The 71,701-nt window shown below is 45.7% G+C and overlaps 8 non-coding genes and 1 pseudogene across 8 annotated transcripts; 6 read left to right on the top strand and 3 right to left on the bottom strand.

The window, feature by feature from the left end:
• Positions 1-5,639: 5,639 nt before the first annotated feature.
• Positions 5,640-5,713, top strand: TRNAF-GAA (transfer RNA phenylalanine (anticodon GAA)). Its single transcript has one exon. It is a non-coding gene; the product is annotated as a tRNA-Phe (tRNA).
• A 14,234-nt stretch (positions 5,714-19,947) lies between these two features.
• On the bottom strand, positions 19,948-20,034 carry TRNAS-UGA (transfer RNA serine (anticodon UGA)). The gene has a single exon. It is a non-coding gene; the product is annotated as a tRNA-Ser (tRNA).
• A 218-nt stretch (positions 20,035-20,252) lies between these two features.
• TRNAV-UAC (transfer RNA valine (anticodon UAC)) lies at positions 20,253-20,325 on the bottom strand. Its single transcript has one exon. It is a non-coding gene; the product is annotated as a tRNA-Val (tRNA).
• A 15,100-nt stretch (positions 20,326-35,425) lies between these two features.
• TRNAR-UCU (transfer RNA arginine (anticodon UCU)) lies at positions 35,426-35,499 on the bottom strand. The gene has a single exon. It is a non-coding gene; the product is annotated as a tRNA-Arg (tRNA).
• A 4,134-nt stretch (positions 35,500-39,633) lies between these two features.
• On the top strand, positions 39,634-39,720 carry TRNAS-GGA (transfer RNA serine (anticodon GGA)). Its single transcript has one exon. It is a non-coding gene; the product is annotated as a tRNA-Ser (tRNA).
• A 3,020-nt stretch (positions 39,721-42,740) lies between these two features.
• Positions 42,741-42,813, top strand: TRNAV-UAC (transfer RNA valine (anticodon UAC)). Its single transcript has one exon. It is a non-coding gene; the product is annotated as a tRNA-Val (tRNA).
• A 218-nt stretch (positions 42,814-43,031) lies between these two features.
• TRNAS-UGA (transfer RNA serine (anticodon UGA)) lies at positions 43,032-43,118 on the top strand. The gene has a single exon. It is a non-coding gene; the product is annotated as a tRNA-Ser (tRNA).
• A 14,272-nt stretch (positions 43,119-57,390) lies between these two features.
• On the top strand, positions 57,391-57,463 carry TRNAA-UGC (transfer RNA alanine (anticodon UGC)). The gene has a single exon. It is a non-coding gene; the product is annotated as a tRNA-Ala (tRNA).
• An 11,029-nt stretch (positions 57,464-68,492) lies between these two features.
• LOC147849441 (18S ribosomal RNA) lies at positions 68,493-70,313 on the top strand (annotated as a pseudogene).
• Positions 70,314-71,701: the final 1,388 nt, after the last annotated feature.

The following is a 71,701-nucleotide window of genomic DNA, read 5'->3' as shown; positions in this document are numbered from 1 at the left end:
CTACTCCAACATCCTCGAGATCTGGAAAGCAGAGTATTATGGATGAGGAAGAACCCTGGCAATAGACATGTATGGACTTGGAGAGAGGCCTATTCTAGGTCGTCTCGACTATTCCGGTGATAAAACAAGGTAAAGAGACCCGCAACCTCTTCGTACCAAGCCAGGTAATCAGGAGAAAAGGGATTCGAACCCTTAACCTTTGGTTTTGGAGACCATTGTTCTACCATTGGAACTATTCTCCTGAAATTAAATAATTACTTACGAGCCGGCCGGTTACTTTGCCTTTATTCCTTGGCGTTGAACCGTGCGGCTTCATCAAGCAAGCAAGCAAGCAAGCAAGCAAGCAAGAAGGCGGTTCATGCGGAAGAAGCGGTTCATCGTGCTTGCTTCATGTGGATTTCTAGGCCTTCATGCGGTGATATACAACGGCAGCAAGCAAGCAAGCAAGCAAGCAAGCATGAAGGCCGATATCGTCGTTCTTTGGCTTGTGCCTGCCTTTTGGCCGGCTTCATCCGGCCGGGCCGGGCCGGGCCGGGCCGGGCCGCCGCCCCTATTTATTTGATGAATCCCGTCCCGCAGTTTATGCTAAGACAGTGTGCGAGGGGCGCATATAGTCAGCTGCTCACAACCAACCTACTTTCGTCTTGAAATGCCTTCTTAAGGCACTTTCCTCTCACTAGGTGAAAAGAAAGGAGTTTGCAGAAACGAATTGGAAAGGACCTCAAAGAAAGCAGCAAACCAATGGTACGCTAATTTACTTGGTCCTATCGATTTCTCACGTTAATAATAACCAAACGTGAAGTGGCCCGGTTAAGGTAGGGTTGTAGCGCCTGAAATTGCCTACCTCTATGTATGAAGAAGATAATGAACCAAATGTCATCTAGCAGCGCCATACCACTTAAATGAGATTAAGGTTTGGCTCCGACACTCCAACATGCCGACCGAGAATTCCCGGAGAACAACACCGTTCTATGAAACATTCAAGGAAGGTTTGTGTGCACCGAAGGGGACTTGAACCTCTAACCACCTGGTTCGAAGCCAGGTACTCTATCCGATTGAGCTATCGGTGCTGCCTGCTGCTTTCAGAACACGCTTTCCCTGTCTATCTTTGGTAGGCGATTTGCTGGTTTCTGGAGCACCGCTTGTTTAGCAGGTGGATCCAGAGTGCCAAAGAAAAGAAGAGCGGTTTTCCGCTTCTTCCGCCGGCCGCAGGTCAGCCTCTGAGGGCGCATCCCGGGCTTGTCCACGTCAACGCTATAGGTGACTTGTTCAGGAGGCAGCTTTTCTTTTCGGGCTGGTCCTCGTGGATGGTTCTCTAACCTTCCACACACTGTTAAGGAATGACCTAGTCATGTAATAGGGTCTCTTAAAGGAAATTATGCGGGTAGGTACTTGCAGCTCATAGAGGGCACGCACGCACGCACGCACGCACGCACGCACGCACGGGTGTTGAGACTTCGCCAGCCCAGCCCAGCCCAGCCCAGCCCAGCCAACATGGGTGCTGCTTTCGCGCTCCTATGCAGCAGCAGAAAGCCATTCTGTTAATGAAAGCGGCGAGTCATGCCACGATGAACCGCTTCATCGAAAAGCGTTAGTGAAAAGTACAGCGCGCAGCCGGAATATTATTATTATTCGTTACTCATTTCATGACTGAAGCGCCAGCCAAAAAAACAAAACAAACAAAAAACTAGCACCTTTGAAAACAAAAGTGGTAGGGCCAGGAAGCCACCTGGCAATAGGAAAGTGCACGAATCGAGATCCGGCCTCTCCTCATTACGAAGAACCGGCAGATTCAGGTAGCTTGCCGGCCAAGTGAAGTGGTAGCTTGCCTAAGGCAGGTTCCTGTTCTTACAAGGGGTCTTCCGGGCTTCTGACAATGAATTTTCGAGGATTCTAGGGATAACATTGTTGAGCGAACACTGGACGTTGACATTTATAGGAAGGTACTACTTTGGGCGATCTTCAACAAAGTTGTGCTAATAGGCCTTCAAGCAAGTAGGAACCTGTATGTCGATAAGGTTTGTGCCTTGTTTAGGGATAGGTATCCGCTCTTGAAAATCACCGGCCCGCCCCTTCCACCCATCATAGTGCCCCCTCGTCCGTTACTTTACCTCAGTGCTCTCCTGCCCGCGTAACATTATGAAAGGGTTGAGAACAGCAACGGCGACGGTATAGCAAGAGAAAGCTAGAGAGAAAGGGCTATGGGAATGTGAAGGACTCCCTTCGTTGAAAAAGAAAGTGTCGATTGTCTATTCTTTAGGCACTCGCGGGAGACTAATCTCTCCTAGAGAACACGTGTGGGAAGTATTCGTTTCTAATAATCCCAAAGTCTTTAAGGTTTTGACCATTTTGTGTAACCATTAGGATGCTCCGAAAACACTGGAGTACAGGAAGGAAACACTGGTGTCAAAGCATTCTTTGGGAACCACATCCTGTTCTTCCTAGATGGATGATTTGCCCCGTTTGATGCCGTCGTGTGAAAGTTGTTTTCATGATTTAGGAATTCAACTGATTTTAGGTAATCCATCTTTATGTGGCACGACATGAAAGGTGCTATGAAAAACACGTAACCGACCGAATTACGTGAAATGGATAAATCAATCTGGTTAGGGCATTCTTTAGAACTTACTTCAGGAAGAATCATCCAGGGCTGCGGTTGCGGTTTCTTCTTTCTTGTATTCATAACTTTTTTCTATTGCTTTTTCGGCGAAAAGGCAAGCAAGTTTTACCTGACTTAACTGAAAAGCCATTTTCCTCTCTGCAAACTCCAGGAGAGAGTGGACTTCAGGAAATCACAAAGTGGGTCCCCAAGGAGGAAAGGAGGAGGGAACTTGTGAGGAAGTTTCCACCCTCCTTTCGGCCTCTGGGGTTAAACAAGACCCAGATAAAGTCAAGTTAGAGAGCCGTGTAATGGGCGACTATTCCGCACGGTTCGGAGAGCACAACTACGATCACTTCTCCTCGGCAGAAGCTTGACTCTATCTTTGAGCGCGGTAGAATGAAGACGTGTAGAAGTCAAAGTCTCTGGGATTATTGCACGTAAATCTGTCCACGAACCTATGTAAACAGGGTTAAAAGCGGTGGATAGCCTAGTCCCTATAGGTCGTGGTCAACGGGAACTGATAATCGGCGACCGACAAACTGGAAAGACTGCTATAGCTATTGATACCATTCTGAACTAGAAACCAATCAACGCATAGGGCACCTTCGATAGTGAAAAATTGTTTCGCGTGTACGTAGTGATTGGATAAAAACGTTCAACCGTGGCATAATCGGTTAAGATTCCCCCGGAAGCCGGTGCTCTGGAATATCTCATTATTGTTGTAGTCACGGCTTCGGATTCTGCTCTCCTGTAATTCCCGGCACTACATCCTGGTCGTGCTACGGGAGAGTCTTCTAGAGATCATGGAATGCACGCATTAATCATCTATGACGATCCCAGTAAGTAATCAGTGGCATATTGATAAATGTCATTATCGCCACGTTGACTACTAGGTTGTGAGGTTTCCCTCGGAGATGTCTTCTATTCATATCTCTGTTCATCGGAAAGAGCCGCCAAAAGGTTAGACTAGACTGGTGTAGGTAGCTCGATTGCTTCACTCGTCATTGAAATATAAGCTGGAGACGTTTCTGTTTATACTCTTATCAATGTCATTCTCATTACAGATGGATAAATCCTCCCGGAAACTGAACCTCTCTATCGCGGAGTTTGGCTCGTTATTAACGTAGGATTACTCGTTAGTTGTGTTGGGTCTGCCGCTTAGCCGAAAGCTATGAAAGCACTTCGTGGCACCTTAAAATTGGAGCCGGCATAACATCGTGAAGTTGCCGCTTCTGCGTAATTTGGGTCAGACCTCGATCCCGCTATTTAGTATTCGCCATATTGCGGCGCTAGGCTTACCGAGGTACTTAAATAACTATAATATCCCCTGATCCCTATCGAATGACAGATTGTAGTTATCCTCGCGGCGGTCAATGGGTTCCCGGACTAGATCCCTTTGACATAGATCGCTTAATATGAGAAGGAACTCCCCGACAAAATCAAACCACACATACTTGAGGGTATCAAGGAGTAAAAGCTATTGAGTGAAGAGGTGTAGAAAAATCCGGCTACGTTCCGCTAAAAAATTGCCAGTTCTCTATCATCAGTAACAACTGGTTCAGTCTAGTTCAAGAGATGGGGAAGGAGGCCCCCTCACGTAATTACTAAGGAGACCCTCCCTTTTGTTTGTAGGAGCGTTAGGCGGGTGAGCGGATAACGGCGGGAATTGAACAAGCCGATAGATCACCGCCACCTAACCTATAGGTGGTTTGCGGGAATTGGCCCAGTTACCTCCTATAGAAATGCTTTGTTTGTTTGTCTTTTGGTAGGGACAGTCATTACGCGTAGCTTCGTTGGACACAACGACTGGCAACGGTTGATTTCGGCCGGCAGCTTCGGGGAAAGGTTTGAACCCATGGCTATGGCAATCTATTTTCTGGCTTCTTTTTTTCTAAAATAAATTCCGATTCGCTAGAGAGAGATCAATTGCTTGCTTGCTTGCGGGGTGGAGTAAATGGCCAACTCGTCAGGCTCATGACCTGAAGACTGCGGGTTCAAACCCTGCCCCCGCACTACATGTTGTCAACAGTAAAAAAGCAAATGAAGATTATTGTATAATAATCCATGCTTAAGAATGGGAAACTAACGTGACTATTCATATTGTCAATTCGTTATCATTCGTGTTGTCAATGAGACGGTGACATTCCAATGAAGCGGTTTTCATCATCATGAAGGCCTTCATGCATGCATGAAGAACCTGTTTGGTTTGATGAACATGCCGGTTCATCATGCTTGCTGTTTAAAATACTCGTTAGGTGGTTCCGCTTTTCTTTTGGGGAAGGCGTGCGTTTCAGGCTTGCAGGGAAAAGTGCCATTTCCGAGTTCAAAGATTGCTGCTTTAAAGTGGAAAGAAAAGTGCAAAGCATCTTCTTGCCAGTGATTCATCAAGATTGCCGCCGGCTCGGTTTAAAGTGAAAAGAAAAGTGCTGCTTTGCTTTGCTTTGCTGGATTCGCAGATTATGGCCAGAAGATGATATTGCCTTCTTGCATGATCCTTCTGAATTTTACCAACGGAATTTCGAAATTCCAGCATTCAATTCTTTCCGCAATCTGAGCCGCATTAAAGATTATCGTATAATAATCCATGAATATTCAGGCCTTCTTGAAAGTTCAAAAGAAGAACTTTGGTAGCCATTTATATTACACTTTTTACCGCTTCTTCTTCTTCCGCAGTGCAGTTTTCTTGCGCTTCATGAAGAAAAGGTGCTGTTTGAAATTGTAGCTTGAATCTTATCGGAAAACTAACTCTAGGCCTTCTTGATGAACAGCTATGGATAATACGGCGGAAGTTGCTTGCGGGGAAGAACCAAGGTGGTGGATGAACCCGCTGCTTCATCAGCGCGATGAAGACGATTAACGCTACTTATCGGCTACGGTAAAGTCAGACGGCCCTCAATCAACCAAAAAACATTACTGAAGATGGCCTGCGTAGCGCATACGATCTCCAATCACTAAGAGATGCAAAAGAAATTGGCTACTTCTCTGACCAAAGAGGGCAATGACGACGTAGTAATAGTTGGTAGTGACTCCTCTCATGGTTTAGGTAGCTCAGTTGGTTAGAGCAAAGGACTGAAAATCCTTGGGTCAGTGGTTCAAATCCACTCCTAAACAGCGAATTATTAGGTTCAAATCTCAATTATGCGCTAGATGCAACTAAAACCCGAAACCTCTTTGAGCTAGAGCCACAGAGCTCTCTATCTGTCCGATCTTAGCACCAACCCTGAGCAAATGGTGTGGCCTACCTGCTCCGGACGAGTGGCTCGAGAATAGCGCAAAACCAAATTATGGAAATTTCGCGTAAAGTGTGGTGGACAGCCTGCCCCCTGTGGATAGGTTTTTGGGTAATATTTGTTTTTCAGATTTCCCTTCCCTTCCCTTCCCTTCCCTTCCCTGTACGCACGCGGGATCTTAATTGGAGACGTAAGCGTCGCGGAAGGGCGGGCGGCATTCTCCCCACGCACGACGGTACCCCGTTTCTTTATAAACACGTAATCAGGGATTGGCTCTCTTTCGCGAACTTTCTATACTCCGAAAGACGACAAAGAATAAGACCAGTTCTTGTTCCAACCTGAGCTTCAATGCTCGCACCTACTCTCCGCCTTTACTCAAGGATACCGCCTTTCCTTTCCTTTCCTTTCCTTTCCTTTCCTTTCCTTTCCTTTCCTTTCCTTTCCTCTCAAGGCTTCTGTGCGCTTTCTTTTTGCTCGTGGTTTTGATCCTACTGAACACTTATTCTTACTATTAGAGTATGAAATTCCACCTTTTTCTATTTATAAAGGGATTTATTGGAGGGAAGGAAGGGAGGTCACTACGCTAAAGCGCCTTCGCGGCGGAAGGGAGGTTTGAAAGGTCAATTCCCCTTTCCTGAAGTGCGTTTTGTCAGGCTAAGAAAAGGGTAAATAGAAGTCTCGGTTGCCCGCCCTTTATATCCCTTTATAGAAGTCTTTAAGCGAACAAGCTTTCTCTTCCCTTCCATTTCCGCAACAATGGATAGAGCCGTCATACTACCTTCACCTAATTGGAGACTTGATTTAGCCGCTCTTTCCAAAAGACAAGAATGTAAATGAAAAACATCTCCCGGATATGCTTCTTGCTAGATGGTCTTCTTAGTAACAGAGAGATTTGTCGATAAGCTTGGGCTTGTTTAGAAAGATCATCGTGAATAATCAAGGATGGCTGTTTACGATGGACTGTCCTCTCCTGAACAGATTCGCAGTTGGGCCGAAAGAGAGTTACCTAATGGAATGGAGACCTGGGCAAGTTGATTAACCTTCTACGTTGCATTACAAGACTCATAAACCAGAGAAAGATGGTTCATTTCGTGAAAGAATATTCGGGGGCGGAAACTACCGATCTGTCGATAATGAAGAAGAATATTCCAATTCTCGTAAGCATTGTGGAGTCAAGTTTACCGACTCTCGGGTTCGAAGATATCGAATGGGATACATCAAACTAGCATGTCCAGTAACCCACGCCAAAACGAATTCCCAAAAAGTTACATTGCAAATCGCTAAACCCCGAACTAGAAAGCCCAGTATATTGCGATGCGTGACTCGGGAAACCAACCTATGGGTTCTTTCATCAATTATTGGAGCTTGCTTGAAATAAGCACGATAGTTCATTCTTCACTGATTGATGGGCTATAGTCCAACGTGATTTGATTTGGCATATGAGTGAAAGACAACCGCTTCTTCCGCTTCCGCTTCCGCTTCCGCTTCCGCTTCCGCTTCCGCATGATGAAAACCGCTTCTTTTCTTCGGCCGGCTTCTTCCGGAAATGGGTAAATCTCCCCGCTTCATCCGCGGAAGCAGGATTTGAACCGTAGACCAATCGCGGATGAAGCGGTTAACAGCGCGCGCTGAGCCACCAACAAAAAAAATGTACGGTTAGTATCATATACATTCTTTGACTCTTGTTACTTGAGCCGCCTCTGAATTTGCAAAACGTTAAGCCGACATTTCCTAAACTTTACGTACACCCTAACTCTTATTATAGGAAGAAGCGGCAGCGATAGCAATCCTATTTTTATAGAGCCCCTGACCTACATTTTGTTTGGTGACATGTTGGAGGATTCTATACGCTCTAAAGGATACAGAGACGTGATAGCGAAGGGGAGAGCACAAGGTTTGGTGGTTATAGGACTTACCTTAGACGAGACAGGAGCACCGTTGAAGAGAGATATGAGATCTTCTCTTGTGTTGCAGATGATGGAGATGGACCCCGCCCGCCCTGGGAGGAGCCGACCAACTCAATTTCTTGATATTTGCAAGGGAAACATTTCTCATAATCTCGGAGGGGAAAGGGGGCGGACATTTGCTCTCGGGGGAAGACCCGCTCCGATAGAGAATAAGGGAATTAATCCCCTAAAGCAACCAACTAGGTAAAGTTCAGCTACTGCCAGCTGAATTATTCTCTAAAGATGACCAAACCAAATATGCCTTAGTGCTTTTTTTTATTTGGACAATATCAGCAATTTCATTGCATTCTTCTTTTCTTTTTTGTATTTTGTGGTAATATCGATATTCATTTATGTATGCGACGGACAATTGCTTGCTGTCGGGGGAAGACCCGCTCCGATAGAGAATAAGGCAAGGTTGCTCGCCTAAAGCAACCAACTTTCGTTGCTCTAATTTAGTTTAGCGCAGAAGGTTAGGTTGATACAACTAAATTTCGGGGGCGGACCCTGCCCCGAAGTATTATAGGATCGAAAATGACAAGAACAGAAGAAAAGTTTTTACGGAAAAGAACGGTAACAGCTCCGCGTCGTTCTCTCGAAGAATCGCCATGATGAATCCTCGTGCAATTCATTCTGTAAACGAACTAAGTTTATGATAATGTCTTCGTCAAACTGCCTGCCTGCCTGCCTGCCTGCCTGCTGTAATCTTTCCAATTTGTTCTGTATTCTTTCCAGTTCGTTCTGTAAACTTTTTGATAATGTCCATGTTTTATCTAATCTGTTTCGTGAGATTCCCTTCTTTTCTTGTATTTATAGCTTTTTGCTTTTCTTCTCAATAAGATGGTCATATAACCCTTAGTGCTTTTTGCTTTTCTTCTCAATAAGATGATCATATGACCCTTAGTGCTTTTTGCTTTGCAAAAGAAAACTCATTTTTATTGATCTCTATGGGAATCGCTACCACCCTGTACTAGGATTGGTCCTTTAGAAATCCCATTGGTCCAGTACTTCCCCGGGACTGCACGGATGACGCTTCGCCTACCCTGAAGGATAAGCTTCCGATATCTTTTGACGTAACGTTTATTCAATTACCCTTTTCCCAGCAGATGCTATGTATGCCTCGGACTCAGCGATAATTATGTCCCTAACATACCAAAACTAGCAGTAGCACCACTCGTAGTTAGATAGGTGGGAACTGATATATAGAATAATCTTCTCTGAACTTGATGGATCTGTAGAACGGCTTGACGGCCGGCGCGGCGGAAATCTCGGCCATTTGCATTAGGCTCAACGTCCCTTCTTGCATACGTGCCCCTTCGAAAGCACAGACAATGATTATTAGCAAAGACTTATCCGTGGCATATTCAATTAAGCGAGTGATCTTCTTACCTAAAACGGAACCCATACTACCTCCCATGAATTAAAAGTCCATGACACCAAGCGCTATACTATACCCCATTGAAATATTCTATACCTGTTTGAACAGCATCAGTTAAACCTGTTCTTCTCTGGGAAGCAGTAATACGATTCTGATGAGAATCCTCAGCGGCGGGGCGGTTCATGCGGCGGAGAAACTTGGAACATCTCATGCAGTCATGTCTTCATCCATTAGGAAATCGATAGAATAATGGCAGGTTATTCCGGTAGACTGTAAGCCGTGATGAATTGAAGGGTTTTGTTCCAACATGCATGAAAGAGGGTTGTTCTTAACGTTTATCAATTTTTCGGACTAGCTCTGTTGAAGAGCTCGTATGAGAGTTGGCTCAACCTAGCCCCAACAATGGCAGAATATTTCCGAGATGTCAACGAGCAAGCTGTACCTTTATTCATTGACAACATCTTCCGCTTCGCCCAAAATCGCGGAATCAGAAGTCTCTGCTTTCTTTTTGGCAGGTAGAATGCCGATGAAAACCGCTTCTTCGGCCGTCAAGCAAGCAAGCAAGCAAGCAAGCAAGCAAGCCGTGGGTTATCAACTGGTTCTTCCCGGCCGGCCAGGTCTCTATAGGAAAGAATTCCAGATCAATAACTTCCATTCAAGCGCACCTGCGGATGATCTGACTGACCTAGCCCCCGCTACAACCATTTGCACACCTAGATGCTACTACTGCGCCGCTTTCGAGAAGATTAGCAGAAGAATATCTATGCGGCCCATTCATTCGTCTTCATGAGGCGGTGAGGGCCAAAAAAAAAGCCAAGACAGCTTCGGAGCGAACTCTGTTACCAGAGCCGAGAACAGCTTTAGACAATTCCGTCAGGCACCACGAAGGGCTGGCTTGAGAAGTATCGCAAGACTTGACTTTCTGCGCCCTACTCTCAATGAGTCAAACTCTCCGTATCCATTACTCTTTTACAATCGATTATTTGATAGATCTGGAATGTGATGAGATACACTCTAATCATCTCATAGGACCGCCCCGATGAAAACCAGCAGACCTAATCACCTTACGATGGTTAGCGGAATTCTCTCTCGGTAAATTGGGTCAATGAGACCATCGGCGTTCGTTTCAGAATCGGATAGTTACACGTCCCACATCCACTAGTCGCCGGGCCACCGAACATTGCTTCAACCATAAGGCAGCCAGAAAATTGGACCTTTAGTTTAGTTAGGTTTTCATCGCTTTCCGCACGCCTGGTAGAAAGCGGGTCGACCTTCCCCCCATTTACTTTATTTCATAGAAGCAATAGCGGCATGTATAGTGCTCGGTCTATCTAATTTGTATCGGAACGAAAGCAGCAGCAATGAACCGCTTCATCCGCGAGTCTTCCATCGACAAAGGACTGGCTCTGGCTCACGACGAATGCAAGCTGGAAAACACGGAACTCGGTACTTGGTTAGTGAAACCATGCATGAAAAATCAAGTTACCTACTACTGGATTCGAACCAATGACTTTCGCCGTATGAAAGCGATACTCTAACCCCTGAGTTAAGTAGGTTGGGCAGTTTCATAGCAGCCAGCCCGTTTCATCGAGCCTCGGAAGTCAAGGCGGCCATTCTATCTACAAGATTTTCTGTCAATTCCTGCAGACTGTTCAAGGAAACTCGTGGGGTGGGTTCCTGCTTTCCCTCAATGCCGAGCTGCTCTTTACGGCCCGGTAAGAATTCAATAAATTGAGTAGTTGCACCTGCTGGTATAATAAGATATCCGTCTGAACTCCTACATCAATACCATCCATGTCGGTCTGGGTCGCAACATCAATAACATCATCCACACCTTGATCCTTACTACCTTTCTCAAGAGGTTGGTTGTCGGCAACGTCGTTGTCAGAGGCCTATCAAGTGACATTATTTCATTGACTACTTTTTTCCGCCGCTAACGGCCAACGAAAGAAAGAACTGCCATAAATATCAAGAACAGACCTTGTGTTGGCAAAGAAAGCCAACGCAAGTCCCTCTAATGCTGCTTTGAAGGCATTTTCTTGAAACCTATCTTAGTTGACGAAACGAAGCCGTATATCCTTCGTCTCCTAGCTAAAATCTTTGGAATCATCATATTACTTTTACCAGGAGTAGTCTTTCCAGTGTCAGTCGAACGTAAAGTCATGGCTTCCATGTAACGTTGAAAGGGTCTTAATGTGGTGGGATCATCTGGGTTGTTATAACTCTTAGCGGATGGTTTGAAATCAATTTTAAAAGAACCTATTCCACCTCCAAGTGCTAATTTCTTTCTTTCTGTAATGGTTCTGGTAATTACATCTACGGTGCGCCGTGCGAGGCTCGTTTTCTTTCCGGAAGAATACCCTTCTACAACCAACATAGATGTTTGACTTGGAAGTATATACGGCGGGCCAATACAACATCTTGGGCTAATAATCCATCGAGTTCGCGAGCAGTTAGTCGGAAAGGGGCGAAGCCGGGCAAAGCGGTTTCCCCGGTCCCCGAAGGAAGGACGGCTTAGCCCTCCTCGGTGGTGTCTCTCAGCTGATGCGAGAAAGGTTAGATTGACTCACTTGGTACGTACCTACTGCCTGAGTAAGGGCTACGTATCCCGAACAGAATACGTCAGTATGTGTGTGGCGGAGTAATCCAGGGCCCAGTTTGGGCGAAAGCCTTGACTTCCACATGAAGCGGTCAAGGTTGCCGGACAGCCAGCCACAAGTAATTCCAGCATAGGAACTGACTTAAACAATCGAGCAGGTGCGCAAAGACCTGTAACCATTGGGTGCTCTGACGGGGCGAAGCAGGGAAGTGCGTAGCGCTTACTCCGTCCTCGAAAGGCAAAGACACGAAAAGAGAGCAACCACGGGAAGTAACCGCTTCGCATTGTCTAGTAAACGATGCGCGGTCTCAGAGGTCGCATAGTAGCGAGGGAGGAATGCCAGAAACCTGGCCGAGCCGCGAAGGCAACTAGTCAGAACAAACCTTAGTTCAACGCGGCCAGTACGTATGCGGCCGGCCGGCGTTGAGAATAAGGAACAATTCTTCGAAACGGAAGGGACGGCAATACTCTCAGCAAGCAAGCAAGCAAGCAAGCAAGCAAGCAAGCAATTAAGGTGTTCCGAGTGAGAGCTGTATGACAAAAGATTGCCACGTACGGTTTGGAGGGCAGCATTGACTGACCCCTATTTAAGTTTGGTTGCTCGGGCTGTTACACTTTCTGATTATGGTATGGTATTGTCGGATCCAAATGTAGGTACATTCTATCTATTTGCTATATCTTCTCCAGGGGTTTATGGGATTATTACAGTGGGTCGGTCTAGTAGGGCGGCCGTTCAGTCACCTGTGGTACTAAAGCAGCCAGCCCGGCCCGCCCATGTGGTCAAATTGTTTGTAGTGTGGAATGATCTGCTCTATACAGGGTGTAGGGCTCTTCGACAGAACTAGTAATAGGCTTGACTCGCGATTTGAAGGGTAGGGGGGGTTCTTGTGTAGGAGGCTAAAAGGGGATAGGGATACGTTCAAAGAAGTTCAGGAAGAAAGGAAGAGCATGCCGTAAAAGCATGGTTGAAGGTCGATCCTGTCTTCCCAGGGAGTACCTAACAACACCATGTGGAAGAACCAACCTTGTGGATCAGGATGAGGTGCCGTCCTAGCGAATTGAAGTCTCCTTGGGTAGCCAACGACCTACAGTTATCCTTGTACCTCTGTGCCGAGCGAACGACTGTACGCTGTCTTGTTTTCTGCCAGCTGGGATTGCTTGCCGGCCAGATCGGATTGGAGCAACCATTGCATGAAGGCACATTACCCATCCTCTTGGGGACAAGAGACTGAACGACATCCCGATTTACTGCATTCCAGGACATCTGGGATGAGAGCCGTAGGTGATACCGGCGAAACCCAGCCAGATTTTGTTCTGGCAGGTAGTCAGAGGACTCATAGTACCCGCCCCGAAAGGGGCCCCTCACGCACGCACGGGGAAGACGCTAGTTTTCAGGGAAGAGGAAAGTCTTTATTTCTTTTTCCACGTTGTTTTCTTCTAGCAGCAGGAAAGGAGTCTGGATGTCTGCCTAGCTTCGGCAGATTCTACTCAACGCAATCTGCAAACTCGAATCCCCGAAACCTGACTCAATGCGGAATAGAATTGATCGTCGTTTGGTGGATCTCCAGCAAGCAGTTTTAACTAAAAGAACAGGACATACCACAAAATTCAGAGAGAGAACACGAAGCGATCGATCTGCTTACCGAGGGCTAAGGCTAGACCGCAGGACCTGGATTTATGACGTCCGGCCCGCTCCTCTCGAGTCCTGCCTGCTGGGAACGAACCACGAGGACGACCGCCAAGAACGGGCGTACTCGAGGGGGGCCAGAACCAAGCCCAAACGGGACGGAAGGGTACGGAGCGAGGTATTATAAAGCATTGCTTTATGGCGGCCGAAGAAAAGAAAAGAAAAGAAAAGAAGCGGTTTTCATCATCATGCATGAAGGCGCGCGCGCGCGCCGGTTCATCATGAAGGCGCTGAGTCAGAATTTTCCACTCCGCTAAACTAAAGAGGACGACAGAGAAGCAGGAGACGACGAACCCCTGCAACTACGTCGGACCTCTCGGAGTGAAAAAGAAAGCCAGATGGTGGTAGACTATCACGTACGGCTTTGCCCTCCCCGCCAACCACGTGTCAATGTGCCTCTACGGAAGGAACATCGACGGGCGGGTTTCCCGGGCGATCTAAAGCAAGTTGTTGGGGTAGAGAGCCGTATGCGCGGCGACGTGCTCGTATGGTTCGGAGAGGACTCAGCGTACACTGATCCTGTTGATTGGTGGAAAAGCAGCTTCACTCCTTATTCCAAATATGCTTTTTCAGGAGTATCATGATTTGCCGTCTAAATGGTTTTGTACGAAGTATCTATTGGTCCTATTATCATTACTGCACTAATTTGTGTAGGTTTTTGTAATTTTAGTGAGATTGTCATAGCGTAAGAGCAGATATGGTTTCGCATTCTCTTGTTCTCCGTATTGATTCTGTTTTCTATCTTTCGCTCAGTAGAAACTAATCGAGCTCCGTCTGATCTACTAGAAGTAGAAGTTGAATCAGTCGTGGGCTATAATGCGGAATATCTTTTAATGGGATTTGCTCCCTCTCTTTCGGGAGAATATGCTAATACGATCTTAATGAGGTGCGGAGCCTTGCATCCGACATTCGTTGGGCTTCCGCTCCCTGCAGGAGCCAGCGTCCCCTCAAGGGCTTTGTGCAGTAAACTCCTCCGGGCGACGATCTGAAGACTAGTAGGTCCCGCGAAGCTTTCGAAGAGGGGTAGCCTGGTGTGTAAGCACAGCAATGAACCGCGAACCCGTCGGACGACCTATCTAAGATTAGGAGGATATCTCAGGTGGTTATCCCGCAACTCTTCCCCAGACCTATACTATCGAATGCTCATATGGGAAAGTGCGCTCTTAGGTCTGGAACCAGGGAGGGTTGCTCCGAGAAATCCCTTCTCGTTTCCTCCAGGGGGTGCGGACACACTTGCACGGATTACAGGTGACGGCTACAAAGATGGCGGGGAAGGAAACAGTACCCGACATCCAGGGATGAATGTAAACTCATTGGACAGGGGTAATCATTCTGGTCCTGGGAGAGAAGACTCACCAACAACAGTGGTAGACACTAGTCTGAAAGGCTAGCAAAACAGAATCACCGAGACAACGGCAGCCCCATGTACTCCTGTTGCGGACGAGAGACTGCTTGCTTGCTTGCTTGCTACTGGCGTCCCATGAGCAAATTGAGTCTGAACCAGGCGACTTAACCCCCAGCGAAGAGGGATTTCTGCTGAAAACTTGTTCGTTACGTTACGTTAAAGGGGATCTTTTTGGAATGGTCGGAGAAAGACTCGCTGCGCCTCTTGTCAGGCGCCTTGCTCGAGCCCGCGGGAGAAGTGATGGTACTGTTTATTTCCAAAAATTCGTTCTCGGAGTCAGAAGGTAAAGCACCGTATCTCACAGCTCCCTACTAACGCTCCGCTATCAATTCCAAGTTAGAGGAGGGAGGAGTACCCTGGTCTGGTAGCCAACCCACTTTAATGCTATCGCATTCTCTCTGCTGGGTTAAAACCTAAAGAAAGTGTGCTTATCAGCAGCAAGCACAAACCCGGTTGGTTGTTTTCAGCTGCCCTTTCTGTAGGTTGAGTGGCTTCAATCTCTCCCCCCGGCAGGCAGGCAGGCAGGCAGGCAGGAACTTTCTCGCTCGGCCTTTGACCACCTACCTCTCATTGTTCTCCTGGGGACTCACTCACTTTAGAGATTTTTCTCCGTCTATGCGGGCTCTAAGCCGATGAACCGGTTCATCATGAAGGCCTTCATGATGAAAAAGGGGTTGGCGGGTTTGATGAACCGCCTTGTAGGCCAGCCTGAACTGTAAGTCGATCCCACTCTGCTGCTGCTGTGCCAACCACCACCGAGACATCCATGCGAGAGAGAGATCGGATTCGAAGACCTAAACGTTGCATTGGTTGGAGAAGAGGAAACTCAATATTCCCGGGACGGAGCCGTATGACGCGAGAGTGTCACGTACGGTTCTTTGAGAAGGGTGTGGATACACCTATTGGGCTAAGGGCCACAGAGCCGCGCCCTCACTCTCCTAGTCTATGTACACCGCCTTTCCCGGGAGGTTGGCCATCCATTTTAGATCTTCCTAGTTTCCAGGGAATTCCGGGCTCAATCTGGTTTGGCACAAAGGTTATTTTCTTTCCGTTCGTATATATATGGGTTTGCGCAGCATTTCTATGACATTGTTATGATTAACCAATGAGACTTGGACGGAAAGTCTTCCCGCCTTTATCATTAGCTCGGGTAGTTTCTGTATTCGGCGTTCCAGTAGCCTTTGACTGGCTACCTCAATGAATTGAGCATACTGTGATGTTGAACGTCATAATTAATGGGGTTCTGGTCGGAAGAAAACGGCGTCCAGACCCCTCTCACGCACGCCCGCCGATGGAAATTTCGTAAACAGAATGCCGCCTTGCGATCGTCCGATCGATGCTTCTTCGAGGGTGAGAGCACCGACCGGGAAAATAAAAGGAGGAAAGAACCGATACCCCAGCTACTACGGCGCGCGCCTCCCAGATCACAACAATATCTTCTTCTTTTGCTAGGCTTACGGCAGACGCCCTCGGCATAATCGCAATGGACGGCCCTAGGTACGGTAGTGGCGAGTCCAGGTTGCTTGACCTAAACGATTTACCGCCAACCGAAAGGTAATCGTTCGGTTATGTCAAGGGGTGAGTGCTGTGTCAAGCGGGCGGATGCATGATGAACGCTTTTCGGGGCCGCACGCAGAAGGAAAAACACAGATTGCGAAATACGCCTACCATAAATTAATTGCTTCGTCATTGTAGAAGGGCAAAACGTCACAAAACATGTACTTGAGCTTCGAATTAATGTCTCTAAAAGTTTGGGGTACGCCCGCGTGTTTCGACAAGAACACTAAAAAAACCTAATCTGGCTTTATGCAAGATAGCCAAGGCACGTTCAAGCAATTGAAGGAATATCATTGCTCACATCTTTGGCGAGGGTTATAATTCATAGGAGCATCCTGCGGTTACGGCTAGAGGAGGTAGAGTGAAAGATTCGTTAGGTGTGAATTATCATCGTATTCGAGGAGTTAAAGATTCGTAGGGAATCCCGGATTGAAGATGAGGCAGACTAAAACATGGTACAGAGAAACCTAAGAATTCGATACGAATAAAAAGGTCAAATCAGGGAATGGTTGCTTTTCTCGCTCATCGCCTTCAGACCGGTTTAATTTTTCGGGAAGACTTTCAGAATGACCGGCGGAAACTTTTGGAACGGAAAGCCATCCGCTTCGATCCCATTGCAAATATTTCTGCGCCCATCTAGCAGGGCTTTTGTCACCCAGACCCAAGGGAGGCCGTGAAGGAAGCACATACAGCTGCTCGGAGAGATTAAGCTACATCTGGGGAGTGGATAATAAACAAAAAAGATTAATCAAGAAATTAGTCCACTTTTGTATGATTGATGGTAAAAGAACAAAATCTCGTGTTATTGTTTCCTAAACTTCTTCTCGTCTTTCCTGAACTGAACCCGATGTTCATGTTATCACACTCCTGGCTAACGCCATAGAGAATGTCAAGCCTACTCGCGAAATCAAGAAAGTGAGAATCGCAGGGACTACTCGTAATGTACTCAAGATTATTGCCAAAGAACGTTAAGAAACCTTAGCTTTTCGTCGGATCATGGAAGCAGCTGTCAAATGACGTACTATGAGCAGAAATAGCCAGAGCTTGGATTAATGTTCATCTGCTGAGATACCGGATGCTTATCAAAGAAAGGGAAATGTTCGTAAAAGAAGGGATGATCTTCATAAACCGGCAGAGGCCAATAGAAGTTTCGCGCATTATAGGTGGCGGTGAACCATTGAAAACATGTAATGAGCTGGGGTCAAGAGCTGTTAGACACTTTAGCAGCACACACCCTACATCGCAGAATCGAGTAATTGGTAATCCATCGTTCGAATGCTTAATGATTCTAATATTGACAATGAGACCTGCCAAAAAAAAAGAAAGCGAGAATTCGATTCTGGTGTGAATTTGGTGCTACGTGAATTTAATGAAGAAAGTTCGCACTCCCTTCCCTACTGATAATTGGGGGCATCTGAGCCCGCCCCTCGGACATGGGGGCACAAAAGCAGCACAAAAAGCACTATACCCTCCCTGTCTAACTTGTTAAAAAACAACGGAGTAAGTCTTTGCCGGCATTGTTAAGTCATTGGAAAAAGACACCTAACAACAATGAAGATTCGTTTCCAGAGAGTTTATTCACCGTTGCTCCTGGAGAATACTCTGCAAACAACAAACCGTGCGTGCCCTTTCAAGGTTAATCTCAACGATGAAGCGGCTAGCTCGACTCCATCGATCCTGTGTACAATGTCTCAGATTACAGGCCTTCGCTGTGGCGGAACTTGATGACCTGGACTGCGAAGAGCCCTATAGTGACGGCGATAGCGAAGCAGAGGTTGAAGAATTTCTTTTGCCTGCTTCTAACTTTATTATCAAGAATAATGTTCTGGCGGTCAGCGTTAGATAAATCTCATAAGAAATATATTCAAATAGGAATTTGTACGTTCAAACCGTGCGTGTGCCAATTGCTCGAAGAAGCAAAGGTTAAGCTTGAAGCCGAAGAAAAGAGAGGTAAGGAAAGATTAATGATAAGCGATGGATTGGGCCAAACAAATTCGGCGGATTTCTTGAGAAGGAAGGAATACTTGCAAAAAATGATCGAACAATTTGTTGACGAGAGATCAATCTATAATAACTCGCTGGACCTTTTTGATTGATAAGCTGACCAACAAAAGGCAAACCAACATGCAGGATAGGTTTATTGCGCACTTCAAGAAAGATAAAGAACTAATAGACATTTTAACGTCCTTCGATGTATATACGATTGAAATACTTACGATATTTTAGAATCTTTATTGTTAGATTGTTTATTAATAGGGATTGCCTCTTTTCCAGAGTCTAAATTATTATTATTAAAATCTTTACCGTCAGATTGTTTATCAACAGAGATTGACCCAGACTCAGATTTTCTTGAGTCTGAATTAATCGAAAAACAAAATAGCCACGGCCTTTACCATTAAACTTACATTATAACACTTTTTTTTCAATTTCAATATCTCATTTTCTAATGCTATTGTATGACAGCAGAAAAATTGCGGTATAAATGAAAATATTATTAATACAAAGAAAACCTTGTTTTCTTCTTTGATCAAACAAACTCATATCTTTAAATAATAAACGAATTCTAGTTTGAATAGAATCTAAAGCTACTTTTGCTTTCATTCACCAAAAGCAGCTGCTTTGGTTGCGTTGGTTGTTAACCATTTTAAGAGAGTGTATAAGGACCTACCACTCTATACGGCGGTGTACGATTGCTTCATATCAAACTACAAAGTATCTTCACTATTACCAGATCTATATAAATCAACCCTGTTCGGGTCTTTAGGTTGTCCGATGGCAACCAAAGCGTCTTTCTATTGTTCCCCGAACCATTCGAACTCTTTTACCAGATTCTTGGCAGTCCCTTTCCCAAAGAAAGTTGGGAAGTGCAGTCTCTGCAGGCAGGCAGTTAGCCCCTCGGGTCGTTCAGTCTCGAAGGTATGGTTCGGGCTTCGTTCGTTTCTTGTGACCAGATTCATTGGTTCGAGGCTACGTACGTTGGATCGGGTTCGGGCCCTAAAATATGTGATTGGGTAATTACGATGGCTCGTATACACGTTCGAGGATCACTCTCCAGGCGACGGAGGACTGCTTAGTGATTGAAGGGAGAGAAGAAACCCATTTGATTTCTCACTAGAGGCCTAATGATTGCATAACTCTGAGGTTCCAACTGCTACGGATAGAGGGATTTGAACCCCCACGACTGAGTAAGGTCACCAGAACCTAAACCTGGCATGTCTACCAATTCCATCATATCCGCACATCGATTCTTATTTCGAAACCACCCTTTTTCACTGCTAACTGGATAGAGCTAAGAACGCCAATGGCTCGGATGGCGTAGCAATTAGAGGAAACTGAAACACCACCCCGTATTTTTCGATTCTCCCGCAAGCAAGCAAGCAAGCAAGCAAGCAAGCAAACGCGCGACTTGCTCAATGGAGCCCGCTTACGACGATCCCTTTTAACCTCTCAGGCTCTTATAGAAGGCTTATAGAATGCCTATATGCTTTCCAAATCAAGTTAGGGTGATGGGAAAGTGGGAATGCTAACTTATGACCATACTCACGGATGGAGAGGGATTCGAACCCCCGGTATCTCTCCGAATACTTCGGTTTTCAAGACCGACTCTTTAAACCGCTCAGACATCCATCCCTTTCCCGACAAGATCACGAGCCATCAATAATCAACGGGAAAGCGTGCCAAGCTTTCAGGTCTTTGTAAATCGCACGCAACGCCTTCAGAAAACAAATAGGTTGTACCGCAGGGCCTCCTCTTTGGCCCCTCCGACCAGAAAGGTTAAGCGTGGTAATTGATCATTCTATTTTAGATTGATAGGAACTAAGGCGTCCTAATAACCAAGTTTACAACCATGGGCAATAACGGACTCGAACCGCTGACTCCCTCGGTGTAAACGAGGCGCTCTACCAACTGAGCTAATTACCCGGAGTGCCGGCGATACTTCGGAGTCTCGCCGGCTCTGTTTTCTGTAGGTCACATAGAAATTTATCCATTCTTTCTACGGCCACGTCAATCCGCTTCTTTTCTTGTTGGGCCGCGCCGCAATTGTCTAGCTTCTGCTACCAACTCCCCCATCGGGCCGTCTGACTTTACCGTAGCCGATAAGTAGCGTTAATCGTCTTCATCGCGCTGATGAAGCAGCGGGTTCATCCACCACCTTGGTTCTTCCCCGCAAGCAACTTCCGCCGTATTATCCATAGCTGTTCATCAAGAAGGCCTAGAGTTAGTTTTCCGATAAGATTCAAGCTACAATTTCAAACAGCACCTTTTCTTCATGAAGCGCAAGAAAACTGCACTGCGGAAGAAGAAGAAGCGGTAAAAAGTGTAATATAAATGGCTACCAAAGTTCTTCTTTTGAACTTTCAAGAAGGCCTGAATATTCATGGATTATTATACGATAATCTTTAATGCGGCTCAGATTGCGGAAAGAATTGAATGCTGGAATTTCGAAATTCCGTTGGTAAAATTCAGAAGGATCATGCAAGAAGGCAATATCATCTTCTGGCCATAATCTGCGAATCCAGCAAAGCAAAGCAAAGCAGCACTTTTCTTTTCACTTTAAACCGAGCCGGCGGCAATCTTGATGAATCACTGGCAAGAAGATGCTTTGCACTTTTCTTTCCACTTTAAAGCAGCAATCTTTGAACTCGGAAATGGCACTTTTCCCTGCAAGCCTGAAACGCACGCCTTCCCCAAAAGAAAAGCGGAACCACCTAACGAGTATTTTAAACAGCAAGCATGATGAACCGGCATGTTCATCAAACCAAACAGGTTCTTCATGCATGCATGAAGGCCTTCATGATGATGAAAACCGCTTCATTGGAATGTCACCGTCTCATTGACAACACGAATGATAACGAATTGACAATATGAATAGTCACGTTAGTTTCCCATTCTTAAGCATGGATTATTATACAATAATCTTCATTTGCTTTTTTACTGTTGACAACATGTAGTGCGGGGGCAGGGTTTGAACCCGCAGTCTTCAGGTCATGAGCCTGACGAGTTGGCCATTTACTCCACCCCGCAAGCAAGCAAGCAATTGATCTCTCTCTAGCGAATCGGAATTTATTTTAGAAAAAAAGAAGCCAGAAAATAGATTGCCATAGCCATGGGTTCAAACCTTTCCCCGAAGCTGCCGGCCGAAATCAACCGTTGCCAGTCGTTGTGTCCAACGAAGCTACGCGTAATGACTGTCCCTACCAAAAGACAAACAAACAAAGCATTTCTATAGGAGGTAACTGGGCCAATTCCCGCAAACCACCTATAGGTTAGGTGGCGGTGATCTATCGGCTTGTTCAATTCCCGCCGTTATCCGCTCACCCGCCTAACGCTCCTACAAACAAAAGGGAGGGTCTCCTTAGTAATTACGTGAGGGGGCCTCCTTCCCCATCTCTTGAACTAGACTGAACCAGTTGTTACTGATGATAGAGAACTGGCAATTTTTTAGCGGAACGTAGCCGGATTTTTCTACACCTCTTCACTCAATAGCTTTTACTCCTTGATACCCTCAAGTATGTGTGGTTTGATTTTGTCGGGGAGTTCCTTCTCATATTAAGCGATCTATGTCAAAGGGATCTAGTCCGGGAACCCATTGACCGCCGCGAGGATAACTACAATCTGTCATTCGATAGGGATCAGGGGATATTATAGTTATTTAAGTACCTCGGTAAGCCTAGCGCCGCAATATGGCGAATACTAAATAGCGGGATCGAGGTCTGACCCAAATTACGCAGAAGCGGCAACTTCACGATGTTATGCCGGCTCCAATTTTAAGGTGCCACGAAGTGCTTTCATAGCTTTCGGCTAAGCGGCAGACCCAACACAACTAACGAGTAATCCTACGTTAATAACGAGCCAAACTCCGCGATAGAGAGGTTCAGTTTCCGGGAGGATTTATCCATCTGTAATGAGAATGACATTGATAAGAGTATAAACAGAAACGTCTCCAGCTTATATTTCAATGACGAGTGAAGCAATCGAGCTACCTACACCAGTCTAGTCTAACCTTTTGGCGGCTCTTTCCGATGAACAGAGATATGAATAGAAGACATCTCCGAGGGAAACCTCACAACCTAGTAGTCAACGTGGCGATAATGACATTTATCAATATGCCACTGATTACTTACTGGGATCGTCATAGATGATTAATGCGTGCATTCCATGATCTCTAGAAGACTCTCCCGTAGCACGACCAGGATGTAGTGCCGGGAATTACAGGAGAGCAGAATCCGAAGCCGTGACTACAACAATAATGAGATATTCCAGAGCACCGGCTTCCGGGGGAATCTTAACCGATTATGCCACGGTTGAACGTTTTTATCCAATCACTACGTACACGCGAAACAATTTTTCACTATCGAAGGTGCCCTATGCGTTGATTGGTTTCTAGTTCAGAATGGTATCAATAGCTATAGCAGTCTTTCCAGTTTGTCGGTCGCCGATTATCAGTTCCCGTTGACCACGACCTATAGGGACTAGGCTATCCACCGCTTTTAACCCTGTTTACATAGGTTCGTGGACAGATTTACGTGCAATAATCCCAGAGACTTTGACTTCTACACGTCTTCATTCTACCGCGCTCAAAGATAGAGTCAAGCTTCTGCCGAGGAGAAGTGATCGTAGTTGTGCTCTCCGAACCGTGCGGAATAGTCGCCCATTACACGGCTCTCTAACTTGACTTTATCTGGGTCTTGTTTAACCCCAGAGGCCGAAAGGAGGGTGGAAACTTCCTCACAAGTTCCCTCCTCCTTTCCTCCTTGGGGACCCACTTTGTGATTTCCTGAAGTCCACTCTCTCCTGGAGTTTGCAGAGAGGAAAATGGCTTTTCAGTTAAGTCAGGTAAAACTTGCTTGCCTTTTCGCCGAAAAAGCAATAGAAAAAAGTTATGAATACAAGAAAGAAGAAACCGCAACCGCAGCCCTGGATGATTCTTCCTGAAGTAAGTTCTAAAGAATGCCATTCTTTTCCGTAAAGACTTTTCTTCTCATTTTCGAATTTGCCCCTATTTCTTTCTACCTAGTCATCAGTTTGCTACCTTCCCTGATCCCAATTGGTGCTTTTTTCGCATTTGCTTTGAAAGGTTCGGCCTATCCGGATAAATTGTCAGCTCACGAACGCGGTTCTGACCTACTTGGTGATGTCAGAAGTCGTTTTGATACATGACCTTATTCGGTCTCCCCTTCATTTATTATCTTCGATTCGGAAGTGACCCTCTCGTTTCCCCGGGCAGTATCCTCGAACAAGATTGGTTGGTTTGGATTTCGGTCTATGATGGTGTTTGTACGGATTCCGACCATTGGATCTCTTCATGAATGGAAAAAGGGCGCTCTGGACTGGGAGTAACCGACACTGAAGAGTCAGGCCCCATCAAGGCAGATGCATGATGAACGCTTTTCGGGGCCGCACGCAGAAGGAAAAACACAGAATGAACCGAATACTACTATTACTATCATGGCCAGGTGACTTCCAATTCTTAAATAGCCTTTATTTTCTATACTTAACTAGCATTCGATAGATCATCTAATTCTGAGCAATATAAGTCATCGGTGGGGGTTTGGTTTGTTAGCCGGTCTTCGTCCAGTCATTTAGATCATTATCGGCGTCTTTTCAGCTATGTATTATACACCTCATGTCGATCTGGCTCTCAACAGCGTAGAACACATTATGAGAGATGTGAAGGGAGGCTGGTTGCTTTGTTACATGTATGCCAATGGGGCCAGTATGTTCTTCACTGCAGTTCATATCTATATTTTCTGCGGTCCGTATCATGGAAGCTATATCAGTCTCAGAGAATTCATTCGGTGTCTCGGAGTTGTCACCCTTCTATCAACGATCGTTACCGCTTTCACAGGCCATGTACTCTTCCGGGGTTAAATGAGCTTTCGGGGAGCTATAGTAACTACCAGCTCAGCTAGTGTCGTATTTATAGTAGGAGATACCATAGTCACTCGGCTTTGGGGTGGTTTCTCCGTAGACAATGCCACCCTAAATCGTTTCTCCAGTCCTTATCACTCACTCCTTTTCGTAATTGCAGGCGCTAGTCCTATCTATCCGGCTGCGTTATATTAATACGGATTCAACAATCCATTGGGCATAAATTCTTCTGTGGATAAAATTGCTTTTCATCTCTATCTTTACGCCAAGGATTTGGTGGGTCGGGTAGCATTTGCCATTTTCTTCTCCATCCGGCTCTTCTATGCACCTAATGTCTTGGGATACTCCGACAATTATATGCCTGCGAATCCGATGTTCACTCTGGCTTATATTGTATTAGAATGGTATCCCTTATCAATCTATGCTATTCCGTGAAGTATCCTCAACAAATTAGGAGGAGTGGCCGCTACAGGACCAGTTTTTGTGTCATCACTGGCCCCACTTTTCCTTAACACTTCCGCAGTACGGAGTTTAAGTTCTTGACTAATTTACTAAAGAATGTTTCGGTTGCCTTTGGCCGATTGCTTACTTTTAGGTTGGATTGGATGTTAACCAGTGGAGGCACCGCACGTTACTATTGGATAAATGGCTTTTGTAGTGTTTTCCTCTTATTCTGCTATCACGCCCATTCTTGGCCAAATAGAAGCCAGATTAATAATGAATGCCGACGATGCCACGATAGGTCGGCACTTCGCTATGCCAGTTTATTACCCCAGCCAGAACCGCTAATATAAGAAAATAAATAAAGGCCGCAACGCTTATAGATAAACTGATTTTCTAATAAAAAAGAACAGGATTGAGCCTTCTAGTACTTGTTGTGAACTAACTTTTAGTACTTGTTGTGAAGGTGGTTTTAATGAGGAATAGAATAATATTATTGAAAACAATTTAGATAAAAAATGTTTAATGTTTTGGGATGTTACATTTTGGAATTGTTAATTGATAAAGAGTTAGTAAAACTTATGGAGAATCCAAACATGGATGAACAACCAGTTATTTGTTCTGCAGGAAGGAGGATTTTTTAAGAAAAAAAGACTCTATGTTCGATGTTTATACAATATTAGAAATCTCTTACCTGTCAAGTTGAACTTACCAATGGTTGTTCTGCTAGTACTTTGGGTTATAAAATAGAAAGAATAGAAAGAATGTGAAACAGTTACTTTGAGTGGTGGTTATTTGACCGAGCCTATTGATATTTACTATCGCTAAGAATGCGGTTGAGTAAGGCCCGCCCGAAAACGACATATAAAAAGCACTCTACCCAGCTGGAAGGTGCAGAGCAGGAAGATATATTGATGAGTGGGTCGAAGAAACAAAGAAAGGGTTATAAACAGCAGCAAAAAAGGCCTTCATCAAGTACACAATCAAATACACAATCAAAAGCAGCAGCTGGGAGATCACCTATTTCTTCCTGTCAGCTCACAATTGTTGCTTGCATCCAGGCCTGTCTGCAGACAATGAATCAAAGCAATCCTTCAACGCTTCTTCCGCCGGCCGCAGAGACCAAAGCAGTGCTGCTTTGTAAACTAAACCGTGATTCAATGTATCTTTTAGAGCCTGAAAGTTCGTTGAAACCAGACCTGCAGTCCGGCGGCAGGGTCTACGACTGACTTCAGGCAACATGAATTACGAAGCTTTTTTGTCAAGGAATAAGAAGAAATATAAAGTACTAAAAAGAATATCATCATTTTATGATGGAGTTTATAAGTATTTGATATATAAGTCTTTAAATTTGTTTATCAAAAAGATTACATATGCTGACAGGATCGGTCGATCCAAAAAAATTATTAATAGATTTAAGATATCATTTGCTCTCAACTTGGACAACAGCTGTTTGTATGCATCTTTTAGGTTATATAATGGTAATTCTTTTTAGACCAGAAGGCAACAAACAAGTTTATAGCTGGTGACAGTAATCAATTATTCTATCTATTGGGAATAAGTGGGATAACTAGTATGATTCTATCACTGGTGAGTGTAAAAAAGAATGGAACTATTACAAACAAAAAAGAAGTTATATGCGAATGCGCAAGTCTTACTGTTAGGTGGTCTAACATGGTACCTTATAGGCGTGATAGATCTTCCATTAATAAAAGATCAAATAGATGTTATAGGTATGTTTTAGAATGTTTTATGTCTTCAGCCGGAGAAGATATAGAAGCATCTCGAGGTTGGTTCTGCGGTCAGCACGCAACCTTCTTCTTCCTCAGCAACCAACCGAAAATGGTGGGGCTAGTGTGCAGCCTAAGCATGTACCGGAAGAAGGCTCTAAAACTACGGCTGATAGTAGTTCAAGTGCTTGCTTGCTTGCTTGCTTGCTTGCTTGCTTGCTTGCTGCGAGAGAAGATTCTCGGCTGAGCGTGTAGTGAAGGACGACAGAGAGCTAAATTATTATTCTTCGGAATCAGTTAAAATATCAACAGGTTCTGCTAGAGAAGGAGTAGAATCGCAGGCAGGTCTCGCTCGGAAAATGTTGCTTGCGCAGGTCTCGCTCGGGAAATGTTGCTTGCGCAGGTCTTAGGAGAATCGGGTGACGCTACAAATAAAGAACCAATGTATAAAAATAAGTCTTTTTGGGGAGTGGTACTCACTACTATAAATATATGTGTAATAACCTATATCTTTGGCGGTAGTAGTGGTGGAGGTAGCAGTGACAGTAGCCCGTCTGCTAGTAGCATAATAGGTGAATCCAATCCCTTCTTATATCTATATAATTGGCTGAGACCTCCACATAACAGACTTAATTTACCGCTTTAAACGAAATAGACTCTGTAAATTCAACAGGTAGAATAATGGAAAGCGCGTCGTATGCATTAGATTATCTGCTTCATAACAGCAACGAATTCTACATGTCAATTCAGTATCCTTTACAGCAAGCAACCTGAAAGGTTTTCTTTATTGAATTTGTATAAGATTGGTACATGAGCGCATTCAGCGTGGTATGCGGCTAGATACCAGGCCTTCAGAAAGCGAAATTAACACTATTGTGGGTGGAAAGATTATTATCTTTTAATAGCAGGGAATCATCATTATTGGGTATTTCAGACACTCACTGAAATTTATTTACAAATTAATTCCTATCTTACTGCATCTGATATACCTCCAATAACTACTATTAGAAACAACGGAATGCATACTGTTCTATATCCTGCCTGAAAGTTATTCAGTTTCAGTCATAAATCGTCCATCGCTATTAACCAATAGTAGTGAGAGTGACAGTGATATTATACCTCCCAACAGGTTTACGTGGAAAATACAAATCTTCTTACCACTGACAGTGCTGATGAGGTTCTTGTACCTCCCGTTGATCAAAACATGTCGAAACACAAACTGAAGAAAGGCCAACTGATGCCGAAACACAAACTGATACAGACCTATCTCGTAGGGGAAGTCGCCGTTCTTCGACGACAGAAAGAAGCAGCGACAGATGAAAATCTAGCTTCAACTGCCTTCTCCGCCCGGTTACATAGTTATACTGCATATGATAATCCTCTTATGGATGATCCTTTTATAAATGATGAATAAGAATATCACCATGAACCACTTTCTTCGCCGCCGAACACTACCACCACCTCAAAAAAATTCTGAGATTAGCTGCTTTCCTTTCGCGCAGGCAGGCAGTAATGGTGAAAGAGAGTCCTCCCCGCTACATCAGCATGCCGAATCTGCTGCGACAATGAAGCCCACAGTGCAGAGTTTTTTTCATTTCTATGCTATTCTATAAATTAATATTGAAAGCCGCAGTCTAATCTTTTAGAGGATGGATGGGTAAACGTCTCAGGTTCAATCGTTGATTTCTGCCTAGGAAATGGCATTGGATGAAGAGTTCAATCCTGCTTCACTCTGCTGCGGTTCTTCCCACGCACGCTGAACCCGTTCTTCACGTAGTGTCGATGCAGACATTTTTGCCTGCCGAGTAGCTGCATCATGCAATTTTGTTTTTGTTTTGGCGGGCGGTCTTCGCATTAGACTGATCTTTCGATGCAGCGAGATCCCGCCCACCAACTCTGCTTGCTGGGAGAGCAGCACCTGTCTTAACGGTTACGGCTAGAGGGTCCAATCCTTTTCAATATGTCGTCTACGCAAGCAGACAAGAACAATTATTCTATCAACCTCCCGCAACTAATAAAGTTGTTAAAGAAGAAACAATGCAGCAGCTCTATCTATTATAAAGCATTGCTTTAAAGAGTCTAATCTGCCGGCCGTTAGGATGGATGGGTAAACGCCCAATCGTTGATTTCTGCCTAGGAAATGATGAATAGATTTTGAGGCATGTTTCAATCCTGTTCCTTCCTTCCTCTCTGCAACTTATTTATCAAGTCAAGGAGGAGTGCCCTTACTTATATTATATTCTTCACTTATCTTCGATGTTGTTGGAGTAGCATAATGCTGCGAGTCGGCGTTCTTCGCAGGCAGTAGCTTGATCCTTTTTTTTCGATGTAACTTTGATGTCGTTGTTGGCCTGTGCAGCGACTATGCCACCAGTACATTCCGTGAACTGCTGCTTGCTGTTTTAGACCATTATCCTCTTCTTTATGGGTTGTCTTCCAAAGATCTTCTTCTTTGTTTTTGACCATTTTATATAATTGAAGTTATTCTTTTTTCTGTAGCTTTTCGAAGAACTTTGGAAGCTCAAGCTGTAACATTTCTTCGATTGTCGTGCGTTTTAATCGCTCAATACATTTTCTTCGAGCTTCTGTATTTTCTCTTGTAACATCTTCTTTTCACGACGTTGTAACACTTCTTCACGACTCGTAGCTTTCCTCTTCTTGCGCTTCTGCGGCGTAGGTTCTACAGCTGCTACTTTATTAGGTGAAGCCACGGGACGGGTTGGTTCTTCAACCTTTCTTTTTAGGGTTTGTATCTACCCACAGCCCATCCTTGAATACCAATTATCTCTTGCTTGCTTGAGAGAGGGATCAATACCCACATTAAGCATCATTTCTTTGCGGTAAATGCTGACTGAGATCTTTCCAATTTATATGAAAGTTAGCTGTTAGAAGGTTTGTACTCGTTCAAGGTTTTGATATTGTTCCTCGCTTAAAATTTACCAATTTCTTGGCTGCACCTTTGTATCTTACCATATCACCATCCTCAATTTTAAATGCATAACATTTAGGTGCTAAGAAATAACCCTCTATTACTTTTTTATATTCAAGCTTAAATTTACCCAACTCGAAGATACTAACTCCGGAGGCAACGGTTTGTCTAGTACTACAGAGTCTGTATCGGTATAGTAGGAACCCGGGAAATATAGGGATACATGTGTATTCGAGCATATGCTGTTATTGCTGCCGACATCTGTACAGCTGAGGAAGAGCCGGCGTTCCGTGAGTCCATCCAATGAATCATCGATCTAAATGAATCGTCTTTACAATCCTCATTTCTCAGTTTCTGCTGCATTTGTGTTGTATAAGTCAATATATAATGCGTATTATTTATAGCTTCAGCTATACCATATGGATATATTGACATTATCTTGTCAAGTCTTTCTTGATCACAGATCTCTGTTATATTCATTTCTGGTTTTATACCAAACCTTCCGTACAGAGAGTTCATTGTCAATTTGTGCAGAGATGACGTCACCATGTCGCCTCTCTTTTTTGCTTCCTGCCTCTCTTTATATATCTCGCTTACAAATTCAATAAAAGTTTCTTTCCTTTCAAATAAATACCCATGCTTAACTTCTACTTTGTAACCCAATCTTATAGCATATTTTAACTCTTCCGTAAAGTAGACGCCTGTAAACGTCCCTGTAGGAAATATGTTCCCTTGTAATGTAAGGATCTTTATAGGGTAGTAATGGTATTTTAATTGTATCAGGGCATTCGCTTCCACAAAGCAGCCAAATAGATGCTCCATATCGCTGCCTGACAAGTCTCCATACAGGTTTTCCCCCTGGCATAGGCTTTGTCATTACGTAAGGGTATAACGAGTTCACGTCATAATAATACATTTCCTTACCATACGGCTTGTATACATCAGTGTGGCCACCAACCCAACCTCGCTCGTCGAATAAATGATGCTTTGTTAGCATCAGGCCTGTATATTGGATATGCTTTTGGATAGTAGTGAGTACGATAGATCTTCATTGCCATCGACGACACTGTCAGACATTTCGTTATATCTATACTAAACCGATCCCAGCAAGCAAGCAGTATTTTTCTTATACTTTGCTTAAGCACTCCAGCTAATATCATTATATCCTGTTTTAGATACTTTATTAATTCATATTGTTTATCTCTAATATTTAACTTGTTCGATTCTTTATGCGGAATTGAACCTTTACTACTCAGCTCTGGACGCATTGTCTCAGCTAGAGATTTCAACGAAGGTAATAGTTTTAGAGAGTCCCGTATATATAATAGCGGTGTTTTCAGTTTCTTTTTATCATATATAATAATTTGATCTATTTGATGTTCTCTAATTCTAGTTTTTAATATTATATTAGGTTGGATAACTAAATATTTCAATAGCAAGATGCCGTCAAATCGAGACAGATTATGACAATATACCTGCTCAAAAAATGAATAAATTATTAAACGGGCGGGCGGTTGCTGAGCACGTTAGCTCTTCTCTCCTATTCAAATATTTAGTGCCGCTACTAACACAATTAGTCATATTGAGGGTTTTTAGGAAATGGAAGAGCGGGCGGCTAACGTTTCTTTTCTTTAACGCCCTTCCGTTCCGTTCACTACGCGAGCGGAGTGATAAGAGCCCGCTCGTGAGGCGAATAGCAAAAAGTGCTTCCATTTCTACCTTAGTTTCTGCACGAAAAGACACACAGCTTGCCTACGTTCACTCCAAGTATACTCCGTTTTCATTACAGAAACGTATTATGCTAAGATTTCCCATCAAAATCTGATTATACCCATGTTCTGGAAGTTTTTAGATTGTGTAAAACCATTTTAGTTCTAGGGGCACCCTCCAACTCACTTGAAAGTGTCAAATTAGCTACAGAGAATCCTCGTGGTTAAAAACGCATAAAGACGTGAAGTGGAGCTTTGACCAAAAAATTGTTTTAATTTAACAAATCTTTACTAAGCTAAGAGTCAGAGAGAAAAGCGTACGTCACTCACTTAGCATAGAGCGTTTTGTGAGGGCACATTATGTACAAACTTTTGGAGAAACTCAGTATGATTATCTCCCCCTATTACCTAGTCGAAATATGAAGAAACTCTATTGAATTCCATTTCTCAATGGCCACAACTTTCTTGTCAAAGGAACTTCCGTAATTGAAAGAGAATTCTGAGACTCTTGCGCATCTTTGAGAGTTCAAAGTAATTATCATCACTTCAGCCAACACAGAAGGGGAGACTTATTTCTCATGGAGCGGCTTTAAGAAAAGTGCAGGGAAGGCAAAGTGAAATATGATGACCAGGGCTATATTGAATTCTGCATATATTACTCCTACAATTGCACGCAACGTCTTTGGTTTGGAAAACAAATAGGTTGTACCAGGATGGGGGCTTAATGAATGGTTGGATAAGTGAAGGCACCGCACGTTACTATTGAATAAATGGTGAATAAATGGCTTCTGTAGTGTTTTTCTCTTCAGGTAATGGAATGTATACGTCGGGGCGGGGTCCGCCCCCGCCCACGCCCAAGACGTAAGATGATGATCCGCCTTGCCGATGGCCGTTCCGCTCCCGGTTAGTTATTGGCGAGAGGCAGTAACTAACCGAGCGAGAGATTATCAACAGGTTTCATTTCCGATCCGAAAATATTGTTTAAAACAGTAATTTCCTGAAGAGTATGAATAATAGAATAAGCAATATGATTCACATTTCAATACGGATAAGGGCTCCACCAAGAGATTGTTTTTTTTTCCATCGCACTAAACTAAAAAGGAATCGTTGACGTTAGCCTTAGTTCCCCTTTGGCCTCTTCAGTGCCAGTCTTAGATTGAATTTGCTGCAAGAGCGATAGACCTGTAAATTCCCCAAAGACCTACAGTGAGCTGTGTATTCCTCCTAACAGAAGAGCTACCTTCTTGTAGTTCTTGTAGAAGGTATACCTTACCCAGATTGCAGTAGTTCTATCCCAGAAAAAGCCGGCACCTTCATTCATGGTGCTTGAAGAAACAGCAAGCAGGTTAATCCGTAAACGTTAGTCACAAGGGGTACAGGAGTGATGTCACGGGAATTGATGATAAGTATGCAGGTTCCAGCTAAGCTAACGTAGCAGTTGGTGGTCCTCGTATCGATAGATCTCGCCCTCTATTTCTATCTGTTGGTGGCTTCTTGGCTGTTCTCGCAGCTTCTCAACAGCTGGCGTGGGTTCTCTACAACCTGTTGTTTTTGTTGCTTCCTTGCAGTCCGTTCCTGTTGGTCGAATGGCTGCTTTAGTCTTGTTGTTCAAGAACGGCGGCTCTGCTGAGGAAATCAACGATCGGACTATTATTCCTCAAAGACCTTTCGCCAATTGATCCAGAATCGATTTGACAAACAAAATAGGCCAATCGTTGATTTGAGCATGTCTTAGATTGAACTTGTTGCAGGTTCGATAAGGGTAAGCGGATTCCCGGCGCGCGCGCGCGGCGGAAGAAACCTAGCGAAGACTTCCCTGGCTCTGTCATTCTGATTGGACTGTAGATGATTAAACCATATATTTGAATCTACCAAATTTCTTCTAGATCGTTCGTTTTAGATGGTATGATTGGCTACCGGGTTCCCTGCCAATGATGTTATAGATACGGAAGTTGCCCTCTTAATGAGTATAGAAATCGTTTTCAGTGGGAAAATAGCGCTAACATTATATTCGGTCGTACCGCTGGTTCCCTGTTCTACAGGGGTTTCTCGGCTTTACAGTCTCTCTCGTGACCCTACTATGAAAAACACGCCGCAGATTAGCCATGAAAAAGACGACATGTGCTACAACAAATCATCCTTTCAGAATGACACAACTTTGGTTTGGCCAAATCCTGTCCTGCGGGACTAAAATCTGCAAAATAAAAAAGTAGTTTTCGCTCGTTATATTCGCTAGGCCCGCATTCTGCATAGTAACATTCGTTTCTTCCAAAACAAAGCATACGCTTTGGACGTATTTGCGGAACATTTAGGGTTTTCTTTTCTGATTTTTTTCAATCTAGCCTTTTGTTCAACAACTCTTTCTTTTTGGTTCACTAATCCGTCATCCTCCTCAAAGTCTAAATCATAGCGATCCTACGGATCAAGCTCTAGTACATCGTCATCAATTTCTGTACTTTGTGAAGTGTCTATAGCGGTGTCTACGTAGTAATCATACTCGTCATGGGAGGTTGAGCCGTAAATTGCTTATCTCACGCAGCATGAAAATGAAGGGTTTTCGATGAAGCGGTTCATGCGGTCGGGCGGGGGTTTCTGTATCTCGATGTCATTTAAAAAATCCAAGTGCGCACGCAGGCAGGCAGTTTAACCAACTTAGACTACAATCCACGACACCGCTTTCTCCGGCCGGAATCTCCATCAACGCAATGATCAACATCCTCCATGCCCTTCGTGACAGCAAGCAACACTGACTCTTGACTCAGATTCTTTGTTTGCCGTGATCCCCTTTTTGCAAAATAAAATATACCCCCTTTCCCCCCAATAATTGAGATAGTCGTCGTTTTTGCTTCCAACACTATGGATGGTTAGAATGTATACAGCCTGTAGCTGTTGTACTGCTCGTAGCCCTCGTTACGTTATTTTGTGCCGCTTCATCGTTGAGTCTTCTTGCCCAACCTTTTCGTTAGTAGTGTTTGCAGTAATGGGTGTAATCTCCCGCCAGGTCTCCGGTTTCACTTCCGCTGCTGTAATGACATGTGCCCATTCTTCCGCCCGCGCAAGCAAGCAAGCAAGCAAGCAAGCAAGCAAGCAAGCAAGAAGGGGAACTCCAAAGAGGCAAAGAATTAGCAATGCCCACAGCCTCGGTAGCGTAGCAGGATCTTCCAGTGAGTGTTGAATAAGCAAAATATACGAGGCCATTGGACCTCATCAAACTCTTTTGCGACACCTTTTCGTTCGACTAAACAAATCAGCGAGACCGTGCTGCTGCTGCGTGGGACCTCAAACAGTTGCCTGATACTTCAGGCGTGTAAATAAGAAAATCCAAATAACAATTGTTACGTTTATAGCCTATAACTGGCTTGATCCGGCTTTCTTTCTTGGGCGAGGCCCGAAAGAAAAGAAAAGAAAAGAAAAGAAGCCGTTTAAAGTCTGACAGACTGTAAAAGAGTAAGTATTAGCCATGGTGATTCTATTTTGTTCTTCTTAATATATTAAAAGTTATTACTTCGGAAACGGTAGAGCCTCTAGCAAGCCGGTGGTGCAAGCGAATAAGGTGAATGGGACCCTACTTTTCTATCGGGAGTATTTCGTTTTATGAAAAAACCTCATAAAGCCCGTATATGCCCGGGTTCATATATCAAAATAAACCCTAATCTTGGCTCGGAAAGTCGAAGCGGGAAGTGGCCGAATGAAAAAAGCGTTTGATTTCAGTAAATCCGCTTTCAAAAGAGAGATTCGAATCGTATCTCCTCCCTTAATGCCAAAGTATACTTCGTATTCAAGAAGGAAAAACGAAGTGCAATGAGTTTAATGGTGCTCGACCTTTCATGCGATTAGGAAATTCCACGGCAATGGTCCCGCGAATTCGAGAAGTTACCACCGGAATGGCCAGCCCAATTGCGAATTCCGCAACTGCCACCGTTAACACTAGTAAAGTGAGTGATTAACCCATCATATCATCCGAATAGACAGAAAATACCGGAGAGTTCAAATTGACAGCCAATAACATTAACTCAATTAGCGTCGGCATAATAGTAATATTCCTTCTATTTGAGAGAATTCCCTGAATACCTGAAAGAGAGGAAATCATGGAAAATGTCAAATATTTGACCAGATCCGTAAGAAAAAGTCTTTCTTCGTTTCATAAAAATCGTAGTGAGATTGGTTCTTTATAATCATGGCTGTTTAAAAAGAAGTGAAAAGGGGCAAGTAATCCCATATACCAATATAGCGAAAAGTGACCGAAGCATGATGCAGGTTCGGTTGAAAGGAAGAACCCGCTAGCCCGCCCTGAACAAGGGCAAAGCATTCCGTAGGTATATAATCTAATGTGCACTTTCCGCATCCTACAGGACTTGAACCTGTGACCTTCAACTTAGAAGGTTGTTGCTCTATCCGACTGAGCTAAGGATGCTGTGCATTACAAACACTTCTAGGCTTTTCAGTTAAGTCAGGTAAAACTTGCTTGCCTTTTCGCCGAAAAAGCAATAGAAAAAAGTTATGAATACAAGAAAGAAGAAACCGCAACCGCAGCCCTGGATGATTCTTCCTGAAGTAAGTTCTAAAGAATGCCCTAACCAGATTGATTTATCCATTTCACGTAATTCGGTCGGTTACGTGTTTTTCATAGCACCTTTCATGTCGTGCCACATAAAGATGGATTACCTAAAATCAGTTGAATTCCTAAATCATGAAAACAACTTTCACACGACGGCATCAAACGGGGCAAATCATCCATCTAGGAAGAACAGGATGTGGTTCCCAAAGAATGCTTTGACACCAGTGTTTCCTTCCTGTACTCCAGTGTTTTCGGAGCATCCTAATGGTTACACAAAATGGTCAAAACCTTAAAGACTTTGGGATTATTAGAAACGAATACTTCCCACACGTGTTCTCTAGGAGAGATTAGTCTCCCGCGAGTGCCTAAAGAATAGACAATCGACACTTTCTTTTTCAACGAAGGGAGTCCTTCACATTCCCATAGCCCTTTCTCTCTAGCTTTCTCTTGCTATACCGTCGCCGTTGCTGTTCTCAACCCTTTCATAATGTTACGCGGGCAGGAGAGCACTGAGGTAAAGTAACGGACGAGGGGGCACTATGATGGGTGGAAGGGGCGGGCCGGTGATTTTCAAGAGCGGATACGGAAGGAGAAAGGATGCGACTCCTCTCCTGCGTCGTCCATTCGAAATGATCGTTTAGTCAAGGTGTAGGGAGAATTTCACTAAATCCCGGGCTAGGTGATGAGGAAATAAAAGTTCAATACTCCAACACCCCAAAAAGAAAGCATACAACGTTTAAGACCCGTAAAATCTATCACTAGCTAAACAATCATTCGGTCATGTCACTCGTTCCATCAGTCTTTCACGATCCGATTCTGGTTCTATCTGCTTTAGGGGTGGCCTACAGCACAGGTCCTGCAGGGGTCGCCCCCCACGGTTTCATAGCTGCTTTCGAGACTCGATTCAAAGGCAAAGGGAAAGGCAAAGCCACGGCAGGTTTGGTCCGCCGGAACGGCGATCCGACCGGCATGGCCTGCGGAAACTAAACCGACATTCTATCATCGAAATGTTTGTTCTGTGCCGGCACTTAACCGCAGGCAGTTTCCGCCACGTTTACAGTAATGGGGAATCGACCGAAAGTCAAAGCCAGAACTGTACGGTGCAGGCAAACCAGCTATTCAGCAGTTCTCAACCCCATTCTTTTCGTTGTCGAAGGATCTGGAAAACGACCTGTCTCTCCTCCTATAACTTAGATAGAATTTATAGATTACTTTGCTGCTTGCTTTTTGGTAGAAATTGAATGACCAGAAAGGGACCCTCTTTACCTTCCACCTAAGCCGCCCGCGCAAGAAAGAAGAGCTCGAAGCCAATCCCACAGCGGGAACAGTGAAGCAGGTCTTTCCGTCCAAAAAGAATAATACGGCTATTCTCACAAACGAATTGTTCCCTTTTAGAGAAAAGAAGTTAGTAGAAGTCTACTCAGGGGAGGATAAAAGAATATGAGACGAGCGGCGCTTCGCCCAGGAAGAATATGAGCTAAAAATGAGCTGCTTTATCAGATGCTTCACCAGGTTTTTTGCCTCGCAGGACATTTATAATCTAAAGGGATTCCCATTCACTAAACCCTAAAACCTTACTTGAAACAAAATCGTTATGGATACGAAGAACGAGCAGGAGAGGGACGTCTGACCTCTTCGGGCAGGTTAACGCCTAGCCTACTAATTAGACCTAAACACTAAATAAAAAAGCACATGCAAAGGCTCAATAACTATCTATTCGTTAATTTTACCAACATCGTCAGTAGAAGAGGAAGTGCTGCAAGCACAGCAGACACCGCTGAAGCATTAGATCAACCGCACATCAATGAGCGTGTAACTCAGACTGAGGGTACGGAAGATATTGAGCGGATTGAAGAACTCGACTCCCTGATGAAGGGAGCTTACGCTAAATACGAATGGCGCAGAGCTATACAATTAATGCGGCGTTTTATAATCCAATAAGATTATTTCGGCCGAAGAATCCTTACCTATATCGCAGTATACCATAGAACACAACTCACCCTACGAGGATGCCGCAGAAAGCAGCAACGCGCCTATGATGCGGGCCGCCGCAGAAGACGACAATTTACCGCCCATCGATTCACCTACGAGGGCAGAGGCGGAAAGCTGAATTTCCACGTTCGCCGGCATACTATTTTTAGTGTAAATGAGGCGGAAGTAGCAGGTGGGTGCTTCTAAAATAAAGCAAAGTAGAAGAAAGAGGAAGAACCAGATAGAAGTCAAAGGTCTAGCTCTAGTAGATACAAGACCCTACCGGGTGCTTCTAAAGTGAAAGAAATGGAAAGAGAAGAATTGGATCAGTAAGGTAGGATATTAATCGTAAAAGATAACATGAATAATTTCCAATATTAAAGTTTACCTTGTTTTTTGTGTTTTAGGCAAGCAAGAGCTCTACTTACTTTACTGATTTCTTTTGATGTACTGAGAGCTAACGGAGCTCCTTGCATAAGGTTCAACTCCTCATCAGTGCATGTTAGCTTCGGCAACGAGCAGGGATGAGCACGGTCTTGGTTCGTAGTTTAGCTTCCCGGTTGGCTGGCTTGGCTGGCAAATCGTCTCTGTGGTTCATCGTTTCATGCCGCATCACAGCAAGCAGAAAAAACGGATTGATATACGCGGGCACAGCCAACAGCTGAACCTAATCATCGGGGTTTACTAATGGCTTGTAGTCTAGCTTCACTGTAGTCTGTTAGCTGCCGCTTTACGTTTGTCTCGCAGCTCCACCAAAGGTGCGCAGCATGGCTGCAGTCCGGCTGGCTGCTTTTCGTGTTCGTAATTCTGATACTTGGTGTAACAGATTCTTCCCGAATTTCACAATTCTTCACGCTCCGTCCGCAGTTCAGCTCTACACCGCATCTTCCTGGAAGTGGCTTCTGCTATATGCAGCTGTTTTTTTTGTAGAAACAGGTCATCCGCTGCTTCTGGCGGCTTCTGCTATACCCTCTGTTGGCCGTGTTCATATCTGCTCGTTTGTCCTTTTCTTTTTTTTTGCTCGTCTTTGGTTTCTAGGTCTGGCGCATTTTTGTTGCTGGCTGCATCCCTGCCTGCCTGCCTGCCTGCCTGCCTGCCTGCTGTTGGCAGCTTTCTGCCGGCCGGTTCTAGCTTTCTAGCTGGCTGCAACTTTCAAGCAAGGTCTGGTGCATCTCTTCTCTGCGGTTCCTCCGGGATGAACCGGCGCGCGCGCGCGGCGGAAGAAGCGGGCACGCACGCCTTTGTATCTCTGGGTCTGGCACGTCTTCTCCATGTGTGATTGCTGCTTAGCTGCCGGCTAATGAGCTCACAGTCAATGCGCAGCCGCGTGCAGCGGTAGTAATAAGGACTTGAACCCCAGCGAATCAGCAAGAAGGGCAACAACTCTTCCTCGGGAAATGAAAGAAGCCTCAGCGCGGCACCACCACCTTCGGCCCGGGACCACCATCTTCGGCCTCGACGGGACCACCATTATCTTCGGCCCCAGCGACGGTCTATCCGTAGCGGGCTTCTGATCAGTTCGCGCTAGAAATGAAATCCTGCCTGAGAAATTCAAGATTCTCTTCGCCGATTCTTGGGTTTCAGGATACGAAGCATAGCCTCGACAAAAAACCATGCTAGGCTTTGATTTTGTCAATTCGAACTTGCGTACAATGTTGTAGTCCCTACAATGCTGCAATAGCGTTCTCCGCTCCTATTGCCATTTCCGTCTCTGTATTCTTAATATACCCTGCTTGCTTGCTTGCTTGCTTGCTTGCTTGCTTGCTGCCAAAAAGCTATCGACTTGAAGGGGTCCCTGCCAATGCTAGGCCATGTAGTTAATCTGTGTTTGCGGTCCACTAACGCATGAACCGCCGGCTTCACCCGGCCGCATTTGGTCCCTGTGACGCTGTTAGCGCTAGGTAAGCTTCTAACCACCGGCGGAGGTCTGAATTATTCTAAATTTGTTCTATAACCCGAAATTTCGTATATAGAAAGATCGTTGGCAATTGCCTTTGTTCCATGGCTTTCTCTCTCTGAGGAAGGGTGGCCGAGCGGTTTAAAGTGTAGCACTGGAAATGCTATGTAGACTCTTGTTTACCGAGGGTTCGAATCCCTCCCCTTCCTTGCCATGAATACCCCATCCACGATTTGATCGAAAAAAAAACCTAAAGCCGCCGCCTTCAGCAGCAAGTCGACAATTAATTTGGTAAATGAATTCACGATTCTTCAATACTTTCACCCGCCCTATTGACTGGCTCGTTCAGGCATGATTCATCCGGAAACGGTGGCTTTGCGATTCGCACGAGTGATGCAAGGATTATCGTATAATAACAATCCCTGGGATGCCCGTGATGAGAACCTTGGCTTGCTCCTTTCTTTTGGTGTAGGAATGGCTTTAGAGCAAACCCCCCCAGCCGCCGTACTCGGGTATGCGATCTTCCAACGTTGTGAATGAGAAGTTTGCTTCATATGCACAAAACTAGTTGAGAAGATTGGCCCATCAATCGAACCCACCACGGCCCCAGAACCTTTTCGCTTTGGCGCGGATGAAGCGGTTGCCAGCACGCATTCCAAAGCCGCCCATCAAGGAACCCTAACGAAAAGCATATAGAATCTTTGGGTAGGGATCCTTAATTGATGATAAGGCTGCCGGGATACGGCGGAATCTCATGACCGGCCTCGACGCGGTTTCGCTTAAGGTTTCAGCCCTCCGATTAAACAGCCATGATTATAAAGAATCAATGCTCACTACGATTTTTATGAAACCCTGCCTGAACTTTATCATGGCTTGCAGTCCACTTAAATAATTTGCTACTGTTCTATCGGTTTTCAAACGGATACATAGATTTTGAACATCGAAGGAAGAAAGCATATTATGCGCCACTCCGGACTATCCATTTTAATTCCTGTGGTTTTCGAGGTATCATATCAATATACGTCTTGGAATTCCGATCGATACTCGCGGAGTTGATTATCCTTCTCAAAAATGAAGATTCGGAGTAGTCTATAACTCACCAAGCATTTGATATAACCCATGCATTCGTGTACGAATTGGTGTAGATGAAATCACTTCTGCAAGTTTGGTAATCAGTATATCCCTATCAGCCGGCCGGTGGGAGCGAGAAGTGCGGGATACGTCTGGTTTACATTCTCCTAATTATCCTGATTTACGCCGTACATTAACCGATTACGGTTTCGAGGGTCATTTATTATGAAAAGACTTCCTCTTAAGTGGATACGTGGAAGTACGTCACGATGATCTGGAGAAATGTGTGGTTCCTGAACTGATGGAGATGGTTCAAGAATTTTGCTATTCTGATTTGGCCAGTCCTTGGCGACTAATGCCGCCCAGATCCTTTTGTAATTTTGCCAGTCCTTGGCGACTAACGCCGCCCAGATCTTTTAGTACTAACCGCCGAGGCGGCTCGGAAGCCCTCCGAATCCGAAATCAGTTCATTGTAAACCGACGAGCGGTCGGGATAAAGAAAGAAAGAATAGGTGCATGCTGGCCCAAGTAGGCACGCACGCACGCACGCACGCACGCACGCACTTCGGGATGGGGGCTTGATGAATCCCCCATCCCAACCGGAGGTATGGCTGAGCGGCTTAAGGCATTGGTTTGCTAAATCAACATACAATCTTCTTGTATCATGGGTTCGAATCCCATTTCCTCCGAGCGAGTGCGAAGCACGAGCGATGCGACAGTGACGTGATGGAAGAAACCCATACATTGCTTTTTGGGAATGCGGCAGTGGCCTGCCGGGAGAGACCTAGCCGGTAAGGGAGTGCTAGTTTTTGCTTCTTTTCTTTTCTTTTCTTGCGCGCTTGCTGCTTTTAAGGTAACATCAATGCTGCTTTAATAACCAGTAGTGCAAGTTCATTTGGACGGACAGCGGGAAATGCGATCAATAACACGTGGAGTTGGGTCTGCGGGCAAGCAAACATTCCCCCGCACAAGTAGATTGAATAGGAGTTGGCCGGCTTCTTTTTTTCTAAAATAAATTCCGATTCGCTAGAGAGAGATCAATTGCTTGCTTGCTTGCGGGGTGGAGTAAATGGCCAACTCGTCAGGCTCATGACCTGAAGACTGCGGGTTCAAACCCTGCCCCCGCACTACATGTTGTCAACAGTAAAAAAGCAAATGAAGATTATTGTATAATAATCCATGCTTAAGAATGGGAAACTAACGTGACTATTCATATTGTCAATTCGTTATCATTCGTGTTGTCAATGAGACGGTGACATTCCAATGAAGCGGTTTTCATCATCATGAAGGCCTTCATGCATGCATGAAGAACCTGTTTGGTTTGATGAACATGCCGGTTCATCATGCTTGCTGTTTAAAATACTCGTTAGGTGGTTCCGCTTTTCTTTTGGGGAAGGCGTGCGTTTCAGGCTTGCAGGGAAAAGTGCCATTTCCGAGTTCAAAGATTGCTGCTTTAAAGTGGAAAGAAAAGTGCAAAGCATCTTCTTGCCAGTGATTCATCAAGATTGCCGCCGGCTCGGTTTAAAGTGAAAAGAAAAGTGCTGCTTTGCTTTGCTTTGCTGGATTCGCAGATTATGGCCAGAAGATGATATTGCCTTCTTGCATGATCCTTCTGAATTTTACCAACGGAATTTCGAAATTCCAGCATTCAATTCTTTCCGCAATCTGAGCCGCATTAAAGATTATCGTATAATAATCCATGAATATTCAGGCCTTCTTGAAAGTTCAAAAGAAGAACTTTGGTAGCCATTTATATTACACTTTTTACCGCTTCTTCTTCTTCCGCAGTGCAGTTTTCTTGCGCTTCATGAAGAAAAGGTGCTGTTTGAAATTGTAGCTTGAATCTTATCGGAAAACTAACTCTAGGCCTTCTTGATGAACAGCTATGGATAATACGGCGGAAGTTGCTTGCGGGGAAGAACCAAGGTGGTGGATGAACCCGCTGCTTCATCAGCGCGATGAAGACGATTAACGCTACTTATCGGCTACGGTAAAGTCAGACGGCCCGATGGGGGAGTTGGTAGCAGAAGCTAGACAATTGCGGCGCGGCCCAACAAGAAAAGAAGCGGATTGACGTGGCCGTAGAAAGAATGGATAAATTTCTATGTGACCTACAGAAAACAGAGCCGGCGAGACTCCGAAGTATCGCCGGCACTCCGGGTAATTAGCTCAGTTGGTAGAGCGCCTCGTTTACACCGAGGGAGTCAGCGGTTCGAGTCCGTTATTGCCCATGGTTGTAAACTTGGTTATTAGGACGCCTTAGTTCCTATCAATCTAAAATAGAATGATCAATTACCACGCTTAACCTTTCTGGTCGGAGGGGCCAAAGAGGAGGCCCTGCGGTACAACCTATTTGTTTTCTGAAGGCGTTGCGTGCGATTTACAAAGACCTGAAAGCTTGGCACGCTTTCCCGTTGATTATTGATGGCTCGTGATCTTGTCGGGAAAGGGATGGATGTCTGAGCGGTTTAAAGAGTCGGTCTTGAAAACCGAAGTATTCGGAGAGATACCGGGGGTTCGAATCCCTCTCCATCCGTGAGTATGGTCATAAGTTAGCATTCCCACTTTCCCATCACCCTAACTTGATTTGGAAAGCATATAGGCATTCTATAAGCCTTCTATAAGAGCCTGAGAGGTTAAAAGGGATCGTCGTAAGCGGGCTCCATTGAGCAAGTCGCGCGTTTGCTTGCTTGCTTGCTTGCTTGCTTGCTTGCGGGAGAATCGAAAAATACGGGGTGGTGTTTCAGTTTCCTCTAATTGCTACGCCATCCGAGCCATTGGCGTTCTTAGCTCTATCCAGTTAGCAGTGAAAAAGGGTGGTTTCGAAATAAGAATCGATGTGCGGATATGATGGAATTGGTAGACATGCCAGGTTTAGGTTCTGGTGACCTTACTCAGTCGTGGGGGTTCAAATCCCTCTATCCGTAGCAGTTGGAACCTCAGAGTTATGCAATCATTAGGCCTCTAGTGAGAAATCAAATGGGTTTCTTCTCTCCCTTCAATCACTAAGCAGTCCTCCGTCGCCTGGAGAGTGATCCTCGAACGTGTATACGAGCCATCGTAATTACCCAATCACATATTTTAGGGCCCGAACCCGATCCAACGTACGTAGCCTCGAACCAATGAATCTGGTCACAAGAAACGAACGAAGCCCGAACCATACCTTCGAGACTGAACGACCCGAGGGGCTAACTGCCTGCCTGCAGAGACTGCACTTCCCAACTTTCTTTGGGAAAGGGACTGCCAAGAATCTGGTAAAAGAGTTCGAATGGTTCGGGGAACAATAGAAAGACGCTTTGGTTGCCATCGGACAACCTAAAGACCCGAACAGGGTTGATTTATATAGATCTGGTAATAGTGAAGATACTTTGTAGTTTGATATGAAGCAATCGTACACCGCCGTATAGAGTGGTAGGTCCTTATACACTCTCTTAAAATGGTTAACAACCAACGCAACCAAAGCAGCTGCTTTTGGTGAATGAAAGCAAAAGTAGCTTTAGATTCTATTCAAACTAGAATTCGTTTATTATTTAAAGATATGAGTTTGTTTGATCAAAGAAGAAAACAAGGTTTTCTTTGTATTAATAATATTTTCATTTATACCGCAATTTTTCTGCTGTCATACAATAGCATTAGAAAATGAGATATTGAAATTGAAAAAAAAGTGTTATAATGTAAGTTTAATGGTAAAGGCCGTGGCTATTTTGTTTTTCGATTAATTCAGACTCAAGAAAATCTGAGTCTGGGTCAATCTCTGTTGATAAACAATCTGACGGTAAAGATTTTAATAATAATAATTTAGACTCTGGAAAAGAGGCAATCCCTATTAATAAACAATCTAACAATAAAGATTCTAAAATATCGTAAGTATTTCAATCGTATATACATCGAAGGACGTTAAAATGTCTATTAGTTCTTTATCTTTCTTGAAGTGCGCAATAAACCTATCCTGCATGTTGGTTTGCCTTTTGTTGGTCAGCTTATCAATCAAAAAGGTCCAGCGAGTTATTATAGATTGATCTCTCGTCAACAAATTGTTCGATCATTTTTTGCAAGTATTCCTTCCTTCTCAAGAAATCCGCCGAATTTGTTTGGCCCAATCCATCGCTTATCATTAATCTTTCCTTACCTCTCTTTTCTTCGGCTTCAAGCTTAACCTTTGCTTCTTCGAGCAATTGGCACACGCACGGTTTGAACGTACAAATTCCTATTTGAATATATTTCTTATGAGATTTATCTAACGCTGACCGCCAGAACATTATTCTTGATAATAAAGTTAGAAGCAGGCAAAAGAAATTCTTCAACCTCTGCTTCGCTATCGCCGTCACTATAGGGCTCTTCGCAGTCCAGGTCATCAAGTTCCGCCACAGCGAAGGCCTGTAATCTGAGACATTGTACACAGGATCGATGGAGTCGAGCTAGCCGCTTCATCGTTGAGATTAACCTTGAAAGGGCACGCACGGTTTGTTGTTTGCAGAGTATTCTCCAGGAGCAACGGTGAATAAACTCTCTGGAAACGAATCTTCATTGTTGTTAGGTGTCTTTTTCCAATGACTTAACAATGCCGGCAAAGACTTACTCCGTTGTTTTTTAACAAGTTAGACAGGGAGGGTATAGTGCTTTTTGTGCTGCTTTTGTGCCCCCATGTCCGAGGGGCGGGCTCAGATGCCCCCAATTATCAGTAGGGAAGGGAGTGCGAACTTTCTTCATTAAATTCACGTAGCACCAAATTCACACCAGAATCGAATTCTCGCTTTCTTTTTTTTTGGCAGGTCTCATTGTCAATATTAGAATCATTAAGCATTCGAACGATGGATTACCAATTACTCGATTCTGCGATGTAGGGTGTGTGCTGCTAAAGTGTCTAACAGCTCTTGACCCCAGCTCATTACATGTTTTCAATGGTTCACCGCCACCTATAATGCGCGAAACTTCTATTGGCCTCTGCCGGTTTATGAAGATCATCCCTTCTTTTACGAACATTTCCCTTTCTTTGATAAGCATCCGGTATCTCAGCAGATGAACATTAATCCAAGCTCTGGCTATTTCTGCTCATAGTACGTCATTTGACAGCTGCTTCCATGATCCGACGAAAAGCTAAGGTTTCTTAACGTTCTTTGGCAATAATCTTGAGTACATTACGAGTAGTCCCTGCGATTCTCACTTTCTTGATTTCGCGAGTAGGCTTGACATTCTCTATGGCGTTAGCCAGGAGTGTGATAACATGAACATCGGGTTCAGTTCAGGAAAGACGAGAAGAAGTTTAGGAAACAATAACACGAGATTTTGTTCTTTTACCATCAATCATACAAAAGTGGACTAATTTCTTGATTAATCTTTTTTGTTTATTATCCACTCCCCAGATGTAGCTTAATCTCTCCGAGCAGCTGTATGTGCTTCCTTCACGGCCTCCCTTGGGTCTGGGTGACAAAAGCCCTGCTAGATGGGCGCAGAAATATTTGCAATGGGATCGAAGCGGATGGCTTTCCGTTCCAAAAGTTTCCGCCGGTCATTCTGAAAGTCTTCCCGAAAAATTAAACCGGTCTGAAGGCGATGAGCGAGAAAAGCAACCATTCCCTGATTTGACCTTTTTATTCGTATCGAATTCTTAGGTTTCTCTGTACCATGTTTTAGTCTGCCTCATCTTCAATCCGGGATTCCCTACGAATCTTTAACTCCTCGAATACGATGATAATTCACACCTAACGAATCTTTCACTCTACCTCCTCTAGCCGTAACCGCAGGATGCTCCTATGAATTATAACCCTCGCCAAAGATGTGAGCAATGATATTCCTTCAATTGCTTGAACGTGCCTTGGCTATCTTGCATAAAGCCAGATTAGGTTTTTTTAGTGTTCTTGTCGAAACACGCGGGCGTACCCCAAACTTTTAGAGACATTAATTCGAAGCTCAAGTACATGTTTTGTGACGTTTTGCCCTTCTACAATGACGAAGCAATTAATTTATGGTAGGCGTATTTCGCAATCTGTGTTTTTCCTTCTGCGTGCGGCCCCGAAAAGCGTTCATCATGCATCCGCCCGCTTGACACAGCACTCACCCCTTGACATAACCGAACGATTACCTTTCGGTTGGCGGTAAATCGTTTAGGTCAAGCAACCTGGACTCGCCACTACCGTACCTAGGGCCGTCCATTGCGATTATGCCGAGGGCGTCTGCCGTAAGCCTAGCAAAAGAAGAAGATATTGTTGTGATCTGGGAGGCGCGCGCCGTAGTAGCTGGGGTATCGGTTCTTTCCTCCTTTTATTTTCCCGGTCGGTGCTCTCACCCTCGAAGAAGCATCGATCGGACGATCGCAAGGCGGCATTCTGTTTACGAAATTTCCATCGGCGGGCGTGCGTGAGAGGGGTCTGGACGCCGTTTTCTTCCGACCAGAACCCCATTAATTATGACGTTCAACATCACAGTATGCTCAATTCATTGAGGTAGCCAGTCAAAGGCTACTGGAACGCCGAATACAGAAACTACCCGAGCTAATGATAAAGGCGGGAAGACTTTCCGTCCAAGTCTCATTGGTTAATCATAACAATGTCATAGAAATGCTGCGCAAACCCATATATATACGAACGGAAAGAAAATAACCTTTGTGCCAAACCAGATTGAGCCCGGAATTCCCTGGAAACTAGGAAGATCTAAAATGGATGGCCAACCTCCCGGGAAAGGCGGTGTACATAGACTAGGAGAGTGAGGGCGCGGCTCTGTGGCCCTTAGCCCAATAGGTGTATCCACACCCTTCTCAAAGAACCGTACGTGACACTCTCGCGTCATACGGCTCCGTCCCGGGAATATTGAGTTTCCTCTTCTCCAACCAATGCAACGTTTAGGTCTTCGAATCCGATCTCTCTCTCGCATGGATGTCTCGGTGGTGGTTGGCACAGCAGCAGCAGAGTGGGATCGACTTACAGTTCAGGCTGGCCTACAAGGCGGTTCATCAAACCCGCCAACCCCTTTTTCATCATGAAGGCCTTCATGATGAACCGGTTCATCGGCTTAGAGCCCGCATAGACGGAGAAAAATCTCTAAAGTGAGTGAGTCCCCAGGAGAACAATGAGAGGTAGGTGGTCAAAGGCCGAGCGAGAAAGTTCCTGCCTGCCTGCCTGCCTGCCTGCCGGGGGGAGAGATTGAAGCCACTCAACCTACAGAAAGGGCAGCTGAAAACAACCAACCGGGTTTGTGCTTGCTGCTGATAAGCACACTTTCTTTAGGTTTTAACCCAGCAGAGAGAATGCGATAGCATTAAAGTGGGTTGGCTACCAGACCAGGGTACTCCTCCCTCCTCTAACTTGGAATTGATAGCGGAGCGTTAGTAGGGAGCTGTGAGATACGGTGCTTTACCTTCTGACTCCGAGAACGAATTTTTGGAAATAAACAGTACCATCACTTCTCCCGCGGGCTCGAGCAAGGCGCCTGACAAGAGGCGCAGCGAGTCTTTCTCCGACCATTCCAAAAAGATCCCCTTTAACGTAACGTAACGAACAAGTTTTCAGCAGAAATCCCTCTTCGCTGGGGGTTAAGTCGCCTGGTTCAGACTCAATTTGCTCATGGGACGCCAGTAGCAAGCAAGCAAGCAAGCAGTCTCTCGTCCGCAACAGGAGTACATGGGGCTGCCGTTGTCTCGGTGATTCTGTTTTGCTAGCCTTTCAGACTAGTGTCTACCACTGTTGTTGGTGAGTCTTCTCTCCCAGGACCAGAATGATTACCCCTGTCCAATGAGTTTACATTCATCCCTGGATGTCGGGTACTGTTTCCTTCCCCGCCATCTTTGTAGCCGTCACCTGTAATCCGTGCAAGTGTGTCCGCACCCCCTGGAGGAAACGAGAAGGGATTTCTCGGAGCAACCCTCCCTGGTTCCAGACCTAAGAGCGCACTTTCCCATATGAGCATTCGATAGTATAGGTCTGGGGAAGAGTTGCGGGATAACCACCTGAGATATCCTCCTAATCTTAGATAGGTCGTCCGACGGGTTCGCGGTTCATTGCTGTGCTTACACACCAGGCTACCCCTCTTCGAAAGCTTCGCGGGACCTACTAGTCTTCAGATCGTCGCCCGGAGGAGTTTACTGCACAAAGCCCTTGAGGGGACGCTGGCTCCTGCAGGGAGCGGAAGCCCAACGAATGTCGGATGCAAGGCTCCGCACCTCATTAAGATCGTATTAGCATATTCTCCCGAAAGAGAGGGAGCAAATCCCATTAAAAGATATTCCGCATTATAGCCCACGACTGATTCAACTTCTACTTCTAGTAGATCAGACGGAGCTCGATTAGTTTCTACTGAGCGAAAGATAGAAAACAGAATCAATACGGAGAACAAGAGAATGCGAAACCATATCTGCTCTTACGCTATGACAATCTCACTAAAATTACAAAAACCTACACAAATTAGTGCAGTAATGATAATAGGACCAATAGATACTTCGTACAAAACCATTTAGACGGCAAATCATGATACTCCTGAAAAAGCATATTTGGAATAAGGAGTGAAGCTGCTTTTCCACCAATCAACAGGATCAGTGTACGCTGAGTCCTCTCCGAACCATACGAGCACGTCGCCGCGCATACGGCTCTCTACCCCAACAACTTGCTTTAGATCGCCCGGGAAACCCGCCCGTCGATGTTCCTTCCGTAGAGGCACATTGACACGTGGTTGGCGGGGAGGGCAAAGCCGTACGTGATAGTCTACCACCATCTGGCTTTCTTTTTCACTCCGAGAGGTCCGACGTAGTTGCAGGGGTTCGTCGTCTCCTGCTTCTCTGTCGTCCTCTTTAGTTTAGCGGAGTGGAAAATTCTGACTCAGCGCCTTCATGATGAACCGGCGCGCGCGCGCGCCTTCATGCATGATGATGAAAACCGCTTCTTTTCTTTTCTTTTCTTTTCTTCGGCCGCCATAAAGCAATGCTTTATAATACCTCGCTCCGTACCCTTCCGTCCCGTTTGGGCTTGGTTCTGGCCCCCCTCGAGTACGCCCGTTCTTGGCGGTCGTCCTCGTGGTTCGTTCCCAGCAGGCAGGACTCGAGAGGAGCGGGCCGGACGTCATAAATCCAGGTCCTGCGGTCTAGCCTTAGCCCTCGGTAAGCAGATCGATCGCTTCGTGTTCTCTCTCTGAATTTTGTGGTATGTCCTGTTCTTTTAGTTAAAACTGCTTGCTGGAGATCCACCAAACGACGATCAATTCTATTCCGCATTGAGTCAGGTTTCGGGGATTCGAGTTTGCAGATTGCGTTGAGTAGAATCTGCCGAAGCTAGGCAGACATCCAGACTCCTTTCCTGCTGCTAGAAGAAAACAACGTGGAAAAAGAAATAAAGACTTTCCTCTTCCCTGAAAACTAGCGTCTTCCCCGTGCGTGCGTGAGGGGCCCCTTTCGGGGCGGGTACTATGAGTCCTCTGACTACCTGCCAGAACAAAATCTGGCTGGGTTTCGCCGGTATCACCTACGGCTCTCATCCCAGATGTCCTGGAATGCAGTAAATCGGGATGTCGTTCAGTCTCTTGTCCCCAAGAGGATGGGTAATGTGCCTTCATGCAATGGTTGCTCCAATCCGATCTGGCCGGCAAGCAATCCCAGCTGGCAGAAAACAAGACAGCGTACAGTCGTTCGCTCGGCACAGAGGTACAAGGATAACTGTAGGTCGTTGGCTACCCAAGGAGACTTCAATTCGCTAGGACGGCACCTCATCCTGATCCACAAGGTTGGTTCTTCCACATGGTGTTGTTAGGTACTCCCTGGGAAGACAGGATCGACCTTCAACCATGCTTTTACGGCATGCTCTTCCTTTCTTCCTGAACTTCTTTGAACGTATCCCTATCCCCTTTTAGCCTCCTACACAAGAACCCCCCCTACCCTTCAAATCGCGAGTCAAGCCTATTACTAGTTCTGTCGAAGAGCCCTACACCCTGTATAGAGCAGATCATTCCACACTACAAACAATTTGACCACATGGGCGGGCCGGGCTGGCTGCTTTAGTACCACAGGTGACTGAACGGCCGCCCTACTAGACCGACCCACTGTAATAATCCCATAAACCCCTGGAGAAGATATAGCAAATAGATAGAATGTACCTACATTTGGATCCGACAATACCATACCATAATCAGAAAGTGTAACAGCCCGAGCAACCAAACTTAAATAGGGGTCAGTCAATGCTGCCCTCCAAACCGTACGTGGCAATCTTTTGTCATACAGCTCTCACTCGGAACACCTTAATTGCTTGCTTGCTTGCTTGCTTGCTTGCTTGCTTGCTGAGAGTATTGCCGTCCCTTCCGTTTCGAAGAATTGTTCCTTATTCTCAACGCCGGCCGGCCGCATACGTACTGGCCGCGTTGAACTAAGGTTTGTTCTGACTAGTTGCCTTCGCGGCTCGGCCAGGTTTCTGGCATTCCTCCCTCGCTACTATGCGACCTCTGAGACCGCGCATCGTTTACTAGACAATGCGAAGCGGTTACTTCCCGTGGTTGCTCTCTTTTCGTGTCTTTGCCTTTCGAGGACGGAGTAAGCGCTACGCACTTCCCTGCTTCGCCCCGTCAGAGCACCCAATGGTTACAGGTCTTTGCGCACCTGCTCGATTGTTTAAGTCAGTTCCTATGCTGGAATTACTTGTGGCTGGCTGTCCGGCAACCTTGACCGCTTCATGTGGAAGTCAAGGCTTTCGCCCAAACTGGGCCCTGGATTACTCCGCCACACACATACTGACGTATTCTGTTCGGGATACGTAGCCCTTACTCAGGCAGTAGGTACGTACCAAGTGAGTCAATCTAACCTTTCTCGCATCAGCTGAGAGACACCACCGAGGAGGGCTAAGCCGTCCTTCCTTCGGGGACCGGGGAAACCGCTTTGCCCGGCTTCGCCCCTTTCCGACTAACTGCTCGCGAACTCGATGGATTATTAGCCCAAGATGTTGTATTGGCCCGCCGTATATACTTCCAAGTCAAACATCTATGTTGGTTGTAGAAGGGTATTCTTCCGGAAAGAAAACGAGCCTCGCACGGCGCACCGTAGATGTAATTACCAGAACCATTACAGAAAGAAAGAAATTAGCACTTGGAGGTGGAATAGGTTCTTTTAAAATTGATTTCAAACCATCCGCTAAGAGTTATAACAACCCAGATGATCCCACCACATTAAGACCCTTTCAACGTTACATGGAAGCCATGACTTTACGTTCGACTGACACTGGAAAGACTACTCCTGGTAAAAGTAATATGATGATTCCAAAGATTTTAGCTAGGAGACGAAGGATATACGGCTTCGTTTCGTCAACTAAGATAGGTTTCAAGAAAATGCCTTCAAAGCAGCATTAGAGGGACTTGCGTTGGCTTTCTTTGCCAACACAAGGTCTGTTCTTGATATTTATGGCAGTTCTTTCTTTCGTTGGCCGTTAGCGGCGGAAAAAAGTAGTCAATGAAATAATGTCACTTGATAGGCCTCTGACAACGACGTTGCCGACAACCAACCTCTTGAGAAAGGTAGTAAGGATCAAGGTGTGGATGATGTTATTGATGTTGCGACCCAGACCGACATGGATGGTATTGATGTAGGAGTTCAGACGGATATCTTATTATACCAGCAGGTGCAACTACTCAATTTATTGAATTCTTACCGGGCCGTAAAGAGCAGCTCGGCATTGAGGGAAAGCAGGAACCCACCCCACGAGTTTCCTTGAACAGTCTGCAGGAATTGACAGAAAATCTTGTAGATAGAATGGCCGCCTTGACTTCCGAGGCTCGATGAAACGGGCTGGCTGCTATGAAACTGCCCAACCTACTTAACTCAGGGGTTAGAGTATCGCTTTCATACGGCGAAAGTCATTGGTTCGAATCCAGTAGTAGGTAACTTGATTTTTCATGCATGGTTTCACTAACCAAGTACCGAGTTCCGTGTTTTCCAGCTTGCATTCGTCGTGAGCCAGAGCCAGTCCTTTGTCGATGGAAGACTCGCGGATGAAGCGGTTCATTGCTGCTGCTTTCGTTCCGATACAAATTAGATAGACCGAGCACTATACATGCCGCTATTGCTTCTATGAAATAAAGTAAATGGGGGGAAGGTCGACCCGCTTTCTACCAGGCGTGCGGAAAGCGATGAAAACCTAACTAAACTAAAGGTCCAATTTTCTGGCTGCCTTATGGTTGAAGCAATGTTCGGTGGCCCGGCGACTAGTGGATGTGGGACGTGTAACTATCCGATTCTGAAACGAACGCCGATGGTCTCATTGACCCAATTTACCGAGAGAGAATTCCGCTAACCATCGTAAGGTGATTAGGTCTGCTGGTTTTCATCGGGGCGGTCCTATGAGATGATTAGAGTGTATCTCATCACATTCCAGATCTATCAAATAATCGATTGTAAAAGAGTAATGGATACGGAGAGTTTGACTCATTGAGAGTAGGGCGCAGAAAGTCAAGTCTTGCGATACTTCTCAAGCCAGCCCTTCGTGGTGCCTGACGGAATTGTCTAAAGCTGTTCTCGGCTCTGGTAACAGAGTTCGCTCCGAAGCTGTCTTGGCTTTTTTTTTGGCCCTCACCGCCTCATGAAGACGAATGAATGGGCCGCATAGATATTCTTCTGCTAATCTTCTCGAAAGCGGCGCAGTAGTAGCATCTAGGTGTGCAAATGGTTGTAGCGGGGGCTAGGTCAGTCAGATCATCCGCAGGTGCGCTTGAATGGAAGTTATTGATCTGGAATTCTTTCCTATAGAGACCTGGCCGGCCGGGAAGAACCAGTTGATAACCCACGGCTTGCTTGCTTGCTTGCTTGCTTGCTTGCTTGACGGCCGAAGAAGCGGTTTTCATCGGCATTCTACCTGCCAAAAAGAAAGCAGAGACTTCTGATTCCGCGATTTTGGGCGAAGCGGAAGATGTTGTCAATGAATAAAGGTACAGCTTGCTCGTTGACATCTCGGAAATATTCTGCCATTGTTGGGGCTAGGTTGAGCCAACTCTCATACGAGCTCTTCAACAGAGCTAGTCCGAAAAATTGATAAACGTTAAGAACAACCCTCTTTCATGCATGTTGGAACAAAACCCTTCAATTCATCACGGCTTACAGTCTACCGGAATAACCTGCCATTATTCTATCGATTTCCATCCATATAGGAAATCCGTATCTTTTATTTATCAATTCCTCTCCATCTATGTCACCCACTACCAGTTTAATCCCGCTCCTAGTTCACTTGGTGACCTCGAATGGAGGACACTTAGTACTGAATGCTTGGTAATCCCTAGTGGAGATGACTTATGATTTCGTGCCCAATCTAGTGAACGAATAAATTAGTGGCGTTTCGAAATAATAGTCTTCTCTCCCGATCCTCGTTACTTTTACCTTTCCATTATTTCGTAATTTGTAAGGTATGGTACTTTATAGTTTTATGGTAATAAGTCATTCTATTATTATTTTGGGTTCTCTATTCTCTCTTTCTCTTGGAACTATCGTAGTGGGGTCTTAAACACATGGGCCTCATCCTTTCAGTCTCTTATTACTGCCGGGTGTACCTCCACCGTTAGCGCCTTTCCCAGTATTTTCGGAGTTAATCCTCTATCGTTTTCGTGCACTAAGCTTAGGAATATGTTTATTTGCTAATATGATGGCTGGTTATAGTTCAGTCAAGATTTCGAGTGGCTTTGCTCGGACCATGCTATCCATGAGGGGTATCTTGCTATTAGCACATCTCGCTCTTCTTTCGATCGTATTTGCATCAACTGGTTTAGAATCAGGTGTAGTTATTTTATAAGCTTATGTCCCTATAATCCCGATTCGTATTCATTTGAATGATGCAATAAACCTTCATTGACATGGAAAGAGAAACGGTTTGGTTTCGTCACCAAACCGTTCTTTTCTATATTGCAAACAAATCTGCCACGCTTAGCTTATTGGTTCGTTGCAACGCCGTCTGCCGTTACGTATCGCACCTTACATTACATGGTGGTTTCTTTTTTGGTAAATAATTTTAGTAAGTTTCATCATCATACCTTTTTGATTTGAGGCGGTCACTTTACCTACATTGGTAAATGATTTTTGTCCTTATACTCTAACCTGTACAATTATTGTATTGAAAGGTGGTATCTCACATTCTCTTAAATGCTAAGCAAAGAATAGGTTTGTAATCAAGGGAAATATGACAGATAGTCGTGGGAAATGAAGTAATAACAGAGGAATCGAGTGTTTCATAATTAATGAGAAAAATCATGTGTCACATCACATAAAAAATGGATTGTCTTTCTAACGGAATACCTCTGGAATACCTTACCTGAAGGGAAATAACGGTACTAGGAAAAGAGAGAGAGATCCTTGCCTGGGCTGCTGGGAGAGTTTCCCACCTATTTATTCTATTTACGCCCTATAATAAATAAGGGCATTCCGGAGATCGAGGCACCTTGTTGTTGTTGAAGTCCTTTGACAACAATTCTATCCACGCACTGCCTATTTGTACGCCGAATAGCTAAAAACCAACAGGCTCAAGCTGCTTTCTGCCCAACCTCTTCTTCTTCTTCTTCTTCTTCTTCCTTAAACTAAATTTAGAGATTTAAGGCGTTACGAATCAAAAAGTCAGAAAAAGATTCCGACGGCCGTAACAGCTCGCAACTACCTGGCCACCAGCTTCTAGGTTCAAAAAGTAGCGACATGAGCCCCCTAGCGTCTTTCGACGAGCTAACCAGATTTTCCTGAAGAAAAGCTAGTGAACCAAGTCCTCCTTAGGCATTAGGCCCCGAAGTCTGGAACAGCCGAGGACTGGAACCAGTAACCATCGGTATCTGGCGTATATCAAGTACTACCCTTTCCAGTGCCCTAATGATGTCTGAAAAGACAGAATAAACAGCCTTAAACTTTCAAATACTAGGTCCAAGGCCTCCATCCTGCCAAGACGACAGATTGCACAAGAAAGGGCCGAATGATTCAATATCCGACTCTTCTTTTAATATCTCAGCACGTGACGATATGTCCAGGACGCAAGTTAGCGTGAACTTTCGGCGTGGGTATTGTACTTATGCCCAACAACCAACAAAATTGAAGATCAAATAAACTACAGCAATTAATAGCAAACATATCTAGGTTGCTTGGACTGGTTCTCGAAAGAAAATAATAGGTGACCGGAGTATAGTGAACTCCGGCCGGCCTGAAGGATCCCTAAGTGGTAGATAAGACCACGAAAATATTTTAATAGTGATTTCTAATTTATGTCAACGCATAGTTTTCTCCTCTCCTCTCCTCTCCTCTCCTCTCCTCTCCAGCGGCTCTGTCGTCGCTACATGTAATTTGAAAGCAGCACTGTTTCATCTTAAGATTTATGGCTTGTTTAAAGTAATCGAAATTACCGTACACTTTATCGATTACAAACCCACACAAAGATGTCACTACGACATTGTAGTGATCTACTAGGACTTTCCTTCGTGCGTGAAAATTACTAGCTTTCTTCGCTCCTACAATGGGGGGACAACCTCTCTTTCCACTTCTTCAAGAAAAAGGAGTGCTCAACAGGAAGGAATAGGATCCCCTTCTTTTCTTTTCTTTTCTTTTCTTGCGGCACCCAATGATACGCGTTATATATCTCTTCTTTAGGGGCCTTGAAGCCCAGCTGCTTTTCAAGATACTCCCTTGGCTCTGCTGCTGTTTCGATGTACCCGCATAATACTATACTGCATCTTAATGTCATCTACCACCTTGATGGTCTTTAGTAGCGCTAGGGTTCTATTGTCGTACAGTGAGAATATAGCTCCGCTATAAGGTTCTTGAACAGGAACTCAGGATGAACCAGCGGATGACCCAATGACTCAAACAGGGTCTTCTTATACATATCTGATAGAGCTTTTGATACTGCGTGGTCTGAGAATCACTGTATACAGCGGCTTTTTCAGGAAAGCAAGCCTCTTCGCAGCAAGCATGGAAAACCACCTTATCACTCAGCAATGTGCATTGGTTGCTATCCGAGCAATTAGGGTTGGGTTTGACCAACTCTCTCTTGGAAAGCGAGAATTCTCGCCTCGTCACACTACACTATCAAGTCAAAGTTCCCAGACATGACCTTCCGGAGAAACTGGTAAATAGAATACGCGGTACGCCTGCGGCTCTCGGCGCCTCGACTGGATCCAGACCCCGCATTGGAACTTTCCTACGTAGGGAAATAACTATTTAGTTTGGGAGAGTGGTTCCCGGAATAATGATCTCTAAGAGCAAAAGTTGAGGGTTCGAATCCCATTTTCTCTTCTCTGAATTACGAGAGTGATACGAGTTGCTGTCTGCTGCTCTTGCCAACCCATTTCGTGAAATTCCCCTCTAGCTCAAGAAACGAGGTCATAGCCGAGCGGCAGGCCCGCCCTGCGTACTTCTCAACTCCTGAATAAGGAGCTCGAATCTACTGATCCGAGCATTCGCTCGTATTCTGAAAGATGTGTCGTACTAGAGGTGCCAATCAAGCAAGCGCAATCAACAACCCGTCTCCTTGGGGTTCTTGCAGAGAACAGGGTAAGGCGGCCAGAGGAGCGGAATGAAGTTTCAAGATGATGAGGTAGCCGGCTCTCGAGAAAGCGACTTCTCTCTAGCGCCGATACGATCGAAGTGGTAAACCAAAAGTGAACCTGCCAACGACACACCTTTATGTATGACATAGTTTCGACAGGACGGGATGTCTTAGATAAAGCCTAAACTCTGTAAAAAGAAGAAAGGGGGGCACGCACGCACGCACGCACGCACGCACGTATAAACAATAGCTCCTCCCGCAGCAAGCAAGCAAGCAAGCAAGCAAGCAAGCAAGCAAGCAAGCAGTGTTTGCCCATATGATACGTGTTGCATATGGAACGAGGATGGGGGCGTAGTTCAATCGGTAGAACGCATGTTTTGCAAGTATGAAGTTATCGGTTCAAGTCCGATCGTCTCCATTCGTATACAGATTGGCACATTAGATAGAAATCCAGCAGATCCCCCGCCCGGTTCCCCGGGCGACATACGTGCGGACAAAGAGCTGCCTGCCCTCACGGGCAAGCTAACCCGCCGGTTCATCCGGATGAAAACCAACCGGTTCATCCGGATGAAAACCAACCGGTTCATCAAACCCGCCAACCCCTTTTTCATCATGAAGGCCTTCATGATGATGAAAACCGCACGCAGATTATGGCCGGAATTGCCAGGGCAGGCTTGTTGCCTGCGCGCACGCACCCCTTCATGCGGAATTCATTGAAACCAGACACACACGGCACGAAGGCGAGAATTTTGATATCAGGACCAGCGAGCGTGCACTACCTCCCGACCTAACTTTTCTTTTCACTCCCGCCGGATGATGAAAACCGCTTCTTACCGCCCGCTTCTTTTCTTCGGGCACGAGTCCAGAAATGCATGCTGGTGGCGCCCGCCCTTTTGCTTGCCTGCATGAAGGCCAAGAAACTGCCATGAATATCGAGAACAGACAAGGAAGAGCAACAGAATATAAGTACGATTTACGCGCGAATTGATTTTATTTGCTATTTCAATTTCTAGCGTTTTGAGTTTGGAATGAATAATAATATATAATGAGGAAATATTAGTAGCTGTTCGTCTAGTGGGTTTTGTTTCCCTTAGTCAAAACACTCTAAGTGACATTTTCAGAGCGACTTTTAGGGCAAAAAGCGAAGCTATTTAAACAGATTTATAGCATTTTCCCAGTTCCTAGGAAGCTCTGTGGTCTGAGCCCGAGGAATGGCATGAATTACTATTACTCAGTCTGCGTTTAAGTACGTAAATGATTGCGGAATCCTTTTTCAATGGGATAGTGGAGCGTCGCGCATTGTCGTACGAATAAACAGTATAAGCCTCGCTGTGTTAAGAAATGGAACTTTAGTTGAAAGCACCGTTAGCCATTTGAGAGCATTCTCGCCTCTGAGAATAAGACGAGATAGTGAGTCGTTCCCGCTCTCCAGTCAGTGACGAATTTGGCGGCTTTTCCAGCAGCAGTGGAACGAAACATCAGTCCACACTGATCTAACCGAGCATGGTTTTCTTAGAAGGAGGGAAAGGGGGATTCCAGGAGTTAGCTGACACTTCCAAAGGAGGGGAGGAAAGCCGTAGGGAAAACTGCAGCGAAAAGAGCTCGGGTCCGCCCTATGCATGTAATAATGCTGCCCATGACTGGAGTAGCGAAATTATTGTCAAAAAGAGCAAGCAGAGCTCTTCTTTTCTTTTCTTTCCGCGCTGGCTGAGATGGATGATAATCCTTTGGCCCTGCCTTTCCTTTCACGGTTGTCTTGCCGCTGGGTGTCCTGGCAGAACCTTGCCATTCCACTCGTGGTAGGTGGTGAAATCTCTGTCTAAATCATCGAAGAAAAGTCGAGTCGATTTTTTCGTGCGTGCTGCATCGGTAAAAAACCCCCTAGGAATATGTCGTCTATTTGCCTGCCAACAAAACGATTACACTTCAGTCATACCTTTCAGTTCAGTGTTGCTCGAACTATGCTATCCATGATGGGTAGCACATCCTGCTCTTCTGTATCCACATCAATCGGTCCAGAACCAGGTGTAGCTATTTGAAAAGTTTATGTCCTTAATCTTTCAAGGAGAAAAATATGGCTGCTTTGCCCTCAACAGATCCATCGACTCCATTACTTGAGAGGGCTAACAGCCAGCCAGCCAGCCAGCAGTGGGCTTATAGTTTAATTGGTTGAAACGTACCGCTCATAACGGTAATATTGTAGGTTCGAGCCCTACTAAGCCTATTTACTTGCCATACCTAACTCGCCAGTCTTTCACTACTTTGCTGCGCCCAGCAAGCAAATTCCGTTCTCTGAGCTTTGCTTCTCTTCCTTGGTTACCACTGTATGGAGTATAGCCAAGCGGTAAGGCATCGGTTTTTGATACCGACACGCAAAGGTTCGAATCCTTTTACTCCAGGATCCTAAGGCGGCATTCAAAGCATTGCTCATTCATAGCCTTCTTGTCTGAGTCATTCTTCTCACTCGGCTTGGAAGGCATCGCCGCCTTTCATCGGCAACGCCGCATGCCTCGCTCTTCTTTCTTGGAGAAACGTTGCCTTTACGGAACGGATACTTCTTGCATGCATTAAGCCATGCGAAGAAGGAATGAGTGCAACCAAGTGCTACCATGTGCAAGGACTAGGCGAAGCGATGGACCCCGCACAGACAGTTAAACAAACGCCTTCAGCGATGAACCGCAGGCAGTGAGATACCAAAGATATGATCTATTGAGCAAGATCCAAGATCGACTGAGCCTGGAGTGATGGGATCTGAAAAACCAACCTATAGAGATAGGCCCAAGGTCTGACTTGGCTAGCTGTTCTGAAAGAAATAGGTGCGGAAAATCTAATTTGGTAATGTTTCAATGGAAATCCAACTAGATAGTGGCGAAGCTACGTCATTTTACTCTGATGCGTATCCTAACATACATACATACATAATAGTACCATGTACGGCATCGGTACTGATACCGATGGTTCTTTTGAATTATATGCCGCCTGTTCTACTCCAACATCCTCGAGATCTGGAAAGCAGAGTATTATGGATGAGGAAGAACCCTGGCAATAGACATGTATGGACTTGGAGAGAGGCCTATTCTAGGTCGTCTCGACTATTCCGGTGATAAAACAAGGTAAAGAGACCCGCAACCTCTTCGTACCAAGCCAGGTAATCAGGAGAAAAGGGATTCGAACCCTTAACCTTTGGTTTTGGAGACCATTGTTCTACCATTGGAACTATTCTCCTGAAATTAAATAATTACTTACGAGCCGGCCGGTTACTTTGCCTTTATTCCTTGGCGTTGAACCGTGCGGCTTCATCAAGCAAGCAAGCAAGCAAGCAAGCAAGCAAGAAGGCGGTTCATGCGGAAGAAGCGGTTCATCGTGCTTGCTTCATGTGGATTTCTAGGCCTTCATGCGGTGATATACAACGGCAGCAAGCAAGCAAGCAAGCAAGCAAGCATGAAGGCCGATATCGTCGTTCTTTGGCTTGTGCCTGCCTTTTGGCCGGCTTCATCCGGCCGGGCCGGGCCGGGCCGGGCCGGGCCGCCGCCCCTATTTATTTGATGAATCCCGTCCCGCAGTTTATGCTAAGACAGTGTGCGAGGGGCGCATATAGTCAGCTGCTCACAACCAACCTACTTTCGTCTTGAAATGCCTTCTTAAGGCACTTTCCTCTCACTAGGTGAAAAGAAAGGAGTTTGCAGAAACGAATTGGAAAGGACCTCAAAGAAAGCAGCAAACCAATGGTACGCTAATTTACTTGGTCCTATCGATTTCTCACGTTAATAATAACCAAACGTGAAGTGGCCCGGTTAAGGTAGGGTTGTAGCGCCTGAAATTGCCTACCTCTATGTATGAAGAAGATAATGAACCAAATGTCATCTAGCAGCGCCATACCACTTAAATGAGATTAAGGTTTGGCTCCGACACTCCAACATGCCGACCGAGAATTCCCGGAGAACAACACCGTTCTATGAAACATTCAAGGAAGGTTTGTGTGCACCGAAGGGGACTTGAACCTCTAACCACCTGGTTCGAAGCCAGGTACTCTATCCGATTGAGCTATCGGTGCTGCCTGCTGCTTTCAGAACACGCTTTCCCTGTCTATCTTTGGTAGGCGATTTGCTGGTTTCTGGAGCACCGCTTGTTTAGCAGGTGGATCCAGAGTGCCAAAGAAAAGAAGAGCGGTTTTCCGCTTCTTCCGCCGGCCGCAGGTCAGCCTCTGAGGGCGCATCCCGGGCTTGTCCACGTCAACGCTATAGGTGACTTGTTCAGGAGGCAGCTTTTCTTTTCGGGCTGGTCCTCGTGGATGGTTCTCTAACCTTCCACACACTGTTAAGGAATGACCTAGTCATGTAATAGGGTCTCTTAAAGGAAATTATGCGGGTAGGTACTTGCAGCTCATAGAGGGCACGCACGCACGCACGCACGCACGCACGCACGCACGGGTGTTGAGACTTCGCCAGCCCAGCCCAGCCCAGCCCAGCCCAGCCAACATGGGTGCTGCTTTCGCGCTCCTATGCAGCAGCAGAAAGCCATTCTGTTAATGAAAGCGGCGAGTCATGCCACGATGAACCGCTTCATCGAAAAGCGTTAGTGAAAAGTACAGCGCGCAGCCGGAATATTATTATTATTCGTTACTCATTTCATGACTGAAGCGCCAGCCAAAAAAACAAAACAAACAAAAAACTAGCACCTTTGAAAACAAAAGTGGTAGGGCCAGGAAGCCACCTGGCAATAGGAAAGTGCACGAATCGAGATCCGGCCTCTCCTCATTACGAAGAACCGGCAGATTCAGGTAGCTTGCCGGCCAAGTGAAGTGGTAGCTTGCCTAAGGCAGGTTCCTGTTCTTACAAGGGGTCTTCCGGGCTTCTGACAATGAATTTTCGAGGATTCTAGGGATAACATTGTTGAGCGAACACTGGACGTTGACATTTATAGGAAGGTACTACTTTGGGCGATCTTCAACAAAGTTGTGCTAATAGGCCTTCAAGCAAGTAGGAACCTGTATGTCGATAAGGTTTGTGCCTTGTTTAGGGATAGGTATCCGCTCTTGAAAATCACCGGCCCGCCCCTTCCACCCATCATAGTGCCCCCTCGTCCGTTACTTTACCTCAGTGCTCTCCTGCCCGCGTAACATTATGAAAGGGTTGAGAACAGCAACGGCGACGGTATAGCAAGAGAAAGCTAGAGAGAAAGGGCTATGGGAATGTGAAGGACTCCCTTCGTTGAAAAAGAAAGTGTCGATTGTCTATTCTTTAGGCACTCGCGGGAGACTAATCTCTCCTAGAGAACACGTGTGGGAAGTATTCGTTTCTAATAATCCCAAAGTCTTTAAGGTTTTGACCATTTTGTGTAACCATTAGGATGCTCCGAAAACACTGGAGTACAGGAAGGAAACACTGGTGTCAAAGCATTCTTTGGGAACCACATCCTGTTCTTCCTAGATGGATGATTTGCCCCGTTTGATGCCGTCGTGTGAAAGTTGTTTTCATGATTTAGGAATTCAACTGATTTTAGGTAATCCATCTTTATGTGGCACGACATGAAAGGTGCTATGAAAAACACGTAACCGACCGAATTACGTGAAATGGATAAATCAATCTGGTTAGGGCATTCTTTAGAACTTACTTCAGGAAGAATCATCCAGGGCTGCGGTTGCGGTTTCTTCTTTCTTGTATTCATAACTTTTTTCTATTGCTTTTTCGGCGAAAAGGCAAGCAAGTTTTACCTGACTTAACTGAAAAGCCATTTTCCTCTCTGCAAACTCCAGGAGAGAGTGGACTTCAGGAAATCACAAAGTGGGTCCCCAAGGAGGAAAGGAGGAGGGAACTTGTGAGGAAGTTTCCACCCTCCTTTCGGCCTCTGGGGTTAAACAAGACCCAGATAAAGTCAAGTTAGAGAGCCGTGTAATGGGCGACTATTCCGCACGGTTCGGAGAGCACAACTACGATCACTTCTCCTCGGCAGAAGCTTGACTCTATCTTTGAGCGCGGTAGAATGAAGACGTGTAGAAGTCAAAGTCTCTGGGATTATTGCACGTAAATCTGTCCACGAACCTATGTAAACAGGGTTAAAAGCGGTGGATAGCCTAGTCCCTATAGGTCGTGGTCAACGGGAACTGATAATCGGCGACCGACAAACTGGAAAGACTGCTATAGCTATTGATACCATTCTGAACTAGAAACCAATCAACGCATAGGGCACCTTCGATAGTGAAAAATTGTTTCGCGTGTACGTAGTGATTGGATAAAAACGTTCAACCGTGGCATAATCGGTTAAGATTCCCCCGGAAGCCGGTGCTCTGGAATATCTCATTATTGTTGTAGTCACGGCTTCGGATTCTGCTCTCCTGTAATTCCCGGCACTACATCCTGGTCGTGCTACGGGAGAGTCTTCTAGAGATCATGGAATGCACGCATTAATCATCTATGACGATCCCAGTAAGTAATCAGTGGCATATTGATAAATGTCATTATCGCCACGTTGACTACTAGGTTGTGAGGTTTCCCTCGGAGATGTCTTCTATTCATATCTCTGTTCATCGGAAAGAGCCGCCAAAAGGTTAGACTAGACTGGTGTAGGTAGCTCGATTGCTTCACTCGTCATTGAAATATAAGCTGGAGACGTTTCTGTTTATACTCTTATCAATGTCATTCTCATTACAGATGGATAAATCCTCCCGGAAACTGAACCTCTCTATCGCGGAGTTTGGCTCGTTATTAACGTAGGATTACTCGTTAGTTGTGTTGGGTCTGCCGCTTAGCCGAAAGCTATGAAAGCACTTCGTGGCACCTTAAAATTGGAGCCGGCATAACATCGTGAAGTTGCCGCTTCTGCGTAATTTGGGTCAGACCTCGATCCCGCTATTTAGTATTCGCCATATTGCGGCGCTAGGCTTACCGAGGTACTTAAATAACTATAATATCCCCTGATCCCTATCGAATGACAGATTGTAGTTATCCTCGCGGCGGTCAATGGGTTCCCGGACTAGATCCCTTTGACATAGATCGCTTAATATGAGAAGGAACTCCCCGACAAAATCAAACCACACATACTTGAGGGTATCAAGGAGTAAAAGCTATTGAGTGAAGAGGTGTAGAAAAATCCGGCTACGTTCCGCTAAAAAATTGCCAGTTCTCTATCATCAGTAACAACTGGTTCAGTCTAGTTCAAGAGATGGGGAAGGAGGCCCCCTCACGTAATTACTAAGGAGACCCTCCCTTTTGTTTGTAGGAGCGTTAGGCGGGTGAGCGGATAACGGCGGGAATTGAACAAGCCGATAGATCACCGCCACCTAACCTATAGGTGGTTTGCGGGAATTGGCCCAGTTACCTCCTATAGAAATGCTTTGTTTGTTTGTCTTTTGGTAGGGACAGTCATTACGCGTAGCTTCGTTGGACACAACGACTGGCAACGGTTGATTTCGGCCGGCAGCTTCGGGGAAAGGTTTGAACCCATGGCTATGGCAATCTATTTTCTGGCTTCTTTTTTTCTAAAATAAATTCCGATTCGCTAGAGAGAGATCAATTGCTTGCTTGCTTGCGGGGTGGAGTAAATGGCCAACTCGTCAGGCTCATGACCTGAAGACTGCGGGTTCAAACCCTGCCCCCGCACTACATGTTGTCAACAGTAAAAAAGCAAATGAAGATTATTGTATAATAATCCATGCTTAAGAATGGGAAACTAACGTGACTATTCATATTGTCAATTCGTTATCATTCGTGTTGTCAATGAGACGGTGACATTCCAATGAAGCGGTTTTCATCATCATGAAGGCCTTCATGCATGCATGAAGAACCTGTTTGGTTTGATGAACATGCCGGTTCATCATGCTTGCTGTTTAAAATACTCGTTAGGTGGTTCCGCTTTTCTTTTGGGGAAGGCGTGCGTTTCAGGCTTGCAGGGAAAAGTGCCATTTCCGAGTTCAAAGATTGCTGCTTTAAAGTGGAAAGAAAAGTGCAAAGCATCTTCTTGCCAGTGATTCATCAAGATTGCCGCCGGCTCGGTTTAAAGTGAAAAGAAAAGTGCTGCTTTGCTTTGCTTTGCTGGATTCGCAGATTATGGCCAGAAGATGATATTGCCTTCTTGCATGATCCTTCTGAATTTTACCAACGGAATTTCGAAATTCCAGCATTCAATTCTTTCCGCAATCTGAGCCGCATTAAAGATTATCGTATAATAATCCATGAATATTCAGGCCTTCTTGAAAGTTCAAAAGAAGAACTTTGGTTTGGTAGCCATTTATATTACACTTTTTACTTAATAACCACCTGCGAATTGATGACATCCTTGTGAGGTTGGTAGCGATCGAAGGCTAAGTACCAGCTGTATTTGCACTTTCCCTGCTTGCTTGCTTGCTTGCTTGCTTGCTTGCTTGCTGTTCGGCGCCCGCCGCTTTTGTCGTTAGCACTCTTTTGTTCATTAATCAAGCGTTTCGTTCCGTCCGGGCATCTTTGTAAGACGTGAAACACCCGATCCCATTCCGACCTCGATATGTGAAAAGCGTTTTCTGCCATATGTACTGATAATTTTCGGGAGACGTGGTTCGACAGCCCGGACCCTTTCAAATCGTATATGCGATTGCCTAAAGGTCAGATGCGAATCTGATATCAGCCAGAAACAATGAAAAGGCGTACGACAACGCAAAAAAGCAAGCTATGGATGTGAAGACAGATTAGAACGGTAAACACACAATACCAATGATGCGTAAATCCCTGGCTGGCATGCATTATCGGAAAATCTGTTCCTCAACTCTTACGCTCGAGAGAGCTAGGGAACTTGTCAGGGAAATCTAAAGTGTTTAGTTAAACGAGACGCTAAGAAAGGAGGAAGGACGAAGCCCTTCTTGCTTGCTTGCTTGCTTGCTTGCTTGCTTGCTTGCTGCGGATTGTACAAACTTCGTATCGCACAGCACGGAAAGAGAACTCAAGAGCGTAAAGGAAAAAACAGAGGATGCAGGGTCATTTGGTAGACGTTTTCGTCGAAACAATGAATCCTCTGTCCAAGTACTCGACCAATTCTTTCCGCGCTTCTTCCGCATTTTACAAACGTCCGAAGATTATTGTATAATAATCTATGCGGGCTTCTTTTTGTCTCGGTTTTAAGCAGTCACAGGTTGAGTGGCGATCGCAGAACACTCATTAAGATTTTGTACGGTGTTCGGTAGGTTCAACTCCTACTGCATCGAAAAGAATGCATTGGATGGATGCCTGGGCATTGAGAGGGAAGGACGCTTCCAAAGGCGAAAGGCCATGGGGAGATACCGTCTGTGATCCATGGGTTTCCAATCGGGAAACCGTATCCAAGCTTGCCGGGCATGCCGTGTGCTGCGGCTCTGCCTCGGACTTGAGAAACTTAGCGAACTGAAACATCATTGTAGCTAAAGGAAAGGAAATCAACTGAGACTCCGTTAGTAGCGGCGAGCGAAAGCGGATTAGGCAAAGAAAAGGGAAGGGGCCCCAGCCCAGAAGGGCCGCTTTCCCTGGCCCCGTGCGGGGGAGAACTTGCAGTAGAGGGAAGGGTGGGAACCCTTCCTCAAGGAATTCTGAAAAGGTTGGAAGATCTGGCCAAAGAAGGTGATAGCCCCGTAGATCTTTCCTGGCAAGTTTGATTACCATTACAAAACGCGGATACCGTGTTTGAATAATGATCGCTTTACGTGACTAAGGGGGACCACCCCCGCGCCTAAGTATTCCTCAATGACCGATAGCGTACCACAAGTACCGTGAGGGAAAAGTGAAAAGACCCCGCCGTATGCCGGGAGTGCAATAGAAAACCTGAAATCCGATGCAAACTATCAGTCGGAAGAGCGAAGCTGAGAAAATGCGGCAAAGCCACTAATGTTCGATGGAACGCATACGCGAAGCTGAGAAAGCGCTGTAGCTTTCGGAGGCAAAGCCACTAATGTTCGCATACGCGAACCCTTGAGCGAAGCTTCGCGTTGTCGGCTCTCGCTTTAGCACTTTCCACCCTAACGGCGTACCTTTTGCATAATGGGTCAGCGAGTGAATGGGAACAGCGGCTTAAGCCATTAGGTGTAGGCGCAACGAGGTTGAATCTTCGGCGTTGTTTCTATTTGACCCGAAACCGATTGATCTAGCCACGAGCAGGTTGAATCGAGCTCTCCACAGAGGCCTTGGAGGACCGAACTCACGTATGTGGCAAAATACGGGGATGACTCGTGGCTAGGGGTGAATCAAAGAGCTACGACTCCGCCGTTCCTTTGTTGAAGTCCGAAGGACCACAAGAAGAGGGAAAAGGAGTCCTCCTCTGGCCTTTCGCCCCACAAGCGTGCGAACGCTTTTTCAATAACTGGCTCATAACGGTGAAACCAGCTTACCCTTTGAGAGTAATGGCCACACCGTGGGAAGTCGTGAAAGCTTCTCTCCCTTTATTGCGGTCGAGTGCCCCAGCAAGCAAGCAAGCAAGCAAGCAAGCACGCCCTCAACGACGAGGAATAAAGCGGGTCAGGCCCCAAGATGAAAGCAGGTCAAGTTTGGTAGGCGGTTAGCTAACGCCAACCCGGGTTCAGCAAGCAAGCAAGCAAGCAAGAATGCGCCAGGATAGGTGCCCCGGGACCAACACTTAAACAGTCCAGGGTCCCACCACCAAAAGGTCTTGTTCCCACTGTCCTCGTTGCTTTATCTCGTATTCCAGAACCACCTTGTTCTTAGGGAATCTCTCTCGTAGCTACGAGCTAGCTCATTGACCCCGTAACGACTGATTCGAAAGATGAGAGCATGATTGTTAATGCCAACACGCCGGTTCTCACTCCCTTCGGCCGAATCCATCTCGAACCAAAGGTTGGTTCTCCGGCCATATGCACCAGTGTATCGAGAGCTGCTGCTTTTCAGCGAAGAAAAAAACTAAACTTTAGACGGGCTTCGTGATGTTTATGCTTTTTCATTGGAGCATCTATGAACATGTGAACACTGCTGCTGGCCCGACTGAAATTCACTTACGTAACCTTCTAGCCGAGGTCAATTTTGTCACTGAGATTGTTGTTCTAGCTAGGCCTTCTTGCTCTCTGGAGCCAAGTGAAGCGCAGTGATCATTGGAATGCAAGGCCATGAACATGACGTAAGGGAAGGCCGAATCCATCTCGAACCAAAGGTTGGTTCTCCGGCCATATGCACCGGTTCATCGTAACCGTTCGAGAGCGAAAAAAAAAACTAAACGCAGAAGCTAGACAATTGCGGCGCGGCCCAACAAGAAAAGAAAAGAAGCGGATTGACGTGGCCGCAGTCATTCGACCTCCCCATGCTATCTGAGTGGATGCACCTCACCCTTCCACTGGCTATGCGGGGACTGGACCAATGTGATCTCGCCTTGACGTTGGCGGTCCGGCTTATGGAGAAGAGACCAACTGTGGTGTGGCCTTCTCCAACCAAGAGTCACACCAAAATTCAAATATTGCACATGAATTCATCAACCTGCCTCGTATGGCAGAAATTGACCAAAAAACCGAGTTTGATCCTGGCTCAGAATGAACGCTAGCGATATGCTTAACACATGCAAGTCGAACGTTGTTTTCGTCTATAGAACAGTTGAAGACAAAGTGGCGAACGGGTGCGTAACGCGTGGGAATCTGCCAAACAGTTTGGGCCGAATCCCAAAGAAACGAAAGCAGCTTTGCTGCTTGCTTGCTTGCTTGCTTGCTTGCTTGCTGCTTTTCGATAAAGCTAAAAAGCGCTGTTTGATGAGCCTGCGTAGTATTAGGTAGTTGGTTGGGTAAAGGCTGACCAAGCCGCAGATGCTTAGCTGATCTTTTCGGACGATCAGCCACACTGGGACTGAGACACGGCCCAGACTCCGTAGGGAGGCAGCAGTGGGGAATATCGGACAATGGGCGAAAGCCCGATCCAGCAATATCGCGTGAGTGAGTGAAAAACGTCGCTAACGCGAGGAAGGGCAATGCCGCTTGTAAAGCTCTTTCGTCGAGTACGCGATTATGACAAGACTCGAAGAAGAAGCCCCGGCTAACTCCGTGCCAGCAGCCGCGGTAAGACGGGGGGGGCAAGTGTTATTCGGAATGACTGGGCGTAAAGGGCACGTAGGCAGTGAATCAGGTTGAAAGTCAAAGGCGCCAGCTCAACTGGCGGAATGCTTTCAAAACCAATTTACTCGAGTGGGACAGAGGGGAGTGGAATTTCGTGTGTAGGGATAAAATCCGGAGATATACGAAGGAACGCCGAAGTAGCGAAGGCAGCTTTCTGGGTCTCTACTGACGCTGAGGTGCGAAAGCTTGGGGAGCAAACAGGATTAGATACCCTGGTAGTCCATGCCGTAAACGATGAGTGTTCGTCCTTGGTCCGCGGATCGGGGGCCCAGCTAACGCGTTAAACACTCCGCCTGGGGAGTACGGTCGCAAGACTGAAACTCAAAGGAATTGACGGGGGCCTGCACAAGCGGTGGAGCATGTGGTTTAATTCGATACAACGCGCAAAACCTTACCAGCCCTTGACATATGAACACTTGACGTATGAACACTTGACATATGAACCGGTGTGCTTGTCCTTAACGGGATGAAACGAAAATTCATACAGGTGCTGCATGGCTGTCGTCAGCTCGTGTCGTGAGACGTTTTTGGTTAACTCCTATAACGAGCGAAACCCTCGTTTTGTGTTGCTAAGATATGCTGCTCCCAGAGGATCAATGTCATCATTCACCCTCGGCAAGCAGGAACATAGAACATGGGCTGGCTTCCGACGAACTTGAGGTTCCGACGAGCGAGCCGGTGGTAAGTGAGCCGCTTCATCGGTACCTGCCCATGAATCTGTGTTCAGTCAGCGGTTAGCCAGGATTGATGACACTCCCTCTGTGCCGATGTTGCACTCACAAGAGACTGCCCGTAGTTCTACTATGGAGGAAGGTGAGGATGACGTCAAGTCCGCATGGCCCTTATGGGCTGGGCTACACACGTGCTACAATGGCAATTACAATAGGAAGCAGGGCCGTAAGGCGGAGCGAATCCAGAAAGATTGCCTCAGTTCGGATTGTTCTCTGCAACTCGAGAACATGAAGTTGGAATCGCTAGTAATCGCGGATCAGCATGCCGCGGTGAATATGTACTCGGGCCCCGTACACACCGCCCGTCACACCCTGGGAATTGGTTTCGCCCGAAGCATCGACCAGAGATCACCCATTACTAAAGTGTTCCATGCCTAGTTGAGTGTGGCCCATTTTGGTATTGGTGGTCTTCTTGGCGCATATCACGGTTGGGTCAGTGACTGGGGTGAAGTCGTAACATGGTAGTCGTAGGGGAACCTGTGGCTGGAGGGAATCTCAAAGGGAAGCGCCAGCGTCCTTTCGTTAACTGTACTGACTTGATGAAGTTAATTCCAAGTTGGGTAAATGCCGGCCCGGCCCGGCCCGGCCCGGCCCGGCCGGATGAAGCGCTATGCGCGAGGAGGAAGCGCTTCTTCATGAAGCGCATGAAGGGATTGAAACCGTAGACCAATCGCGGATGAAGCGGTTAACAGTTGAGCTACCAGCGCGGGAAGGGAAAATGTACGGTTAGTATCATATACATTCTTTGACTTTCGAGCCGCCTCATGACCTGTGAGACGTTAACTATTCAAAGACCCCAGCTGCTTGCTGCTTTCTTCGAGATTTCATGAACCTCGCTAAAGCCTAAAGCAGCAAGCAAGCAAGCAAGCAAGCAAGCAAGCATTGGAGTTCGAAAAACGTATAGATCGAAAGACGACGACAAAGCGAAGGCCTTCATTGCATTGCTGCGACTTGCTTGCTGCAAGGACATAAGACTTTCTTTCTAGGCCCTTTTCCCTTCCCGAGATTGAGTGATGAGAGATCGGGTGCCAACCAAGCGGCTTAGGCGCTAATCGATAGCTTACGCCGGCCCTCAACCATTACTGCTGGGGATGGCCCACGCAGCAAGCAAGCTCCATGAATTATCGTATATGAAACGAATTGAACACAAATGATCCATCACTCGCATTCTACTAGGTGCTTGAGCGGGGCAAAGTCTTTGCGCGCGCATAGAAGGCCCCGCGCTTCGGCCGATTTGTATTATAGGAATGATCTCTTTCTTCATAATACCCCTCCTTTCGGAAACGAAACTTAGGCGGATATAGATTAACGGTAGATTATCTGCCTTCCAAGCAGAGGATATGGGTTCGACTCCCGTTATCCGCAACTGACAAATAGGACAAAGGATGGCTACAGATCATGGCTATGGGAAAACCAAACCCATTTCTACCGAGGGACTGCGGTCAAGCGAAGGCTTACGAATTGGGACGAAGGTTTGGACTGAAGGGAGGAGTTACGTAGCTTAGACTGAAGAGAACAAGCACAGGAAGAAAGGAAGAGCATGCCGTAAAAGCAGCATGGTTGAGGGTCGATCTTGTCTTCCCTTTAACTGGTTCAATTGGCGTGGGAGGGGGCGGACCCCGCCCCGACGTATAGGATAAAAAATGACTTAATTGAAGACAATTTTCCATAACCAAGTTGTTGTTACTTTTAGCCCTCTACATCCCCAGGAGCTGAGCCAACAGATGAATTCTCAGAACAAAATGATAATTCATTCTCGCTCGAGATCAGACTCATCAAACCGTAAGCGGTATGCTTTCGTGGTTGCCTTAATGGGGTTAATTCATTCTCCACAATATTGCATTGCGGACTTTCCTGTAGTCCCATTGGGATAGGGGAGCGC

The sequence above is a fragment of the Azolla caroliniana genome, unplaced genomic scaffold (genome assembly GCF_043228905.1).
Source record: "Azolla caroliniana isolate FFs.n. ecotype wild unplaced genomic scaffold, voAzoCaro1.0.p SCAF_65, whole genome shotgun sequence".
NCBI lineage: Eukaryota > Viridiplantae > Streptophyta > Polypodiopsida > Salviniales > Salviniaceae > Azolla > Azolla caroliniana.
This window is presented reverse-complemented; position numbering and strand designations above follow the sequence as displayed.